Source organism: Meriones unguiculatus, chromosome 2 (genome assembly GCF_030254825.1).
Source record: "Meriones unguiculatus strain TT.TT164.6M chromosome 2, Bangor_MerUng_6.1, whole genome shotgun sequence".
NCBI lineage: Eukaryota > Metazoa > Chordata > Mammalia > Rodentia > Muridae > Meriones > Meriones unguiculatus.
Genome location: NC_083350.1, coordinates 186,261,417 through 186,333,505, shown reverse-complemented (window position 1 = coordinate 186,333,505; position 72,089 = coordinate 186,261,417). Strand labels below are relative to the sequence as shown.

The 72,089-nt window shown below is 42.0% G+C and overlaps 1 protein-coding gene across 2 annotated transcripts; it reads left to right on the top strand.

Annotated features, from left to right (window-relative positions):
• The first annotated feature begins 29,787 nt into the window (after nt 1-29,787).
• On the top strand, nt 29,788-39,038 carry Npy2r (neuropeptide Y receptor Y2). Of its 2 annotated transcripts, none has more exons than XM_021655683.2 (3): nt 29,788-30,742; nt 31,110-31,244; nt 35,970-39,038. In XM_021655683.2, exon 3 carries the CDS (start codon nt 36,017-36,019, stop codon nt 37,160-37,162), a length of 1,146 nt encoding a protein of 381 aa, XP_021511358.1. In that variant the 5' UTR covers nt 29,788-30,742; nt 31,110-31,244; nt 35,970-36,016; the 3' UTR covers nt 37,163-39,038. The 2 variants fall into 2 exon arrangements, with proteins under 2 accessions (XP_021511358.1, XP_060234473.1); XM_060378490.1 differs by lacking the exon at nt 29,788-30,742 and adding an exon at nt 30,771-30,917.
• The last annotated feature ends 33,051 nt before the right edge of the window (nt 39,039-72,089 follow it).

Genomic DNA, 72,089 nt, shown 5'->3' with positions numbered 1-72,089 from the left:
TGAGTACATTTTTTTTCTAACTCCACGAGAATGAAACTTCATAAGTCTTTCTCTTTATCGTGTATGTTTGATTTTTTCATAAGCCTCTTTTATTTGAAAAAGTCTTGTTTTATAATTCTACCCTTCCTATATTAAAATGGATCTGTTGCTAGCAGTCAGTTTTATGCAAAAATACAAAACCCAACTATAGATATTCACTTAATTATTGATATTTTTTATGTTTTTTTAAAATTTTTTATTAATTACACTTTATTCATTTTGTCTGCCCCCATATGCCCCTCCCTCCTCCCCTCCCGACCCCACCTACCCTCCTCTTTCTGCATGCATGCCCCTTCCCAAGTCCACTGATAGGGCAGGTTCTCCTCTCCTTCTTTCTGATCTTAGTCTATCAGTTCTCATCAAAAATGGCTGCATTGTCCTCTTCTGTGGCCTGGTAAGGCTGCTCCCCCCTCAGGGAGAGGTGATCAAAGAGCAGGCCAATCAGATTATGTCAGAGGCAGTCCCTCTTCCCATTACTATGTAACCCACTTGGACACTGAACTGCCATGGGCTACATCTGTGCAGGGGTTCTAGGTTATCTCCATGAATAGTCCTTGGTTGGAGTATGAGTCTCTGGGAAGTTCCCTGTGTTCAAATTTTCTTGTTCTGTTGCTCTCCTTGTGGAGTTCCTGTCCTCTCCAGCTCTTACTATTTCCCACTTCTTACATAAAATTCCATTCACTCTGCCCAATAGTTGGCCATCAGGCTCAGCATCTGCTTTGATAGTCTGCAGGGCAGAGGCTTTCAGAGGCCCTCTGTGGCAGGTTCCTAGTTTGTTTCCTGTTTTCTTCTTCTGGCTTTCAGAGGCTCTCTGCGGCAGGTTCCTAGTTTGTTTCCTGTTTTCTTCTTCTGGCTTTCAGAGGCTCTCTGTAGCAGGTTCCTAGGTTGTTTCCTGTTTTCTTCTTCTTCTGATGTCCATCCTCTTTGCCTTTCAGAATGGAGATTGAGCGTTTTAGTTAGGGTCCTCTCTCTTGCTTAGTTTCTTTTTTTTTTCTTTTTTTTTTTTTCAATGCAGTTTATTCAGGAACATTGAACAATCCTTGGACCCCGGGGAAAGCCAGACCACAGCTTAAATAGCCTTAGTTTCTTAAGATGAACAGATTTTAGTGAGTTTGTCCTATGTTGTATGTCTATATGAGTGAGTATATACCGTGTGTGTCTTTTTGCTTCTGGGACAACTCACTCAGGATGATCCTTTCCAGGTCCCACCATTTACCTGCAAATTTCATGATTTCCTTATTTTTCATTGCTAAGTAATACTCCATTGTATAGATGTACCACAATTTCTGCATCCATTCTTCAGTTGAGGGGCATCTGGGTTGTTTCTAGCTTCCGGCTATTACAAATAAAGCTGCTACAAACATGGTTGAGCAAATGTTCTTTTTGTGTACTTGAGCCTCTTTTGGATATATGCCTAGGAGTGGTATGGCTGGATCTTGAGGAAGCACTATTCCTAGTTCTCTGAGAAAGCGCCAGATTGATTTCCAGAGTGGTTGTACAAGTTTACATTCCCACCAGCAGTGGAGGAGGGTTCCCCTTTTTCCACAACCTCATCAGCATGTGTTGTCACTTGAGTTTTTGATCTTGGCCATTCTGATGGGTGTAAGGTGAAATCTCAGGGTTGTTTTGATTTGCATTTCCCTAATGGCTAGTGAGGTTTAGCATTTCTTTAAGTGCTTCTCTGCCATTCGATATTCCTCTATTGAGAATTCTCTGTTTAGCTCTGTTCCCCATTTTTTAATTGGATTACTTGGTTTGCTGCTTTTCAGCTTCTTTAGTTCTTTATATATACTGGATATGAGTCCTCTGTCAGAAAAAGGGTTGGTGAAGATTCTTTCCCAATCTGTAGGCAGTCGCTTTGTTTTGATGACGATTGTTGATATTTTTTATTCATATATAACCTCCTAGGGAGGATGTGTAATTCTCATTTAGAAGGGCAAATAGAATAGACACTGGAAGCAGTTGAAGAGAGGGAACAAGACTGGAGCCTACCGTACCTGTCCTCTGAAAGACCCACCAGGGGATCAAAGCAGATGCTGAGAACATGGTACAGGCATCAGTTTTTAACCAGGAAATGGGTGCTTACCAGACACAGATTGTGCCAGCAGCTTGACCTTATCTTTGCCAACCTGTAGAGGTTGAGAAAATAATACTTTTTGTTTGAAGCCTACTCATGCTAAGGGGTTTTCTTAAGAGCAGCCTTTGATGCCTAATACATCTCTCTCCTAGACAGTGAAAAGTGTACAAGTGAGAATAGCACACGTGTCTTTAAAACCTGAGGGGCTACCATTGAAGAACAGGGTTCTTGTCATGGGCTTCCGGGTTTCCTGGAGATGGTGTAGAAAGCCAACGGAAGCAGAAGAGATTTTTTTAAAGTCGACTTAATTGTCAGAGACAAGATGGCTGTCTATAATAAGGAGTAGAACTAGAGGCAGAAGAATCATCCTGCAAAGACAGTAGATAGACAGTTGCTGGTGGAAAAAGACTTAGCCCTGCAAGCTTCACCTAAAACACATTGCAGCTCCTAACCTCCAGTTTTATTTCTATCTCATTCTGAAGAATAAGCTCACTTCAGCCAGAAGTGAGACGATGCAGTTCTCATTATTAGGTAGGGCTTCGAGATAGAGCCTGCAGAAAGTACTCCAAGGTGGGCAGAACTGCCAATGGAGCTTTGGTTTCCACTGATATTTTGGAAGCAGAGATGGTCAGAGACATGGATCTACATACACTTGTGTATCATTTCTAACGGCTTTGTCAAGGGCTTACAGAAATGAGGCTGGCAGAAGCAGGGATGATGTCTCCAGAAGGATGGGACATGAGCCATAAGAATGCTTGTTTAAACATAGGAAACGTTTACTTTTCAGGGACACAAGAAGACCTGCTCTACAAACACTGGCTTACTGGGCCCATGAAGTACATGTCACTAGTGGGAAGTATTTTACACAGATTCAGAAACCTATAATACACTGTATTGAAAAAATGAATGGTGCTCCTTACTTAATGCAGGGGGTGCTCTTTACTTCATGCAGAGGACCTTCCATGATTGCCAGTAGATGATAGTAACTGCAGAGACTTTCAAACCCCAATACCAAAACTGGTATCCCAGCAGTAAATCTAGTAAAGGAGACAGTTACTATGAGGTTAATGGGCCAATAGCTGATACAGCCTGTGGCTACTCCAGACAAAGGGTGGCTCATGAAGAAAAATATGAGGTTAAATAATGCTGCTCAGGATTGTGTGCAATTTGAATCTGATTGTTTATTTCAGAAAATTTCTCTCTTTGAACTGTCACTAACACAAGTAACTGAAAATGTGACAGAACTTTAGTCAGATCTTCAACCCCTGTTATAGAACACGTCAAAGCCCCTAAACTGGGCATGGTGGTTCAGCCCAGTAATTCCAGCATTTGGGAGGCGGGGTCAGGAAGACTGCTTTGATTCTCAAGAAATCTCAAAATCGAGAAATTTTTTTAACAAGGAAAAGAAATCAACATCCCTAAACAAATCTTAAAATTACACTCTCAAAAGCACAACAAGCCATATATTGCTAACAGCAACAATTTAAGCTAGACTCTTAGTTAACAATGTCTTCTCTGCTATTTTGAACCATGTCTATATCAATCTCCTTTCTCCTCACCTTCCCGTAGACTCAGGGTGAGAGCTGTCCATCCGCTTATTTGACTCTGTCTTACTCTCTGTATTCCAGGTTGAGGTCTCATATTCCTTTTAGCCTTTCTATAGATTCTTCCCTTGCACAAGTATGTTCCATCCATCTTTTAAAAGAATTTTCTTTTGACATCAAATCCCATCTCTGGCCAAAAATCAATATTTATCTTTTCAAATCAGAACCGATTCCTGACAGCCAGTCCCCAGTGACTGCCTCGTTTCCTCAGGTTTCCTTCACTCTGTACATCTGAAGGTCATGTCCAAGCTCGGTGCTTCCAGATGGCAGCCACACACTGCTGCACAGTTGCCGGGGCCCTGGATATAAGGTCTACTTGGAAACCCAGGACATGAATGGACCTGTAAACACCAATGGCTCTCCCATGCTAGCAATGTTTGTTTGCTTCATTCAGCCTTCGTTCATTAGGTGCACACATCAGGATAATCTTTTTTTTCTGTTTGGCTTATCATGCCAGCTTTATCAAGGAACCTTTTTACATATTGGGTTATATGATGGTTATATCATTGTATAACTTGACCAATTATACCCAGTAAAATTCCAAAACTGATTATTATTATTAAACTGATATGGAAAACTGCCACAGAATTTTCTTGTATATTCTGATAGGTTAGTGAAGATTAGAGAGTAACTGAAATGAAATTGAAAAAGGATGACACCAGGAACATGCCAAGCTGGATGAAGACGAAGGAAAAAAAGGCTCATGAGGCCTCAACTCTACCCAAAGAACTGAGGCAACTGAGGGAAGCTGGAGAAATTGGGGCGCTGCCTTTCCTCAGGCTGTCCAGTACTGATGGTTCAGACTTGCAAACATACATACACCCAGAACTATAAAGACTGGACAACTTATATTTAGCAATATATGTATATGCATATACGTACATGTATATAATAATAATTAATCAGATAAGGGCATGAATTTGAAGAAATACAACGGGGCCATGTGGGAGGGATGAGAAAGAGTAAGGGCTGGAAGAAGTGTTGTAATTAAATTATACTAAATAAAACCAGAGTCAAATTAAAAAAAAACTAACTAAAAAACATATTTTACTTAAGTTTTTAAATTCACAGTCTAAGAAACTGAAGACTAGACGTACTTTAAAACATGAAAGAACCAAGGACTCAACACCTGTTCCTTACAAGACACACACACACGCACACACTCACGTACACACACACTCATGCACACTCACGCATGCACATGCACGCGGGAAAACAAGGTCAACATCTCAAACAACCCGAAACAAACTTCTTTGTCAGCTTCTTCGTTTCCATGCGTTTCATTTTTGTCGCGCTGCGCCTTGATCCTTTGGTGAGTATTCTGCCTGTGTGCAGGCACCTGCCTTGAGCCCTGGATACCTCCTCTCAACCCCTGGAACAAACTCAAGGAAACGCAAGGCAAGGCGGCCCTGGAACCCCTGCAAACCTGTATTTGAAATACATCAGCCATTGGGTGTGTGTGTGTGTTGCCGTTCTCTCAGAAAGTGTTCTCACTATCGAAAAACTTTCGGTCTGAGCTTGTAGCAGGGTTAGAAGCTTTAACATAAGCTCATAGCAGATGAAAGAGCCTGGTGTGGTTAATTTATTGTTATAACCACAAATATTGAAGTGGGAGAGAGAGCACTGTTGGCCACAAGAAATAATGCCTTGTAAGATTTTTTTTTAATGTTTCTCCTGGACCTAAAAATATATAGTCGCTGAAGGTACTGAAGCCCTCCCACGTCTTCCAGTTAATTCTGGACTGAATATCTACAGTGGCAACATTTCACCTGCACAAAATTGAGTTTTGATTTAACAGCTCCTCAGACAAAGTGCTTTCATGGTGTTGAATGTAACAATAATGCAAAGCAAAGCAAAACAAAGCCTGTAAAATTCTTTCTAGATGCCTCTTTTCGCAATGTGAATGAATAAATGTTTTGACTTTATAGGCTTCTGTGGGAAATCATGAAGTTAGTTTTAAATGTTAAAGAAATACAATGTTTTCTAACATAAGGATTTAACCAGGAGAACCAACATTAAATAGTTTTCAGATTTTTTTATCACTTTGATTGGGAGAATACTATATACGTTTTATAAATAATAACCTGATATCTATTTGTTCAGTGTGAATTCTAGAATTATATTATTTTGACTATGCATAAACTACAGTAACAACATCTTTCATGAAGAACATGGGCTGTTACACACACACACACACACACACACACACACACACAAAGCAAGTGGAATATGCTTTGAACAATTGAGAACTCAGCACAGCCAGCATAGCACAGAGACCCAAGGAACAGCCAGCATTTAGAAAAGTTATAAAGAAGATGAAACAAACAACTTAGTGCACCTTGTTAAGGGAGGAAGGAATGCTATAAAACAACTATTTCTCCACAGATGAAATATGCCCTAGACACATTAATATAATATGTTGTAACAAACTATTTTAGAATCGTTAAAAAATGCCCAAGAGAGTTCATCAACCTGGTGAACATCAAGAAACATATAAACCCTCGGTAATATTTTTCATTTCAAATAACATAAATCATGGCAAAGGAATGTCACTCTTCTCAAATATTCAGCTGGCTGTGTAAAGTCAGGTTGGGAAAGCTAGGCCTGGTGATGCATGACTGTAATCCCATCTGCTAGGAGGATGGGGCAGGGGGAGGGCTGAAAATTCCTGGATAGTCTGGGTTATGTAGCAAATACTGGCCTTAAAACAAACAAACAAACAAACAAACAAACAAAAAACAATTACAAAAAACAAGTTTTCCCCTTATTTTCTTTTAAATCGTGTGATAATTTTATATTTTATTTAAAAATAAAACTCCCTTTCTCTTTGAAAGTGACAGACTATCCTATTAGTTTTCAGACATAATTACATTTCACACACATATATGTTCCTACCAGGTGCTCGGCCACTAATAATAACTGTAACATTGAACCAAGTCTAGTAGCTCATAGTAAACTGGAAATTATTGAAAATGTAATTGGTAATTTTTATCATAATTCATTTGGTAGAGAAGCAATGTTGCACTATGCATTCATTCACAAGACCCCCAGTCAGACCCACTAAACTAACGCTAGATTCTGTGGTTCGCACTTGCGGCTCCAGCCACTCAGGAGCTGAGGCCTGAGGAGTGGTTGCACTCGGAGCTTAAGGACAAGTTGAGCCACAGAGTGAGAGCCTGTCTCTTAACACAGCAAACAAATAAATATTTGAAAAGCAAAACTGGAGAAGCTTTCCTACCAAGGTAGCTATGTTCTTTCTTCAAAAAAGTTACTGAGGGATCCAGAGATTATTTGTTGACCAGATTTTGTGCTATTTCTAGTATAAAGCTAAGAGAGGACATTGGATATTAAGGTTGAAGCCAATAGAGTTACAAAAACATGACTTCTACTGCTGTAAAGCCGTTTATCAGAGTCTAAGTTTAATTCACATTAACACAACTTTACCTCATCCATAAGTAATTGTAGATGATTTAATCAGCAAGGCAATATAAAAAAATTTCAGAATTTCAGAGGAGCTAGTATCAACACAAATACAAACCTGATAGTCACATCAAGGAAGATCTATAGGCTGTGAATTGCTTGTTTTTCATTCACATTTTGAACAAAATTGAACCGTACATTTCATGGTGTTGAACATTATGTTGTGATCTATACACATACCACAAAATGGCACACCAATCCTTTCAACTCATTATGAGATCACACACACACACACACACACACACACACACACACACACACACATGAGATTATTATAAGGAGAATACCTAACTTTATGACCCTAATAATTTTCAGTTATAAAGCTCGTTGCTATTGATTGCAGCCTCTGCAATGTACAATTGATTTCTTGAGCTGAAATGTCATGCTCTGAGTGCCATCTCCCCATCCCTTCATTTTTGCTATAAGTACTTTCACCCAGTTTCTATGGGCTCAGATAGAACTCAGCTTTGCTTGGGTTTTGTTCTTTCTCTGTTTTGGATTCAAATCTGGCTTATATAAGGAGTTCTGTTGGTTGTTATATCTTGTGTTCATATATAAAAGTATTTCTTAGCTCTGAGTTAGTAGGAAATTCTTTCAAAAGTAACACATGTAGGTATGAGAAACTTAGCCTCTTTATTTTCTACAAATGTAGGGAGATGAGATTTGTATTAGTCTTCTTATTCTCTATAAACCAATTACAAGGGAGCTGCTTTAATTAGTGAGACTTTAAAATCTAATTAGTACTAATGGATGTAGGAAATATTTCCTATTGATACAGTAGCTGAAGGGTTTTCTTAATTATAGATGTACAGGCAGATAATATGAAGCCTCAACTACAGAAAAGTCACGTCAGAAGTGTGCTGCCCTGGATCTCAAAGAGATGTGCTCCTTTTCAGAGGGCTTGGTAGGTGCTTCCTTTACCTGATATGTGTGAACAAGAAGACAGACAGGGACAAAACAAGGAGAAGTTCATTTATCATCACATATTGGGTAGGAGAGTCTTCACCGACTATTTGTTGTTAGGGAGCAGCAAAGGTTCATGCTGCAAACTGCCTTTCCAGTCATTGTCACCATTATTGAAGTTTGTGTTAATTCATGTATTTGTGTTAATTCATATGCAGACAGGAACCATATCCCGAGAAAGGCAATGACCAGAAACAAACAACAAAGGAGAAATCACGCTTTAAAACTCAGAAAGTCGGCAGAGCTGGAAGTTAATTGCCTGTTAAAATAACTTAGGAGCAAAAGGAAGAGAGAATAAAAGAAGGAGGAGAGTAAGAGAGAAAATTCTTGGGCAAGTGAGGGGAGGAGAGAAGGAAGAAAGAGTAAGAGAGGGAGAGATAAAAGAGCTTGAACATTTGACTTGGGTATCTTGACCATACCACCAAAACATCTAACGAATAATTTTCAAAACTCAAAATGAATTTACAAGACAAAAACTCATATAAATCCACATGGCCTGTGTCAGATGTATTCCTGCCAGACACTAAAACAGTAAGACAGCAAGGGCAAGGTAAGTTCAGAAGTTCAGGGAAAGTGTGTCTGAGGGCATGGGCATTTGTAGTTGACAAGGCAGAGATTGCTCATTTACCTATCTGTGCGTTTTACTCTGCAGGTCCACTGCCAGATTCCTGCCCTGCCACCATGTGAAGAATCAGCAGCCACAACTTATCTTGCCCACTATTTTTTTTCTTGCTCTATAGCTTCAATTTACAATATTTATTGATTTGTTTATTTATTTATTGAGTGAGGCAGGTTTTCTCTGAATAGCATTGGCTGCCCTAGAACTCTCTCTATAGACCAGGCTGGCCTCGAACTCATGGAGATCTGCCTGCTTTTGAGTCCTGGGATTAAAGGCATGAGGCACCACCACCTCATGCCTTAAAATGGTCCAATTTACCATTTTAACTGAACTTTTAAAGAATTTAAATTGTATGTGTTAAAGAGAAACGATTGTCTTTTAATTACCACAAAAATGGATTGCTTTAATGGAATTTTAAAGCTATCTGTTTTGCAATTTCTCAATAGATAGTTACATTCTGTGGTTTGGATTAGCATCTCCCAGAAGCCGGTGAGTGAAAAGTTTAGCCATTGGCCATATCTTTTTTTTGTGAGATGCATCCCTCAGAGGTGAGAACAAATGGGAGGTTGGATCTTTAGAGGTGTGCCCTTGAAGGGGGATTTGCCATGTTGCAAGTCTTTGCTTTCCTGTGTCAGCCACCCTGATTTTTCCTTTTCTATGAAGTGCTGCCTCATCACAGGCCTGAAGAAATCAGGCCCAATGGACATGGACTGGAACCTCCAGAACTGTGGGGCAAAGGGAACTTTCCTCCTTTCACCCATTTCAGACAGCACTTAATTGCTACAGAAGGGAAAAGCCCGTGAGTATTTGACTGGGAAGGATGGAGGAGCTCTGTGTTCATGGAAGCTTCCAGAACAGGACAGCACAGACGTGGAAGGAGAAGAATGAATCGGAACCCATCACCAGTGTTATACGCTTCTATGCCTTGGTGAGATATCACCGATATTGCTGACCCGACACCCATCTCATCTTCACATGAAGTGGTGCCCTAGGATGACTACCCGCTCAACAGCATGCGAGAGTTTCCTGCTCAGCAAGCAACCGTCCCAGATTGTCACTTTAACCCCAGTCTGTCATCCTGGAAATGTGTATAATTGGAAGAGTTTTATTTCTATTTTACTTCTTCAAATTTATGTACAAACTCTTCCATTGTCAGACTTCTGGTGTTCACTGTGGCACAAATCAAAACAACACAAATGTGAGTGTCCAGTGATTTCAATGAGAAAAGAAAATTCATCAGAGTGAGGTAATATGTTCTTCTGCAATTACCTACTTGGCCAACTTTTCTACCTTCCATACCCTTTGCTTGGAGATCATCTCTGTTCCCCTTTTCTGTGGGACCTTGACACACACTTCACTACCCTGGACTAAAGTTATGGTTTAGACATCCATATTGAAGTATATTTATAACAGTGCAGCTAAATTATTTTTCACATTTGTTCATAATCAGGTTTGAAGCCTTTGAAGTAAGGTCCATCAATCTTGTAATTTCTTGTAATTGGAAAAATATCTGGTTCTGGTTAGAGTACCCGCTTACAATCCAAGCACTTGGGAAAGAGAGACAGAGGATTGCCACAGCTTTGAAGTCGGTCTGGTCTACACAGCAGGCCCTTAGACCAGCCTGAGCTATGTGGTAAAACTGTATCTTAAGTCAACAACAAAAATGCCTGGTGCTTTTAAATACGAGGAAATTTGTTATTTGTTATTAAATACGAGGAAAAAAGTTATTTGGTTATTTTTGAAGTAATATCATCTCCAAGAATCATTTGTATCTGATAAATTTTGGAGTCACAGCTGTGTGAATAGTGGTTTGTAAAGCACTCTATGAGTGAAAGTTGTATGAAATTTGTTGAATTTCTGTGAGTCGGGATGCAATTATTCTCAGTTCTATTTCTGGATATTTGTAATTTTGGCTCAGAACCTGTGTTTTTCACATCAAGGTTATTAGACTAGTAAAGATAGTTGCTGGAAGGTGATGTGAAATCTTTTCTTGGCAGTCCAACCTGTTGACAGAAAACTCAGAGTGTTTAAGAGTTTGGGTCTTTTTGAATTTTCCAGGAGTCTCACAGGCTGGCAGTTTTATTTGAAAGTTTATAAGTAAAGCAGGAGACTAATATATGTGTGACATAGGTTGGGTATAAAGAAGACATTTATAAACATTTCTAATAACCTACTTGTGACATTTCCAATCTTCAGCGAATTTTATTCATGGGAAGTGAGTATATTAAAAAGTAAAATATGTATGAGTTATTGGAAGAACTTCCTAGTCACTTGCAAAGAACAAAAGTTAATCTCTCTTTCCCACTCTTCTCATTTCTTTCCCTCCCTCTAATTTTTTCATCACTTAATTCATTGACATATTAGCTGAATATTCATCTCTGTAGGTGTCTATCAGATGTGGGTACATATACAACTGCCAGAAATGTAAGTACTACAAGTTGGATCAATCATCCCAAAGAGGGTCTTTGCTCTTGGTATCCAAGGTAAATCTTAGAATCTGAGTTGTAACTAAAGGCCTGAAGTGATTTTAGTGGGGGAATCCTGGCACTATAATTTGCAAACATAGCCAGATTTATATAATTGCATTCACATTTGTGTTTTCTTCACTGCCCATTTAGCTAAATGCTTAATGCTATAAAATGTTACAGTAAAGCATTATTATTGTTATATTTGTTAATATTAATATGCTGTCAAGGCAGGCAAGCATAGGAGACAGTTTAGTACTCCAGAACTCCTATTTGGTTTTGGATTATGTACACCTTCCTCTTGTGATAACACTTTGGGTAGCCTTGTTCCTTCTCCTGCATGTTTTCTGCACACACACCCTTCTCCAAACAATGTATCTAGCAACTTTGGAACCTTGTATCGGACTACACATGCTGCAGTCTCTGAACAATCATATAGGTTGCCTGGTCCTTGGTAGCAATACAATTTAGACAGGTTTTTTTTCAAGTATATTCCCAGTGTATCTGGGTGTGAGGAATAGAAGGACAGATCTTGCTTGAATTGGTTTTGGGTGCATGTGGAGTAAGGTAAAAAGGTGTACTTCAGCAAACATGTAAAGAGAATCCCTGAGTTACTGTCTTAGGCCCATATGTAAATGGGCTGCATAAATGGCTAAAATAAGATGCATTAGAGAAAGGAATGTGTGTAATCTGAAAAATGAATGTATGACCTAAACTACCAATTGAAACAAACAAAAAAAATTCAAAAGTTAAACTCCTCATGAATCCCATTAAAAAATAAAAACCCACAACCTCTCCAGGTACAGCCCCCTTGAGGAACCTGCTGATTCCCTAGCTGTAGGGTTTTCTCCCAACAGGGAAACTCAGTCTGGTACCCTGGGGCATAGGATGCTGGTCTAACTGGATACCTACATGTAGAAAAATGCAAATAGATCCATACTTATCACCCTGCACAAAACTAAAGTCCAAGTGGATCAAAGACCTCAGCATAAAACCAGACACATTAAATCAGTTAGAAGAAAAAGTGGGGAAAACCCTAGAACTACAGGAGACAACTTCCTCAACAGAACACCAACAGCACAGGCTCTAAGAGCAACAATCAATAAATGGGAACTCATGAAACTGAAAAGCTTCTGTAAAGCAAAGGACACTGTCATCAAAACAAAACGACTGCCTACAGAATCTTCACCAACCCTTTATCTGACAGAGGGCTAATATCTAGTATATATAAAGAACTAAAGAAACTGAAAAGCAGCAAACCAAGTAATCCAATTAAAAAATGGGGAACAGAGCTAAACAGAGAATTCTCTGTAGAGGAATATCAAATGGCAGAGCAATACTTAAAGAAATGCTCAACTTCATTAGCCATTAGGGAAATGCAAATCAAAACGACCCTGAGATTTCACCTTACACCCATCAGAATGGCCAAGATCAAAAACTCAAGTGACAACACATGCTAGAGAGGTTGTGGAGAAAGGGGAACCCTCCTCTACTGCTGGTGGGAATGTAAACTGGTACAACCACTCTGGAAATCAATCTGGCGCTTTCTCAAACAACAGGGATGATGCTTCCTCAAGATCCAGCTATACCACTCCTAGGCATATATCCAAAAGAGCCTCAAGTACACAATAAGGACATTTGCTCAACCATGTTTGTAGCAGCTTTATTTGTAATAGCCAGAAGCTGGAAACAACCCAGATGCCCCTCAACTGAAGAATGGATGCAGAAATTGTGGTACATCTACACAATGGAATATTACTCAACAATGAAAAACAAGGAAATCATGAAATTTGCAGGCAAATGTTGGGACCTGGAAAGGATCATCCTGAGTGAGCTCTCCCAGAAGCAGAAAGACACACACGGTATATACTCACTCATATAGACATATATGTTTATAATATAAGATAAACCTACTAAAATCTGTACACCTAAAGAAACTAATCAAGAGGGAGGACTCTGGCTAAAATGCTCAGTCCCCATCCCAAAAGGCAAAGAGGATAGACACCAGAAGAAAACAGGAAACAAGCTAGAAACCTGCCGCAGAGGACCTCTGAAAGGCTCTGCCCTGCAGAGTATCAAAACAGATGTTGAGACTTATGGCCAAACTTTGGGCAGAATGCAGTGAATCTTATGAAAGACGTGGGAAATAATAGTTAGATCTGGAGAGGACAGGAGGTCCACAAGGAGAACAAAAGAACCAAAAAATCTGAGCACAGGGGTCTTTCCTGAGACTCATACTCCAACCAAGTACCAGGCATGGAGATAACTTAGAACCCCTGCACAGATGTAGCCCATGGCAGTTCAGTGTCCAAGTGGGTTCCATAATAATGGGAAGAGGGACTGCTTCTGACATGAACTGATTGGCCTGCTCTTTGATCACCTCCTCCTGAGGGGGGAGCAGCCTTACCAGGCCACAGAGGAAAACAATGCAGCCACTCCTGATGAGACCTAATAGACTAGGATCAGAAGGAAGAAAAAGACCCTCACCTACCAGTGGACTTGGGGAGGGGAGTGTGTGGAGAAGTGGGAGGAAGAGAGGGATTGGGAGGGGAGGAGGGAGGGAACTAGAGGGGGGATACAAAGTAAATAAAGTATAATTTAAAAAAATGAAAGAGAGGTAGATGGGGAGGAGGGAGGGGTTGTGGAGATATAAAGTGAATAAAGTGTAATTAATAAAAGCTAAAAAAATAAGAAATGAAAAAAGATAAAGAAAAATAAATGAAATATAATAATAATAATAAAGAAAGAGGTAAATAAAATAAAATTAAAACCCCACGCATAATTGGGTCATTGAATATTATTAGTATGTGTCCCGATGTCACTCCTCATAGTGTGGCCCTCTGTAATTTGCACTATTGATCACCGAATAAAGTCGCCTTTCTTCTTTTGCAGATGTTTGCAAGCCCTCATGTTCAGTTCTTTGGTCAAAAGGCCAAGAGTCTGGAAGCACCTGGCTCGGGCACCCATCACTGGCAACCACTATGATGCCTGTGATACTATATAATGCAACTTAACAGAAGGCGATGTTACATCTTCTGTATCCTTTTTCTCTCTCAGCCTAACTTAATTAAGGAAGTGGCATCTGCAAACTGTGATTTCTCTATCGGATTTGGATGTACTCACAGACCAGGAGCAAGATGAACGAGCCAGTCAAAAGCCTTATAATGCCAATTTTTTATGCTGCCACAAAAAAAAAAAATTGAAAGAAATAACAACAACAAAAGATTCCAGATGACGGAATTGCCAGAAGATTGGGAGAGTCTGTGCTTCTTGCTTTTGGTTATCAGCAATGGGAAATAACTGGATAACAATAAGTACTGTGTGCAATGAATTAGTAAAGGAGGATTTTTTTTGTTTATTTATGTCTGATCTAAATAATATGAGTAAATTGAAATGAGTAAATTGAAAGACTTGGTAACTGTATTTTAAGACTTCAAAAAAAAATGTAAGTATTTCTCATGCACCATGATAGAGGTTTCAAACATAGGAATTCTGTCAGCAAAGATCAGTGTAGACCTAACAGTATAGCTTGACTCTGAAATGTCTCTGCCGGGGATAGTGCTTAGATAGAATGTTCCAGGCTTTGGAATTGTTGAGGTTGTAGATTCCTTTGGAGATGTTACTTGGCTGGCAAAACGAGATCACGCAGAGAGAGCTTTTAAGGGTTAACAGCTCTGCCCCCGATCTCATCTATCTCTTCTTGCTGGTCCCCGTTGTGAGGGGTCTCCCTGTGAGTGTTGCTGGTCCCCGTTGTGAGGGGTCTTCCTGTGAGTGTTGCTGGTCCCCGTTGTGAGGGGTCTCCCTGTGAGTGTTGCTGGTCCCCGTTGTGAGGGGTCTCCCTGTGAGTGTTGTGAGGTCCCCGTTGTGAGGGGTCTCCCTGTGAGTGTTGTGAGGTCCCCGTTGTGAGGGGTCTTCCTGTGAGTGTTGTGAGGTCCCCGTTGTGAGGGGTCTTCCTGTGAGTGTTGTGAGGTCCCCGTTGTGAGGGTCTCCCTGTGAGTGTTGTGAGGTCCCCGTTGTGAGGGTCTCCCTGTGAGTGTTGTGAGGTCCCCGTTGTGAGGGGTCTCCCTGTGAGTGTTGTGAGGTCCCCGTTGTGAGGAGTCTCCTGTGAGTGTTGTGAGGTCCCCGTTGTGAGGGGTCTCCCTGTGAGTGTTGTGAGGTCCCCGTTGTGAGGGGTCTTCCTGTGAGTGTTGTGAGGTCCCCGTTGTGAGGGGTCTTCCTGTGAGTGTTGTGAGGTCCCCGTTGTGAGGGTCTCCCTGTGAGTGTTGTGAGGTCCCCGTTGTGAGGGGTCTCCCTGTGAGTGTTGTGAGGTCCCCGTTGTGAGGAGTCTCCCTGTGAGTGTTGTGAGGTCCCCGTTGTGAGGGGTCTCCCTGTGAGTGTTGTGAGGTCCCCGTTGTGAGGGTCTCCCTGTGAGTGTTGTGAGGTCCCCGTTGTGAGGAGTCTTCCTGTGGGTGTTGCTGGTCCCCGTTGTGAGGGGTCTCCCTGTGAGTGTTGTGAGGTCCCCGTTGTGAGGGGTCTCCCTGTGAGTGTTGTGAGGTCCCCGTTGTGAGGGTCTCCTGTGAGTGTTGTGAGGTCCCCGTTGTGAGGGGTCTCCCTGTGAGTGTTGTGAGGTCCCCGTTGTGAGGGTCTCCTGTGAGTGTTGTGAGGTCCCCGTTGTGAGGGGTCTCCCTGTGAGTGTTGTGAGGTCCCCGTTGTGAGGGGTCTCCCTGTGAGTGTTGCTGGTCCCCGTTGTGAGGGGTCTTCCTGTGAGTGTTGTGAGGTCCCCGTTGTGAGGGGTCTTCCTGTGAGTGTTGTGAGGTCCCCGTTGTGAGGGGTCTCCCTGTGAGTGTTGTGAGGTCCCCGTTGTGAGGGGTCTCCCTGTGAGTGTTGTGAGGTCCCCGTTGTGAGGGGTCTCCCTGTGAGTGTTGTGAGGTCCCCGTTGTGAGGGGTCTCCTGTGAGTGTTGCTGGTCCCCGTTGTGAGGGGTCTTCCTGTGAGTGTTGTGAGGTCCCCGTTGTGAGGGGTCTCCTGTGAGTGTTGTGAGGTCCCCGTTGTGAGGGGTCTCCCTGTGAGTGTTGTGAGGTCCCCGTTGTGAGGGGTCTTCCTGTGAGTGTTGTGAGGTCCCCGTTGTGAGGGGTCTTCCTGTGAGTGTTGTGAGGTCCCCGTTGTGAGGAGTCTTCCTGTGAGTGTTGTGAGGTCCCCGTTGTGAGGGGTCTTCCTGTGAGTGTTGTGAGGTCCCCGTTGTGAGGGGTCTCCCTGTGAGTGTTGTGAGGTCCCCGTTGTGAGGGGTCTCCCTGTGAGTGTTGTGAGGTCCCCGTTGTGAGGAGTCTTCCTGTGAGTGTTGTGAGGTCCCCGTTGTGAGGAGTCTTCCTGTGAGTGTTGTGAGGTCCCCGTTGTGAGGGTCTCCTGTGAGTGTTGTGAGGTCCCCGTTGTGAGGGGTCTCCCTGTGAGTGTTGCTGGTCCCCGTTGTGAGGGTCTCCCTGTGAGTGTTGTGAGGTCCCCGTTGTGAGGGTCTCCCTGTGAGTGTTGTGAGGTCCCCGTTGTGAGGGGTCTCCCTGTGAGTGTTGCTGGTCCCCGTTGTGAGGGGTCTTCCTGTGAGTGTTGTGAGGTCCCCGTTGTGAGGGGTCTCCCTGTGAGTGTTGTGAGGTCCCCGTTGTGAGGGGTCTCCCTGTGAGTGTTGCTGGTCCCCGTTGTGAGGGGTCTTCCTGTGAGTGTTGTGAGGTCCCCGTTGTGAGGGTCTCCCTGTGAGTGTTGTGAGGTCCCCGTTGTGAGGGGTCTCCCTGTGAGTGTTGTGAGGTCCCCGTTGTGAGGGGTCTCCCTGTGAGTGTTGCTGGTCCCCGTTGTGAGGGGTCTCCCTGTGAGTGTTGTGAGGTCCCCGTTGTGAGGGGTCTTCCTGTGAGTGTTGTGAGGTCCCCGTTGTGAGGGTCTTCCTGTGAGTGTTGTGAGGTCCCCGTTGTGAGGGGTCTCCCTGTGAGTGTTGTGAGGTCCCCGTTGTGAGGGGTCTCCCTGTGAGTGTTGTGAGGTCCCCGTTGTGAGGGGTCTCCCTGTGAGTGTTGTGAGGTCCCCGTTGTGAGGGGTCTCCCTGTGAGTGTTGTGAGGTCCCCGTTGTGAGGGGTCTCCTGTGAGTGTTGTGAGGTCCCCGTTGTGAGGGGTCTCCCTGTGAGTGTTGTGAGGTCCCCGTTGTGAGGGGTCTCCCTGTGAGTGTTGTGAGGTCCCCGTTGTGAGGGGTCTCCTGTGAGTGTTGTGAGGTCCCCGTTGTGAGGGGTCTCCTGTGAGTGTTGTGAGGTCCCCGTTGTGAGGGGTCTCCTGTGAGTGTTGTGAGGTCCCCGTTGTGAGGGGTCTCCCTGTGAGTGTTGTGAGGTCCCCGTTGTGAGGGGTCTCCCTGTGAGTGTTGTGAGGTCCCCGTTGTGAGGGGTCTCCTGTGAGTGTTGTGAGGTCCCCGTTGTGAGGGTCTCCTGTGAGTGTTGTGAGGTCCCCGTTGTGAGGGTCTCCCTGTGAGTGTTGTGAGGTCCCCGTTGTGAGGGGTCTCCTGTGAGTGTTGTGAGGTCCCCGTTGTGAGGAGTCTTCCTGTGAGTGTTGTGAGGTCCCCGTTGTGAGGGGTCTCCTGTGAGTGTTGTGAGGTCCCCGTTGTGAGGGGTCTCCCTGTGAGTGTTGTGAGGTCCCCGTTGTGAGGGGTCTCCTGTGAGTGTTGTGAGGTCCCCGTTGTGAGGGGTCTCCCTGTGAGTGTTGTGAGGTCCCCGTTGTGAGGGGTCTCCTGTGAGTGTTGCTGGTCCCCGTTGTGAGGGGTCTCCCTGTGAGTGTTGCTGGTCCCCGTTGTGAGGGGTCTCCCTGTGAGTGTTGCTGGTCCCCGTTGTGAGGGGTCTCCCTGTGAGTGTTGTGAGGTCCCCGTTGTGAGGGTCTCCCTGTGAGTGTTGTGAGGTCCCCGTTGTGAGGGGTCTCCCTGTGAGTGTTGTGAGGTCCCCGTTGTGAGGGGTCTTCCTGTGAGTGTTGTGAGGTCCCCGTTGTGAGGGTCTCCCTGTGAGTGTTGCTGGTCCCCGTTGTGAGGGTCTCCCTGTGAGTGTTGTGAGGTCCCCGTTGTGAGGGGTCTCCTGTGAGTGTTGCTGGTCCCCGTTGTGAGGGTCTCCTGTGAGTGTTGTGAGGTCCCCGTTGGGAGGGTCTCCTGTGAGTGTTGCTGGTCCCCGTTGTGAGGGTCTCCTGTGAGTGTTGTGAGGTCCCCGTTGTGAGGGTCTCCTGTGAGTGTTGTGAGGTCCCCGTTGTGAGGGGTCTTCCTGTGAGTGTTGTGAGGTCCCCGTTGTGAGGGGTCTCCCTGTGAGTGTTGTGAGGTCCCCGTTGTGAGGGGTCTCCTGTGAGTGTTGTGAGGTCCCCGTTGTGAGGGTCTCCCTGTGGGTGTTGCCACAGGTTGGGCCATTGCACCATGCCTTTCTCACAGTCAGAAGAACAATGTGTGGGTGTGTTTGAGAGCAACAAAGTTGTCTGTCCTTGCGCTGTGTTTAGTCTGAGTGGCTAGGGTCACAGAAACTCAATGGCTGCCAAAGCTGCCCTATGCCACTGACCTTCAGGTTTTGTCTTGTGAATGAGAAGACTGAAATCCATGGATCGTAGAGGAGAAGTTTTAGAAAGAGGTATTTTACTATAGGGACACATGTGGGAGGGAGCTCCCATGCAGCAGCAGAACTCACTTGAAAAGGATGTCAACGGGCTTCCATGACTTGGAGTGGATATGAGGGATCAGGAGGTCAATCCAGTCCCACCTCAGGTGTTAAGGTGTCTTCTCGTTCCAGTCACAGCATTAACATGGTTTTCAGGACTGGGATATCCCTTCAGGGAAAAAAAGGTAAGGAGAAATCAAACCTCCCTTTTCTGCCTCCCTAGCTGGTCCCTGGCCGTGGCAGAACCAGAAATGTTTTCACTCAAACTCTTCTGGCAACCCTGGCCTTGGGGCAATGACTAGGCTTCACTTTCAGGTTTTAGCCAAGAAAAGAAGCTATTCAGTTTAGGTGTCGTTTACCTCAGAACTTTTACTCTAGACTGTCCAGACAATGTCTATCTCCTGTTCTCATGACTACGGTGGGCTGAAATCCCTTTGAAACCATGAGCAGAATAAGCTTTCCTTCCTCTAAGTTGTTTCTGACAGATGTTTGGTCACAGTGAAACAAAAGTAGGCAATATACCCAAAGGTACAACCGCTGCAAACTCCTGTCCAGCCCAACGGCTTGGCCATCCTCTCCACTTTACCCTTCTGGTTGAACCATTTTCCTCCCTGACAGCAGTCATGATAAAGGATTAGACAGGACCAAGAAAACTCACATAACTTTTTAAAAAAATCTTGGACAGGGTTTCTCTGTGTAGCCTTGTCTGTCCTGGACTCACTTTGTAGACCAGGCTGGCCTCAAACTCAAAGAGATCCACTTGATTCTTCTTCCTGAGTGCTGGGTTTAGAGGTGTATGCCACTACACCTGGCTCATATAACTCCTAAACATATAGAGTGCCAGAAATGGTAGAAAGGAGGAAAAGAGTGAATATAGATGTGTGTGTGTGTGTGCTTTTATGGTTTTTGTTTTTGGGGTTTTTTTTTTTGCCTTTGAATGGCCTAAAGCTTGGAGTTCAAGGGGGCCGCTGAAGCAGATTGTCTTGTTGGTGATAGAGTTATACAAAGAGACATTTATTCCATGGAAAGAGAGCATGATGGAAATACTGAGGAGATCAGGCCCTAACACAACTTGACAGGGCTCTGAGGAGATCAGGCATGTGTGGTAGAGTGGTGGTCACTTCCTGTAGGTTTCAGAGGAAGGAAGCATGTCTATGAGTCATGAATGAGGGATAGTTCACATGATGAGCTGTGGTTTCCTCTGCCTGGTTCCCTTCTCTTTCTCTGCTCTTATCGTCACCATTTACTTCCTTGCTTAGAGTCGTTCTGACCGGGGTACGATGGAATCTCAAAGAAATTTTAATTTGTACTTCCATGATGGCTAAGAATGCTGAGCACTTTTAAAAGAAAATTTTAAGAGATGTATTTTATTTGTTTGTACACACGTATGTGCGTCCATGTGTGTCTCTCTTTCTCTCCTCTGTGTGTGTGTGAGTGTATGAGTGTGTGTGAGAGTGTGTGGTGTGTGTGTGTGTGTGTGTGTGTGTTTGTATTCACATGCCTGTGGGGGCCAGCGGTATAGGAGCCCTTGGAGTTGTAGTTCCAGGCAGTTGTGAGTCACCTGACATGGGCATTGAGAACCAAACTCAAGCCCTCTACAGGCACTCTTAACTGCTGAGCCATCTCACCTGAACCTGTTGTGCACTTATTTTTGAGAGAGGGTTTCTCTGTGTAGCCCTGGATGTCCTGGAACTCACTCTGTAGATCAAGCTGACCTCACACTCACAGAGATCCGTCTGCCTCTGCCTCCAGAGTGCTGGGATTAAAGGCGTGTGCCACCACTGCCTGGTTTCTGTTGAGCACTTTATAAAACAATACGTAATGGTAGTTTGTATTTCTTCCTTTGAGAATTGTCTATTTGATTCATCAGATAATTTATGCATTGGGTGATTTGCCTTCTTAATGCTCAGTTCTTTATTAATCCTGGCCATTAATATGTCTGCTCTGTAGCTGGTGAAAGTACTTTCCCTACCTGGTGATGCTGTCTTCCACTCTTCTGATTATTTCCCTTTTGTTTACATTTATGTAATATCATTTGTTCATTCCTGGGATTATTTCCTATGCTACTGGAGTCCTTTGGAGAGAATTCTTACCTGTGCTTGCATCTTGACATGTTCTGTTTTTCTTGTAGAAGTTTCAAACTTTCTGGCCTGACATTTAACTGTGACCACTTTGAACTGATTTTGTGTGTTTATTCAGAATGGGAGACATAAATCTAACTCAGTTCTTCCTAAGTGGAACTCTCCTTCTGGCCTCACCCTTTGTAGAGAGCTTGTCTTTTCTTCAATGTATGTTTATGATCCTTTATCAAAAAGTATGTGCTGCTGCTGCTGTGAGTTATTGTGTGCCTGTCCTTGTCTTTTTGCTATTACCATGCTGTTTATGTTACTATGGCCTGTAGTATAATTTCAGAGGAGGTATTGTACCTTCAGCATTGTTCTTTCTGTATAAGGCTGCTTTGGCTCTTTGGTGTCTTTTGTGATTTCAGACGAATTTTGGGATGGTTTTCTAGCTCTGTGAGGGACATCTTTGAGAGTTTTTGGGGGAAATTACGTTGAGCCTATAGACTGCTTTGTTAATGTCATCATTTTCACCACACTAATTATGCCAACACAGCGTGAGAAGGCCTTGCATCTTACAGCGTCGTCTTCGGCTTCTTTCTTTAGTGTCACAGTAGAAGCCTTTTGTTTCCTTGGCTAGGTTTATTCCAAGGTCATCGTCTTCCTCCTCCTTATCTTCTTCGTCTTTTTCTTACTCTCCCTCTCCTCCTCCTCCTCTTCTTCTTCCTCTTCCTCTTCAGTTGGAAGCCTTGAATGAATGGGAATTCTTTCCTATGCAATTTTGTTATTGATGTTACAAGGAATCTCCACTGATTTCTGTTATATCTTTATTCAAAAGTCTGGCAGTACACTTTGGATTTTTAAATGTCTCCCAGCGTCAATTGCTGAGGACTCATTTGCCCCCATGGTACTAGTGGGAGGCAGTGGGGTCTCTGGGGGCCTGGTGGAAAGCCAGGGCTTGGAGGGCACATTGGACCATGGCCTCCTCTTCTCTCCTGTATTATTTAGTCCCTAGCCCTTGAGATGGGGCATCTCTGCTTCACCTGTGAGGGACTTTTTTTATTATTAATTAAATCATTTGAAATGAGAAGATTCACTTTTTATCTGGATCTTTTGATGTGGGAAGATAATCCTTTAATGCAGAGCTTTTGGGGTGGGAAGAGCCACCTTTTATCTGGGCACACCATGTACTGGCAGCTCATATAGAGGACAGAAAAGCTTGTCCCTTTGCCTGCTTACTATCACTCTCACTGGCAAGCTGCTTACTATCACTCTCACTGGCAAGCTGCTTACTATCACTCTCACTGGCAAGCTGCTTACTATCACTCTCACTGGCAAGCTGCTTACTATCACTCTCACTGGCAAGCTGCTTACTATCACTCTCACTGGCAAGCTGCTTACTATCACTCTCACTGGCAAGCTGCTTACTATCACTCTCACTGACAAGGCCACTTCCCTCACTGGCACTAGAGCCTGCTTATTTGGAATTCTTGAATATACTGAAGACCAGCTGAGATCCAGCCCTGTGGACTAAACAGCTACTGGATTCGTGGACTTTTGGTTGTTAAGCAGCTTATTGGACTCGTTTGGGCTAGCTGGACCATGGGCTGTAAACCACTCTCACACATCCCCTTTATATACATAAGGAGATTCGTTTTATGAATTCTGTTCCTCTAGGGAACACTGACTAATACACATCCATATCCAGTGTGATTCGGCTTTCTGGGGACCTCGTCTAACACAGTGCCCGCAGTGAGCCCTGAACAAAGGTTTGTTCACAGGGGCTGTGGTCAGTGAAATGCTTGTGTGGCTTTTATATGATTGTTTTCCATAAAAATGTAGTGGGTCATGAAATGTATCGTAATGTATGCGTTAGTCAGGCTTGGCTAGCTTTACCTTGAGAAAACCATTTCTCCATTTCACTGTGAAAGGTGAAAATTATATTCATACCCGCCTCTTCTCATCCATCAGGGGTAAGCTTGCATGAGAGTGTGTTGAATTCACCCTCTCAAAAAGTTAAAATTTAAATGTTTTACTGTGTGAAATTATATTTTGAAATTATATATTGAAAATATGTCAGATTTTGTCTCCATATGCTTTACGATGATAAACACTTATTACGAAGAACTGAAGTTTCTTTATCATTCACTGGTTTTCTCTGCCTCAGATAATCAGATGAAAATTTGCATTGATTAAACTTTGAATCCTATGCAAAAAGTGTCCCTTCATTTAAATTTGAACCACAGATCATTTACATTTAAATACTTTTAGATTTAGCCTTTCACTATTCCAGAATCATTTAGATGATCAGTGAGAGATAAAAATTTCAGCAAAATGTGCGTATGTCTCTCACAATCCTGCTTAATTACTTTGAATCTGCAATTAAAAATTCAAAACAGAAGTAAAAACTCCAAATCGGCAGAAACAAAAAAACACAGCAAACGATACTTAATGCTGAATTTAAGATTTATCATTTTACTTTGAGTGACTACTTATTTTCTTTTTTCTTGAATTTTTTTCTTGAATGAGACACCTGTCTTCATAACCTACATTCATGCAAAACAAAAAGTAAATAGGTAAAAATAATTTAGAAAATGTCTATGGAATTTGTGAGATTCATCATTTAGTGACCATCTCAGGTCCCTTCATCTTTAGTCATCTGCTCACTACAAAATGAGCCAGCTTCACGTTAGAAAAGGAAATAAACCTGTTGACTTTTCATCAGAACCAATGGTTAAATCGGCTATTTGTAATGGCCTTGAAAAATATTTTCTTTATTTAAAAAATATACCATACACGTATACACCCATACCACCACCCCTTCCACACACACATGTATGCACGCACACATAAGAGAGCACAGGTACCTTAGCATATGTGTAATGTCAGACCACAGCCTTGAGGGTTAGGCTATGCCTTGTCCCTTGTCTGGAACAGTCGTTCATTGTTGTGGCTGTGTATACATGGCTAAGTGGTGCATGAACTTCCAGGCATTCTTCTACCTCTCTGTTGACGTGCTGGGTATACAAATGCCTGTGACTGTGTCTAGCTTTATGGGTTCTAGGTTTATGAAACCCAGGTCCGTCTGCTTGAACAGCAAGGGCTTTGCCCACAAACCATTTCTCAGCCTGTCAATGAGTTTTTAAAATGAAAGATTACTTATAAATAATACACTCACATACACTGATTATTATTAATGTCTCTCTGATGCAACCCAGTCGAGTCTGTCCAGGTATTTCCTGCAAGCTGTTGGCCTCCTCGTGTCTACAACATACCCAGTTCCAGTTGGAAATATGTGTCTGACCTACTGAAGATCTGTATTTTAATCAGTGGGCATCAGGATGTAGAGGTGCTGTAGTTTTTGTTTTGAAACTTCAAGCAGGTTTTCCCTTGAGAAGCACTTTTATGGATAATCACTACATCCTTAAAAATTCTGATTAGGTAAAGCAGAGTCAATGTCATCTGTATTATGCATCATTACTAAATGTTGTTTCCATGTAGGGACTTGGGTGTTTTTCCCCAAGAGTAAATGCTGTGCACTCTCAGGAGCTTCTTTGGCTGCCTGGCTGGAGTTCCTGAGCTGGGTCACAGGAGCTCCTTGGTGTCATGCCCCTCTACTCTTGCCCTTCCTATCCAGGTTGCACTGAATTATGTGGTTTACTTCTCTCTTATTTCTGGAAGCTGCTCCCTCATTCCATTTCCACTTTGTTCTGCCTGTGATTTAAGTCAGCCTGGCTTGGCTTGGAGGTTATTTAATGATCTCTCAGGAAACCTTGACATTAAAGGGAGAAGAAAACTACTTTTCTGGCAGCTAAGCCAAAAGGCATTTCTCTGAGGAATCCAAACAAACTCATTCTCTTGTGCCTTTTATCATCTATTACTTTCCCTTCAGCTAAAACTTACCACTCAACCATGCTCATCTGTGGGCACTGAAGTTTTAATCTGAACATGACGTGCGGCATGCTGACTCTGTGATAGTCCCAGATCCACCAAACTAAAGAAGTTACCTTATCATATAGGAAGCTGCTTGGCTTCCTTTCCACTCATGTAAACTTCTTTGGGTCCAGCCTGAACTTGGCTTGACAGAAAATTTAAAGTGTCTTTCTCACCACCTGTTCAAACTTATGCTAAAGAGATATTAAAAGATATTAAAGAGATGGGTGAGATCGGGAAGTAGAAACTGGCACAGTAGGAAAGGGTCCTAAAGCAGGACTTCCCAGAGTCTCCTTACTAAAGCCCAGAAATTCCAGGGGGCGGTTTCCTGGTCCTAGTTATCTCCTTCACTTTCCTGGAAGCTCTTGTAACCCTGTAGCTGAAATGGAAAAGAGGACCTGGACACTTGATGGCTGCGCCAACCGGATGGACCAACTCTCCCTCGGACCTGACCCCAGTTTCTGACATAAAGTCTTTAAGGAATTCCAGTCAACTGCCTACCAGAAGCTTGATGATTCTGTTTGCTGAGATCTCTTGCTGTATTGTAGCCCTTCTCTCTCTTTCTCTCGTTCACTCTTTCTCTCTCTCACACACAAACACACACATTTATTTATTACTATCATCTATCTGATCTATCATCTATCATTTATATATCTACCATCTATCTGTCATCTCTCTATTATCTATTTTTCTACCTCTTATTACCACCTATAATCTATAATCAATTCTCTAAAGTGCACCCTCTGTAGCACATGAATTTCATTCTTTGAATTTGTGAGATGATTCCCTGAAAATCACTGGCTTAGGGAAACTTTGTGGCTGTCAATTTTTCTGGGACTGTAGCATCTCAAGCCTATGCAGAAGAAAAAAAAATATCTATTGAACTCAAAAGCACCCTGATATTTCCTGCCTCCGAAGAACTTGACCAGTGTACTATAAACATACATAAGATAACTGAAGGGTTCCTCTGTAACAGAGATTAAAAAAAAATCAGAATGTATCCATTCAGTTTAGGCCCAGGCAACCATTAAAGGAATATATATTTGCATGTAAGGAAATGAAAAAAAAATCTGTGACATATTATTAGGGTCGTGATGTTTACATATAATCAGAGCTCAAGCCAGGCCCAGGCCTTTAATCTCAGCACTAGTTAGGCAGAGGCAGGTGGATCTCTGAGAGTTCAAGGCCAGCCTGCTCTACAGAGAAAGTTCCAGCACAGCCACAGCTACACAGTAAAACCCTGTCTTAAAAAACCAAACTAAACTACATAAAAAATAGTCATGAGAATTTATACCCATATTCCAAAAATGAAGATCCTGATTTGCAAACTTTTAGACATATATTGTCCACAGCTTACATTGCCCCTACATAGCTATTTAGTTTAGTGAACAAATTAAGATTAAATTAAAAATCAGTTTCACACTTGCCCATTTCAGGTGCTCAGTAGCCATGTGTGTCTAGCTGCTGTATTGGAGAACACAGATAAACAACACTATTATTGCAAAACTATCTACTGAACAGAGGATGTTTTTCTTTCTGTCTTTGTCATTGCTGACTTTTTATTATGGTTATAAATTACTTTCTTAACCAAAATAAAAATGAAATTATTTCTGTGTGGGAGAGGCCTTTGCTCTCAGTATGAATTTTAGACTGGAGCAAATCACACCATGATTTACTTTGTACAATAAACTGTACAATAAACTGAGTCTCTATAATGAAGCCACTGAACTTTTTTATTTTTAAACGACAAACTGTTCTCAAATTTGTTCACCCAGCTACCTAAAACACCATAATTATTCCATTAGCAGTTTGACTGTGAACACTAGTTCAACAGAAATATGAAGAAAATGACGTATTTGGTGTTAGGTTGGGGATCTATAATGTCCTCTTCATGGACCATGTGTTGAAGGCATGACCTGTAGCTTCGACTATTTGGAAGGGAAAGAAACTGATCCAGGCAAGTCTGCTGGTCTCCTCATGGGACCATACCTCTGAAGGGACCATGAGGGCCCAGCTACTGCTGCTGTCCATTCTTTTCTTCTTTGCCCCCTCCCTCTGCCTCTCTCTATCCCGTCTCCCTTCTGCTCTCTCTCTCCTGCTGTAAGGAGGTCAGATATCTCTATAGCCTCCTTGCTGACTTGCTGCCCCACCTGGGGCAACATTGCAGAAGTGGGAGCCTCCACACACCCGCCCACTTTGCGGCTGGTTTCCTCCTGAATACCCTGTAGCAGTGGAAAGCATATTTGGCAGCCAGTTTGCGGCTCTCCGCCCTTTAGATTTGCATGTGCTGAGGGATAGGCAGTGGGATGGAGGAAATTGGTGGAGCCATTTTTTAAAGCGTATTTGAGGAGAATTATCAGATATCAAATAACACCAGAGGGTATAATGTAGAGAAACATAGAGGTCTATACTGCAAATATCTCTTTAGTCTCCTCTTCACTGAAGGTTTTACTTTCCAGTATTTCAATTTTCTACTCACTAAATGGAACATTCCAACAATAAACAGCTCATAATTTGAAACTGCAAGCTGTTTGGAGCAATATGATGATGAAATTTTGTGCTGTCATATTCTATGTATCCTGCCCAGGGTATGAGTCATGTTAACGTCTAGTGTATCTATAACACACATGCTACCAGTGTCTGTGTCACTTGGTGGCCACCTCCGCTGGTTCTGAGAATGACTGTGGAAGTGTTGACCGTCCGTGGAGAAGCAATCCTTGTTTTACAGCAATGGCCCCACAGTGCGATAGCAGGGTGATTCATATATGCCAAAGAGAGGAGTCACCTCTCCTCATCGCAAGACAAAGTTACCTACAGGACGATGCGCAAAATAGACGTGCTTATAAAGAGTTTACTACATTCTGTTACTATAATTGTTCTACTTCATTGCTGCTTGCTTCTGTTAGTCTTTCGGGGTCAGACTTTACAGACACGTTTGTTATGGTTTCAGACATCTCCTGGAGGTCTCTGAGCAGATCCTCCATGGTCCAGAGGACTGCTCGCTCCTTCTTGCCCTTTTTTCTTTCTTCTACCTTTCTGTCTACTTGTATTTATTTTGATATGCTCACTTGGAACCTTGACTTTTAAGAAATCACTTTGCACCATTTTATTTCAAAAGATGCTTCATTACATTTACACATGTGTGTAGGGTGTGTGTGTGTGTGTGTGTAGGTGTGTGTGTGTGTGTAGGTGTGTCTGCCTGTGCGGTATATGCAGGTATGTGTGTGCTTGTGTGTGTGTGTGTGTGTAGGTGTTTGTGTGTAGGGTGTGTTGTGTAGGTGTGTGTCTGCCTGTATGGTATATGCAGGTATGTGTGTGCATGTGTGTTTAAGTGTGTGTATGTGTGTTTAAGTATGTCTCTGTGTGTGTTTGTCTGTGTGTGTGTGTGTGAGTGTGTGTACTTCAGGTGACAATGTGTAGGAAAAGATTCTCTCTTTCAACTCTGAGGGGCCCCTGATCTCACTCAGGTTGTCAGGCTTGGTGACATTGCAGGCCCTGGAGCCATCTCACTGGTCTAAGTTTTTAAGAATATAAACTTTGCTTCTTGTAAAAGAGAGAGAGAGAGAGAGAGAGAGAGAGATCTTTTTTAAACAATGAGATTTTGCAGGGCAGTTGTTGGAGCCTGAGAACAGGCCTCTGCTTTCCGCTCCTGTGTGTGCCGTGCATTCCTTGGTCTGTGTGAGTGCTTACCATTTTCTGCTTTCTCCCACTGTCTATCCTGTGAGTGCACAAATACTGTTCACCCTAGCTATGTAGGCATTTTGGGGCTTCTACCTTCTCCCCGTCTGAAGAATGATTAGCACCTTTTCTGGAAAGGTATGAAATGGCCCAAAGAACTGAAGTACTCAACAAAGAGAAATCAGGCTTGATGAGCCTGTCCTGTTTCCATTTGGAGTAATCACTAGTAGGCCACTCGACAGGCTTACGGCCCTTCCTCGGAGGGTTCACTTTCCCTGTGGTTTCTCACACATACGCCTTAGCAGACTTTACTTAGGACCGGATGTGCGGTGTCTCCAGCTGGCAAAAACACGTTGACAATACGTCGCACTGTGAAGTACTTTCACCTCATGGATCAGATTCTCAGCAAATTCTGTACTTTACTGAAAGACATGAGTCGTGGAAGCCCTTTGTGATTGCTAGAGTTGTTGATCAGAGTGTGCCGAAGGGAGCGAGCTCAATGCTTATATATGGCTGCTTAGAAGCCTTCGAAAGCCAGTGCTATGAGAGGAGTGTTTAGTGCAAGCACTGCTGGAGAAATGGGTTCAAATCCTCCAAAACAATTACTCTCAGCAACACTGCTCACCAGCTTTCTTCAGTATTTGCTTCTGTGTTTCGAAGAGGACTAGTGCTAAGCATCTGTAGTTCATCTTCATCTTCCCGACGTTAAGAATCATGGAAAGCTGGACTTGATGGTGCAGACTGCCAGGCCAACTCCTTAGGAAGCCAAGCAGGGTCAAGGCCTGCTTGGGCTACTGGGACAGCCTGGGAAACTTAATAAGACACAGTCCTCAAACAAAACAAACAACGAAACAGGAAAAAGGGTGAAGCTGCAGCTCAGAGGCAGCCACTCCAGCATGTATGATGACTTAGGAGCCCTCATTCCACAGTGTCTCTTAAAAAAAATAAAAATAAAAAAGCAAACACGGATTCTGTTCAACTACAGCATGTGTGAGCAAGAGCCTTTTCCCGAAACCAGAAACACGGACAGAAGGACTTCAAGCAGTTCTACCGGCAGGCCTGTTTACTTCCGGTACTCTGTTTTGTAGACAGTTTCTCTAGCATGACATCACATGAACTGAAGATTGATTTTAGATTTCATAATTTCATATGCCCTGTGAAATAAGATTAGGGCATGTGACATGCTGGGTCACGGGAGTAACTAATACTATGATGTGGGGGAGGATTTATTATCTTTTAAAAATAGCTAAGTGCAACTTTGATTTTTTTTTTTTAGACAGAGAAAGTTAATCTAAACCGAAAATTAATCTAAACCGACTTCTTTTTGCGTGTTTCAGAGAAATTCTGAGAACCAGTGTGACCGTTCTCATTTCAGAAATTAAAAACGGAACAAAACACAGCAAAGCAACAGCAAATCAAGGCAGTGAGGTGACAGTGTGTTTAAGGGAGCCAAGCGTCCAGCGCGTGCTTCCTCCGGGCAAGGCTCTACTGCCCCCTTTGAAACTGAGGAGGGAAAAGCGACCTGCCTCACACCTCCGGAAGGACTGCCTTTGAACGAAGAGTTTGGGGGAGTAAAGTTGAAGCAGCTCCCCTCGCCCTCCCAGCGCTGGTGGCTAGAAGTCCTGCCTGTCCTGTTTCACTCCTACAAGGGAATTCAGCCTGCAGGCTCCAAACTAGAACATTTCCCGAGGCGCGCTCTCCAGATTCCTCCGAAATCTCGGATGCTCTAAGATCCAAGGGGGAAGAATTTTGAAGTCAAGTAACTGGACAAAGAAAGACTGGTTTGAGACTCCCCGCTGTACTCGTCATTCTTTCTGAGTGACAGCTTTGGCCAGCCGACCGCGGGACACCTCCGGTTTGTGCTCCGAAGGCGCAAGGTTCCATGGACACCTGTTAAGGGCACTGCTGCCGCTGGACCACCGGGCTCTGGACTGGGCACCGCCGCTGCGCGCCCTCGCTGTGGCGCGGCGAGCTGCCTGCCTGTCCTTGGGATCCAGCTGCTCCGAGGGGCCGCTCTTCGCTCCTACACCAGGAAACTCGCAGAGCGGAGTGGGATTCCCGGGGCGTTGAGGTGCAGAGCCCCTTCCAGGCGGACTCCGGCAAGCCCGAGGTGTCTGCACCTCGTTCGTGTAGCTGGGGACCGACCGCGACTTCCTCCCCGCAGCAGGGGCTCGCCCCGACCCTGGCTTTCCTCCGCAGAGTAGGTGAACTCAGAAGGGCAGAGTCGAGCTGCTGGGAGCGGTGGCTGGGGCGCTGCGCTGCTAGGGCGCAGTTGCGCGCGGGCAACCGAGGCTGGCAGACGTTGTCCCTGCGTCCCTGACCACCGGGAACTTACAGGGCTCAATCCCCCGAGAGGCCTGAGCTCCGCTGCCCTGGTACCTACGTTCTTTCCTTCCAGGGCGGGGTTCGCCTCCACCTCCATCTCCGACCCTCCTCCCTCTTCGCACACCCTCCCACTGGGCTCTGCGCGATGCAGTGCAGGGTCCCCGATCAAGCGCCTTTAGAGGTCCAGGGAGAAGCCAGGCTGTGACAGCATCGCAGTGTCTCTCTCTCTCTCCTGCTCGCAGGCTCACGCTGTCCCACTCAGAATCGGACCTGCTTTGGAAGCCTCCCAGGGCCGCCTCGGAACGGGCTGTCTAGATAATCTGTTGGCTGCACATTCCCGGCTTCCTCTTCTGAACAGAAACACAAGGGCCGACGCAGTAAGTTCAAACGCCAGCTTTCCTTCTGAGGTGAACAGCCCTAAAGAAGCCTGGGGTCCTGTCCAGGGAACAGGGGTGGGGAGGTGTTTCTAGGGGGAGCCTCTCTCCCCGCATTTAGCTGGAACACGGGAAATGGGCAGGTTAGTTCTTCTTTTGATAGACTTTTTTTTTTCTCTACTGAAGATTATTGACTGTTCCTTGGTAGAGCACTCAGTTTGAGACAGTAAGAAATGATTCTGTTGCCTTTTTAAAAACCAAGCGCTTTCTTAGATACAAGATCATGTTGGCTTTTCCAAAGCTATTTAAAAAAATAGACATTTATTTAGAGTTCCTTTCATTTCCCCCGGAAGGGATCACCTGCTAGAAGAAATCTATGGTTGGGGTGCAGGAGGTGACACTAATGTTTAAATGCCTTTCTTAGGAGGAGCCAGTCATTAAAATCCCAGTGGCCTGAGGGAGACAACACTATGTGTCAGAGACAGGGACAGCAGATGCAGGGAAGAGAAATAGTCACAGACGCTTTAACGACCCACCCATCGCTCTACGTGGGCAAACCATCATATGTGGCAGTGTTAAAGTCCCATCTCCCCTCACAGAAGGACCAACAGGTGTAGGCAGTTGTAGTTTGTAGCCTAGCGCCTGGGGGTTTTCTCTGGGAAAGCATTGCCGGCAGATATACTTGATAGTGTCCATCTTTGGCTTTTCCCACCTGGAGTGATTCTGTTTCAGAAATCTGTGTTTGCACAGATTTCATCAAGCAGTCAAAGCTTGAGGAGTTCCTCCACACCATTGAAGCACTTCCAGCCTCAGAAAAAAAAAATCATTTCCTTTTCTACACCCAAGTGCTTCTGTAACAAATTCACTGAGGGTGCACCTGTTCATATGTTTAAATTTCTTGAATATCTTGAATGTCTCATTTTGCCTTGTTTCAAGGAAAAGCTCTCCCCTGCCAGCTTCTGGCTTGATTAGGGGCCTCTGGAGGGTCACAGGTGTGTGCTCTTTTTCTCTTTTACTTTCCCAGGGGCTCTGTTGTGAATGATGGACTCTGTGTTCTGGGTGTTGCTTTGCCCTAGCCCACGGCTAGTACTGTGCCTACGTGCAGCTCCTAGTGTCCACATGCTAATAGCTTGTAGATCAATAACCATTCCTGCAGAGAAGCTGTAAGTAAAAGGTCTTCAGAGCTGAGAACACAGGTTTGGAAAGAAAGAAGGAGAGTGTCTGTAAATCAAATGCCCTTCTCTTCCTGGTGCCTTGCAGGCTGGTGCTGACACTCAGTTCCATCTGTGCAACCTTCAAACTCCAACTTTTGGAGTCTTCTCAACTCTGGCTGACAAGTATGGTCTGAGTAACTGTACTCTACAAAGTCAGTGTCTTAGCCTGTGGGAAGTGAGACTGGATGTCAAACAGGCCACGGTTCAAATGTCATGTTACCATAATGGGTGATGGCCTGGAATCCCTGGAGCATTTCCGTTTGAAATCCATGTGGACCTATGTAGAATGAGCCAGTAAAACAGACACAGAAAATGCAGAAGAAGCTCCCAGGCCGCTAGGAGATGATGTGTGTGTTGGGGGTGGTGTGTGTGTGAGGGGGTGTCTATTTGAGGCGTATACTGATAGGCAGTTTAAAAGGTTATAATCAAGAACAGAATTAAGAGGGTCTTAGGCCAAACTTTTTGTAGAAGCAAGTACCTGATTAAGAACCAGAAAACAGACATGAGGCTGCTATGGCACAGCAAGGAAGCCCGAGTGTTGTTATACTCAGTAAAGAACGGGATAGAAATTTGACTTTCTATTAAACAGATGGTACTAGTATTAGTAAAATTGTGTTCTGGTTTAGCTTTATTTTGGTTTTGTCCAATTATTGAGTGGCTTTAATGTACTAGATGGTACACTAAGTGATTAAGCAATGAATCAAGAAGTTCCAGTTTTTGTCTCCAAAGAGATTGCTGTCCTAGGTTGGACAACTAGAACAGTCACAGTGTGGCCTGAGTTGTGGGCAGTGGAGCATGAGCCTTTTGGATGCCCAGGACAATGACAGAGTCCTCAGTTCACCACAGAGAGGGAAGAGAGGCACAGGGAAACCTGAGGTGGACTTGACTTGGTAGCCATTCAACATGACAGAGTAGCAAGTATATATATATCAGGATATCAAGAGGGCATCAGGACAGAGCTTCTGCCGAGATGGCATTGAGCCTTGAATACCACACTAAGGAGCTGAGATTTATTTTTATGGGAGAACAAATTAAAATGTGCTTTGAGAAGATCACAAAACAAAATTATGTTGAGGGATGTAGAAGAGAAGGAATCCATGCAAAGAAGTGGTTATATAATTAGTTTTGGAGATGAAGACTTAAAGTTAGGCCAACTTGGGATTGCAAGAACAGTATTTCATTGTTGCCTTTAACTCAGGGGAAGAGGCAGTGTGACGTAGGCCCAAGAAACAGGCCCTTCCACAGGAAACTATCATGGTAGGTCTACACTGTGGAAACCAGGATCATAGACTACTTCCCAGAGCACGGAGAGAGGGAGGAGCAAGCCTTGGCTTCTTCCTTCCTCTTGCCATATAATCATGTGGTTTTCTTTTAAAAAATTATTTATGTGTGTGTTGAGGTTCATGTGTATATGACATTTGTGCATGCACATTCGCATGTGTAAGTGTGTATGAGTACAGGTATGGTGTGTGAGGTATGTATGCTTGTGGGGGGGGTCTGTATGTGTGTAGAGCATTTATGCTGTGTGTGCTTAGGTAATATGTATGTATGCATGTGTGTGAATGCAGGTGTGACATTGTACACATACCAGGGTCAGAGCACAACTTCAGGCGTAGGTCCTTCCTTTCCACTCTTTTGTTTTGTTTTTTAGACAGGGCCTCTTGTTCACAACTGTATCCACCTGGATACCTGACCCACAATCTCCGGAGAGTTCTGTCTCCATCTCCCATCTTGAGAAGGGCTAGGATTCTAGATGTGCACTCGGCATCCGGCTCTCTTCACACCTCCACACTTGCACGGCCAGCACTTCATTCCCTAACCCAGCTCCCCTCGTGCCTTCTGCTCTTTAATTACCTCCATGTGCTCAACTAACCAGGATCCTGATGACCTGGGAGGCTTGGGGTGAGGGAAGGTTCGGTGCAGCTCCGTGCTACAGAGCAGGACTGAGGCAGGAAAGATGTGAAGTGAGTAGGGGAGGTTGGATGGAGAGGAAAGGGGACCCATGAGGCTAGCCAGCATTGTCTGTGAGCTCAGTAAACATGATTCGCCAGCCAATGGTAGTAGATGCAACTGTGATTGATAAAAAAACAAATCCATTAAAAGATTTTCTGGATAAGGCAGGAACCTCTGTGAACATACGCACAATCACAAGGCCTTACCGCCACGGTACTGGACCTGCGTGTTCTTATACACTTAGCAGTGAATTTAGAGTAAAAAAATGTGTTGCTTTAAACAATCTAGTAGAGGCATTGCCTGCTGCCTTAACACCCAGCGGGCTCTCCTTAGGATACAGGTTTGCAGAGGCTTGTAGAATGCATGTTTCAGTAAATGTTACAGTGCCACCATGATGAATTGTGCATGCTCTCACCTACTAAGCCAACGAATTAATGAAGGAAAGCAATAGGAAAGAAAGAAAGGAAGAAAGAAAGAAAGAAAGAAAGAAAGAAAGAAAGAAAGAAAGCAAAAAAGAAAGAAAGAAAGGAAGGAAGAAAGAAAGAAAGAAAAACTCAGAAATAAGATTCATGGCTATAAGAACAATAATGTGGTTAGAGATTGAGCCAAGCAAAATTCATGTAGTAGAAATGATGCCATGAGATGTGGCTGGTAGAGATAAGACAGTAGTTGCCGAGAGGTCTCAAGGAAACCAGAAAACCTAGACTGCCCATCTCGTTCTTAAACTTGAAGGGCTTTGATTGTAGATCGAGTGCAGCAGATTGTACACGAGGGAGAACTCTGGGGTGCAGGGCACCAACTCTATTTAGAAGTAGGGAGAAACTTCAAAATTGGGCATATTTTGAATGCTGTGACTTTGGAGAATTCTGCTGTATGTTATGTGGGCAGGTGGTGACCTCCAGGCCGGTGAGAAGCCCTGTGTCAAGAACAACATGAATGGTACCGGAGGAAGGACATCCGAGATTTGTTTTTGTCTATAGACACATGTGTGCACCTAAGTACATATACACATGCACACACGAGAGACTAAGAGGGAGGTGGTTATGTGCACAAGTGGAAGAAGAGTGTGTATGTGAGAGTCCACTCATCTTGCTTTATTTTATTCTCCCAAAGATCAGGGACTTAGCACAGGGCTTATCTGCCCCTTTTCTATACTGTGTGCTGGTGTATACTTCTAAGTTTCGAGCAATTAAGAGGGTGACACTTTCCTTTAAGTTAATTTGTTGACATTGATGTCATAGCAACCATAAAATTGGTAAATTTTACTGCATTCATTGTGCATTAAAGTGGAATCTATTTGACCTCATTCATTGCGGAACTGGTTCTCTCCAATAGAAAAATGTATTCTTATCACGATCATTGATATTTCAAATACCTGGCTTCATCCATGCTTAGTTGTGAATAAACTTGTTTAGAGCATTCTCTCTATTGAGCTGTTATGTGATCTGCAGTGTCAGGAGTCAGAGCCCTGCTATCCAGCGGAGCTCAGCCTAAGCTAAACCAATTCCTTTAGGATGGTTATCTGTTTCACTAGCGGTTTCCTGTGTCATTTTTATTATAGATTCCTGTGCTGCCCGCAGGCAGAGGGAACCCGAAGTGGTGCTGAAGATGGGCCCAGTAGGTACAGAGGCAGACGAGAATCAAACTGCAGAAGCGAAGGTGGAGTCCTACGGGCCAGGGCACACCACTCCTGGAGGAGAGCAGCCCCCTGATCCGGAGCCGGAGCTCATAGACAGCACCAAGCTGATTGAGGTGCAGGTGGTCCTCATAGTGGCCTATTGCTCCATCATCTTGCTGGGGGTAGTTGGCAACTCCCTGGTAATCCACGTGGTAATCAAATTCAAGAGCATGCGCACAGTAACCAACTTTTTTATTGCCAACCTGGCTGTGGCGGATCTTCTGGTGAACACCCTGTGCCTGCCGTTCACCCTTACCTATACTTTAATGGGGGAGTGGAAAATGGGTCCAGTCCTGTGCCATCTGGTGCCCTATGCCCAGGGCCTAGCAGTTCAAGTGTCCACAATAACGCTGACAGTCATTGCTCTGGACCGCCATCGCTGTATTGTCTACCACCTGGAGAGTAAGATCTCCAAGCGAATCAGCTTCCTAATTATTGGCCTGGCCTGGGGCATCAGTGCCCTGCTGGCAAGTCCCCTGGCCATCTTCCGGGAGTACTCACTGATTGAGATCATTCCTGACTTTGAGATTGTGGCCTGCACTGAGAAGTGGCCCGGGGAGGAGAAGAGTATGTATGGCACAGTCTACAGCCTTTCCACCTTGCTAATCCTCTACGTTTTGCCTCTGTGCATCATAACTTTCTCCTACATCCGTATATGGAGTAAGCTGAAGAACCATGTCAGTCCTGGAGCTGCCGGTGACCATTACCATCAGCGAAGGCACAAAACCACGAAGATGCTGGTGTGCGTAGTAGTGGTGTTTGCGGTCAGCTGGCTGCCCCTCCATGCCTTCCAGCTCGCTGTGGACATTGACAGCCATGTCCTGGACCTGAAGGAGTACAAGCTCATCTTCACAGTGCTCCACATTATTGCCATGTGCTCCACTTTCGCCAACCCCCTTCTCTACGGCTGGATGAACAGCAACTACAGAAAAGCTTTCCTCTCTGCCTTCCGCTGTGAGCAGAGGCTGGACGCCATTCACTCAGAGGTGTCCATGACCTTCAAGGCCAAAAAGAACCTGGAAGTCAAAAAGAACAATGGTCCCACTGACTCTTTCTCAGAGGCTACTAACGTCTAAGGGAGCAGGCGTGAAAGCACGTGGATGAATTGTGGCCGGAGCTGCTGATCTGGCTGGTTTTCTGGTCGGTGCATGCAGACCCACCCGTTGTACTGACTGAAAAGCATCAGCATGGAAGCTCTGGCAGCATTATTCCTGGAGAACGGCTGGCAGAGCTGACTTGAGAATACTGACATTGGTTTGATTACTGACATTCGCATGGTAGGTTGAATTATGAGTAAAGGAGGGAAGGAAAGCTGTACAGGGAGTCAGCATCAGCCTGGCTGAAAGGGAGAAGTCAGAGTTAACTCTGAAGGCACAGTAGGATCTGAACCAGAGGTGGTGTGGACACCAATGCTCCCTCATCACTGGGTGAAAAGCTGCTAAACCACTCAGATATCCCTGTGGAGCCAGAGGCTCTCTGTGACGGTATTTTGGTTTTATTGTCCTTCCTGAGAGGAAACCCAAATGAGACTGTTTCGGGAAAAACATTGCTTGCTAGCTAATGGGATGACTGCAAGAGAACCTCAAGAGAAGAAACACATTTGCTATTCGACTAATATTTTGGTAATGATGAGGGAAATCTTTATATACTCAGTGAACAATTAATTGTTCTGAAATCAAATTGTTTAATTTTTTTTCATTCTGAAGTTATCAAACTAAAAAAAACAATGCAGACCATTGCTTTGTTTCTTGTTTTGAGGCATTCCTGCTTTGTCTAGATACTGTTTAGATAAGAAGTAAGCAACTCAGCCCTATTGCTTATTGCTAATTGTCAAAGTCTTCTGGACCTATACAATGTCTATGACCATTCCTGCATGGGAGCAAAGTTCTCATTAAAAATTAAATCACACTAGAAAATAATGTTGTAACAACTTGAGTCTAGCTGCAAGCAATTCCTCTCCCCCCATAGCTCTAATGTTTACAGACAGGCAGAATTATTTTCCTTGAAGTTCATCTTCAATATATCAATTTATGTTAAGTAAAAATATAATTTCATTAAAGTGGACCCATTTGGTAAAAAAAAAAAAAAAAAGCTCAAAAACTGCATTCATTTCACTTGGCAAATGTTTGGTTTTCAACAAATTTCATAAAAAGCTTTCTCTTTTCAAAACGATTATATTTTTGGGTAACAAAATATATATATATATACAAAAAAGCAAATCTATAAAATTGCATTAGCAATTTTCATTTAATGATTTTATGAATTTAGCTCTTATTTCAAAACTACCCAACCAAAGATAATTAAAACTCTATTTTGTTTGCACAGAAATATAAGAAAATGAGATGTTACATAGTTGCACTCCTCTGGATGCTGTAGTTTCAGTGTAGGCATATTTTCTGTAAATACGGCAGATTTTATGAGTATATTCCTTATATTTTAGAAATAGTCAATGCAGTCTTATGCTTGGTTATGATATTAATTTTGTGTCTGTATTTAAAATTCAGAATACTGTTATTAAATTCCTTTCAGTGTGGAGATAGAAGACTGGTCTCAAAGTGAACTTTTCTTCTGGAATACCAGAAAGGAGCAAAAAACAACAAAAGTACAAATAAGTATAAGGTGGTCTAGGAAGTGTCTGAAGTGTATCATAGAATTGTAACACATATTTTCTGTTGGACTCTGCACAGCCATCTGAAGATAAGCTTTTTTATGTTTGACACAGACATTACTTTGCTTACGGTATTTGTAGAAGGCTGCTGTGAAGTTTTTATGCCCCTTGCAGAATACCTATCCTGTACAAAGTCTGTGTGTTAATGTTCCTCCTGCTATGATGCTAAATTATTGGAATCCACTTAATAATTCAATTAACATATGTATGATTCAGTTCATATGTGAGTTCAGTAATAAAGTGTCTTTTATGTAGTGGTTTTGATGTTAAAATAAAAGGAATTTGAGGAATCCTGTAGTTTCCATGTAGCTCTTGCTCTGCTCCCTGGCTGACACTGAGTCCCCGGCTTCCCTGCGAACAAGCGCTCTGTGACAATGCTTCACTTTCAGCTTCTGGCCAGATCTTTCTCTTGAACTTCAAGCCTGCAATTCCATCAGCTGATGAAATGTGTCTGCACTGGTCCCACCAACACACAACCAGTGTGTCCCAAGCAGAACCTGACAAATTCCAATGTCCCAACCCCACTTGTAGCTTGTCACCGCTCTACTGTGCACCGTTCCCCAGGGCTTTACTCTCTGGAGCCAGCTCCGATATTTCTCTTGTCTTTACCCATATCCAGTCAATTCCTGCATTCTCATAGGACACCTAGCTGTTTCTTGAATCAATTTGCTTTCTCATTCCCATTGTACATGCTATGGTTGTTTCCCAGAGCTGTATTATCTCTTCTTTAGGTTAATATAGGACATTCCTATTTGTTCTCTCTCTATCTTGTCATTTTCACACACAATCCAATATATATATCTACTAGCCAAAGTCGCTTCTTTTAGACTCAAATTTTATTAAATCATTCTTAATGACTTAATCAAAACTCTTCAGCTGTATCATCATAAATCTTATTTCTTTCATTTATTTAGGTATTTAATCACTTTATAGGCTGATCCCAGCCCCCTCCTTGCTCTCATCAGGTCCCACTCTTACACCCCCTTTCCCATTCCTTCCTCTCCTTTTTCTCAGAGAAGGAGAGTTCCCCAAGAAGTACCAACCCACCCTGGCACCCCAAGTCACAGCAGGACTAAGTGCATCCTCTTCCACTGTGGCCAGACAAGGCAGCCCAGCTAGGGGAAAGGGGTCCAAAGGCAGGCAACAGAGCCGGAGACATCCCCTACTCCTGTTGTTAGGGGAACCACATGCTGACCAAGCTGTACATCTTATTTTAAGGGTTTTACATCTTATTGAAGATAATCTTAATGACCTGAAAGACTGTTTAACATCTGTATTGAGATTCTCAATACAGAGAACAGAAGCAGTAGAATCTACATATAATTGTGGTAGGGGATTTCTTAGAGTGCTTCACATGATCTGAGAGTAGACAGTCTGGTGATGGGATCTGCATAGTGGAGATCAAGTCAGTAGCGGCTCCGCTCAAGAGGCCAAAACCTCTGTGACAGGGACACTAATGACAGAGCCCCAGGGCGAAGTTCCCGGAGAGTGTCTGATCTGAGGAAACCCTGAGTGGCTGTTGAAGCTGGTGCCTGAAGTCTCTGGGTAACAGCTGTAGATGGGCTCACTGGGGAAGAATGGGTCTTTCCAAGCTGGCTGGCTTGGTTTTCCATTTTTATTCAACTGAGCCTCTTGGATGCTGCAGCTCATATTCAGGACAAGTCTCCCCCTGGTTAATCCTCTCTGAAAAGGCCCCACAGACACACCTCACAGGCAGCAGTGAAGAAGCATGCTTGCCTGATCTCCCAGCCATCTCTCAGTCTCATCAAGCAGCCAGTCAAGATGAACTTCTATAGCCCCCGCTTGCATCTGTTTATTTTACCGCATATTTTTCCATCCAGCTGATAGATTTTAAGGACCCTGAATACAGAACAGGTATCGTCTTAATCATGCAGAATTGCAGTACTTGTAGTTCATCAAATTGATATTCAATAAATATTAATCAGATTCATCAAGGAAGCTGGCGTGCTTTGTTATTTGTTTGTTTGAGACAAGATCTCTCTCCTGTAGTCAGGCCGGCTTTTAATTTAATAAGGAGTTGAAAATTACCTTGAACTCCTGACCTTTGTGAACTCCTTTACTTCCTAAGTGCTCAGTTACACATGCTTTCCACTGAGTTCTGCTTGAAACTCAATTTTTGGAGTAAATACAAAGCCAATGTTTAAAACTAGATCCATGAAGTGATAAGCCACACTTTGCCTGTTTGGTCTTGCTCTGTCTCAGAAATCAGGGTTTACTGTTCAGGACTCTAAGAATGCTGTTTCCTTGTACAGAAGAATATCAGGGTTTGTTGTTTGCTTGTTTCATCTTATTTAATTGATAAATTAATATTTTAACTGTGTCTTAAGCCTAGTGCATTTCACATGATAGGCAAGTGCTATCTTCTTTCAAAGCCACTATAGGCCACCATTGACATATTTAGATACCTGTTTAAAACCTCATCACCAAGGAAAATGGGACAATTCAATGAAATATGGCAGTCATGATTCAGTAATCTACAGAAAATAAAGGCTAGTAGAAGCACTGGAAATGCTGGAGAGGTGGAGCTCGGAGAGTCTCTGCTAGAATTAAGAATTGTAATAAAAACATGCTGGGGCAGCTACTGTGTGACTGTTTATCACATGCATGCCTTGTGCCCATGAAGGACAAAAGAAGGTGTGGGGCCCCTTGAAACTGGAGTTACAGAAGGGTTGCCGATAATTACGTGGATGCTAAGAGTCCTCCACAGGACCAGCAAGGGTTCTTAACCAGCAGGCCATCTCTCTAGCCCCACAATATTGCCTTTCCACTGAAATGATTCATAAGAGATCTTTTCATATAATGTCACACCTTGCAAACATTTCATTGTTTACAAGAAAACAATGGTTGCTTTGTTTGAATCTCCTTAGCCACTCATGTCCAACTGACAATTGGGATGGATGACGGATGCCATCAGAGATCCTGCTCCCTGTGTTAAAATGCTTCTTTGCGTAATCCTAGCCTTAACTCTAAGGTTTTTTAAAAGATTTAATAAAGTGTCTAGAAGAACACTACACAGCACAGTTTGGAGTTTGAATGAAAAAAAGAAAAAAAAAACACCCTAAAGAAAAATAAATAAAAGGGTTTGAGTGAAAGTTTCTCTGCGTGGGAACAGGCACTCCTAGAGGCTGTAAGGCTGCTGGATGAAAACCTTAGGGACAAAGGTGGGAAACTTCCCCATGAGTTGAAAGCACAAGAGGCTCTTGAGGCTCCACAAACCATAAAGCCTATTGACACTGCTATGGGTTGCCTGCTAGAAACAAATGATGAATCACCTTTATTCCTAAAGGCACTGCAAACAGAAATTGAGCTAGGGATGGATTCTTGAGGCTTTCTCCCTGGTTGATGCTTTTCAAGATGCTAAAAAACGTTATTCTTGCTGATGTTGTTCTTAAGCATTCTGATAAGTTATGGATCCTGTGTAGCATAACCAGCACGCCAGGCAAGATATGTCTACGAATGAAATGATGACACAACTGACTAATTTCTGATTAGACTTAATGCTCACTCCGCAGTAGGGAACACATATCTGATTCTCCTATCCAAACGATAGCTGGTGACTCGGGGAGACCTAGTGGAGCCTAGTGGAAAATATATAAACACTGAAGGAAGGGCCAGAGTGCTGGGCACCTTTCCTATGCAACATCCCTTCCTGAGAGAGGCTTAGCGGGCTCAAGAAGTGAGGCCCAGAAAGTCATGTGCAAGGGACAGAAGGTGAGTAAAACTTATCGAACCCAGGAAGCTCCTGAAAGTTACAAGATTCCCAAGGCCCTTCTTTTTTTAATTTTTATTTTTGGAGGGGAACTGCGGCATACTTTTATTGACCAAGAGTTCTATATCAAATATAATATCAGATACCAGGTTATATTTCTGAAATACCTATTATACCTTACTATGGTATCTGTTCATTCTTTTTAAATTTTTTTTTTATTTATTACAGTTTATTCACTTTTTAACCCAGCTTGGAGTCCCCTCCCTCATCCACTCCCATTCTACCCTCTTCTTCTCCCATGCCTCTCCTCAAGTCCACTGATAGGGGAGGTCTTCCTCCCCTTCCATCTATCAGGTCTCATCGGGACTAGCTGCATTGTCTTCCTCTGTAGCCTGGCAAGGCTGCTCTCCCTCAGAGGGAGGTGATCAAAGAGCCAGCCACTGAGTTCATGTCAGAGAGAGTTCCTGTTCCCATTGCTAGGGAACCCACTTGGACACTGAGCTGCCATGGGCTACATCTGTGCAGGTGTTCTAGGTTATCTCTATGCACAGTCCTTGCTTGGAGCTCAGAAAAGACTCCTGTGCCCAGATTTTTTGGTTCTGTTGCTCTCCTTGTAGAGCTCCTGTCCCCTCCAGGTCTTACTATCTCCCCCTTCTTTCATAAGATTCCCTGCACTCTGCCCAAAGTTTGGCTATGAGTCTCAGCATCTGCTTTGATACCCTGCTGGATAGAGTCTTTCAGAGGCTCCTGTCCTGTTCCCTGTTTTCTCCCTTTTCTGATGTCCATCCTGTTTGCCTTTCTGAGGGAGGATTGAGCATCTTACCCAGGGTCCTCCTTGCTTAGCTTCTTTAGGTGTACAGATTTCAGTATTTTAGCCTATATTATATGTCTAATATCCACTTATAAGTGAGTATATACTATATGTGTCTTTCTCCTTTTGGGATTCCTCACTCGGGATGATCTTTTCTAGTTCCCACCATTTGCCTACAAATTTCATGATCTTCTTGTTTATAATTGCTGAGTAGTATTCCATTGTGTAAACGTTCTGCAATTTCTGTATCCATTCCTCAGTTGAGGGACATCTGGGTTGTTTCCAGTTCATAGCAGCCTTATTTGTAATACCCAAGGCCCCTCTTAATGGTATTTAAGTGTTTTAGTTTGGTTTATACTGTAGTGATAAAGATCATGACCAAAAGCAACTTGGGGAGGAAAGAATTTCTTCCATCTTATACCTCATAGTACATCACGAGGGAAGGCTGAGTAGGAGATAAAGGCAGGGACCTAGAGATAGGAACTAAAGTAGAAAGTGTAAAACAAGTCTGCTCACTGGCTTGTCCTCCATGGTTTTCTTAGCCTGCTTTCTTATATCCCTCAGGACTATTGTCCTCAGAGGGCTGGGTCCTCCCAACTAAATCATTCATCAAGAAAACACCTATAGACTTGCCTATAAGCAGTCTGATTATAGAGGCGTTTTCTCAGTTGAGATCCCTCTTTCCAGGTAACTCTAGCTTGAGTTAAAATAGTGAACAACCAGCCATGACAGTGAGCAACAACAGATGCTGAAGACAGAAGATGATTTCATTGGCTGAGCTGGTGCAGGGTTCTCAGAGACACTAGCGCCTTACGTCATCCATGCTCCTGTAAGTCCTTCCCTAGTTTGGGATGATTCAGTTGGTTTGTTGTCTGTGCTCTATCTGAGTTGTAAAGCTGCTTTTGTATGTGTGTCTCTTCAGGTATGGATTTTATTAAACGAAGGATGAGTAAAGATTGGCTTGGAGGAAGTGTAAGTGTAAATTGTTGGATTATCTAGACTCCATAAATCCTCAGGGAACCAAGAGTTCATTGCATTAGAAGTCAGAAGGTTAAGACAATTCACACTGTTACTTGTAATTCCAGTTCTTTCTAGCCAATATCAGAATATGCAACTGAGTAAATGTGAAAAAGACCTACTCCAGAATCTAGCCCTTTGCAGTTAAAGCATTAGTATATTTTAACACTTTATCAAGTCATTTGCAAAACAGCACGTAGCTTCGTAGCTTAATAACAGTGCAAGAGTGTACTATGTTATTAAAATTAAAAGCACTGCATTTCCACAAGACTAAATGAAAACAACCACTAAAAACAATTTTCTTTACTTTTTAACTTCTCATAGAAAGTAACATAAATGATCTAAAATAAGAAATGATATATGTACATCTGCAGATATATTTCATGGCATGGTCTGTCATGCAGTACCACAGAGTATCTGTGCATGGAGCATCCAGCATCCCAAGGACATCACCTCTCCATCATTGGATCTACAGAAGTACCTGTCCCTCGGCTGTGCTTGGGGTGGGATGTGGAGAGGAGAGACTGTACTTTGGAATATGAACAAAATAATTTGAATATGTAGAGTTTAAAAATGTTCCTTGTTGAGTGTTATCTATTTAATCCAGCCAGTTGGTAATTAAAGATGGCAGCCAGCTGTCAAGATGGTACTTTCAGATAGAAATAATTCATATTTATTAGGCTAGAATAAGCTGTGACTTCACTCTGATTGGGGGTGGGGGTGGGTGGAGAACTTACAACTCAGTCAATCATTTCTGTTCTTCAGTCTAATGAGGTCATTCTCTTGTTTCTAATGCAGTTGAGTAGAAACAAAAGACATACATAGGACATACTTAGAGTTGAGATTGCTAAATACATGGTATATATCAAAATGAAACAAGATGCCATTAGTCAAAACAATCTACAGTGGTGTTGGATACTAAGGGACCTGACCCTCTGCAGGGATGAACGGAGACATGTTATTTAAAGCTCATCAGAATAGAAAGAGAAGTTTGCTACTGAAGGGTTGTTTCTGCCATTTGTTCCAGAAAACAATTTTTTAGAAATAAGAAGTTCCTCCTTGCAAAGACAGTCCTGCGCAGACAATCAGCTCAAGCGTTTTTGTCCAGGGCACAGAAGGCTTCACACATGGGCAGGTGATGAGGGCCTTATTTGCTTCCAACTGGAGAAGGTACACAAGGCTGAAACAAATTTGGTTTGCCACTAAGGTGAAAATTTTGTACACTGTCCAGTGTTTTGTTTGCAGTCCAAAATTAGATGTAAGAATGCCTATCAGGACCCTCCTGAGGGTAAGTTATAATCGTTACTATGATGCAAGTGATGGTAAATACTTGTCACACATACTTGTCCTTTTCTTAAAGGACGTGTCTCTGTGACTCACTTTTCCAGTGGACATCTTTAGGAAATAAGAATAATGTCTTAGCTTTCTACTGAAACTAAAGGAAACTTCAGGAGGAAGCTTTGATTTTACTTTGTAGCCTGTAGTTCATCATCTAGGGAAGTCAGGGCAGGAACGTAGGCGGGGCCTGGAGGCAGGAACTGACGCAGAGGCCATGCAGAGTGCTGCTGCTTACATGACTGCTACTCATGGCTGGCCCGGCTGACCTTCCCATGCAACTGGGAACCACCTGCCCCGGTGTGGCATTGCCCTCTGTGGATGAAACCTCCCACATCAGCCATTCATCAAGACAATAACCCACAGACTGCTTACAATCTTAGGAGGCATTTTCTCGATTAAGAATTCCCTTTTCCTCAGCTGTGTCTAATGGACAAAAACCAACCCGCACAGTGAATGTGTGATGGTAACTATTTCTGCACAAAACTTAAGCCGATTCTTTAAGCAGTTTTAGCACTTGTAGTTAGTAATTGTTTATAGTCGTGGAGTTACCATTTGCTGTCACTTAAATTTTTTCCCACCAAGCTTCAGGTTGAAATTTAATGGACAGTGGGATAACATGAAAGGGTGGCTAGGCCAAGAGGGTGTCTGCTTATGAGGAAAAAGGTTTCATGCAGTAGTTAGCACTTGGCTCTACTGTCCTTCTCCTTCCAGCATGTGAGGACACAGTTTTCCTCCCCCTGTGAAAATAAAGCAGTAAGTTACCGTTTTGTATTCGCAGATCAGCCCTCGCTCGAATAAGGCACGTTGGTATTTTGACCTTGGCTGTTCCAATGTGCAGAATTGTGACAAACGCATTCTTTTTTCCTACACAAATACCACAGGCAAGCAGGTTGGTGGTGCACACCTGCAATTTCAGCATTCGGGGGGCAGAAACTGTTCAAGTTTGAGGTCAGCTTGTCCTATAAGGTAGGACTCTGTGTAAAAATCGAAACAACAGTAAAACCCAGCCTGCTATTTTGGGAGATCGGCACCAGCGAGTTAACATTCTCACTGAATATACTTTGTGTGCGGTTGGCATTGTGCAGACGGGGTCTCGTTCAGCCAGAGCCTACCTGGAATTTGCCCTGTAGTTAAGCATCCCCTTAAACTCCAGGCCCTTCGTCCTCCACCTCCCAAGTGCTATGGCATACAGCATAACCAGCTTTTCATCAGAGAATTCCCAAGGCTGGCTATGGGACTCTGAAACAAAACTGTGCTAGGCTTTAAACAAATAAACATTTCTACCTGCTGAAGCTTACACGTGAAATTGGGGAGCTCAGAGAGTCAAGCCCAAGGTAGCAGTCTCAAGAGGCATAGAAGATAAGTCAAAATCTGCATGTGAACTGGTTCATGACAGAAAGAGGCGAAGGGAAAGGGCAGTATTTGGGTACTGGCACTTGAGCAAAGGTATCTAACATCAGCACAGCTCTCTCTACTCAGGAGAAATCTTCCCATGTGGGTTCAGCATTCTTATGACAACAGTGCTCACAGTTCCTAGTTAACACCACCCCAAAAGTTCTCAAAACTCAGGAAGTTGTCTCCATAAGCTCGGAGTCCTGTGGAAGATGTGTGTGTGTGTGTGTGTGTGTGTGTGTGTGTGTGTGTGTGTGTGTGGTGGGATGGGAGGGGAGGGAACGATGGAAGGACCTGAGCGAACAAGGATGCTGCAAGAGGACCAACAAAGTTAACTATCCTAGACGCATTGGGGGAGGGGGGATTGTGGAGATGGAAGCAGCAACCAAGGAGCATGCATGGACTGGACCTGCGCCTCCTACACATGTGTAGCCGATGGGCAGTTTAGTCACCTACTGGGTCACCCAGTGAGTCGAGCAGGTGCTGTCTCTGTCGTGGACACTGTTGCCTGCTTTGAGCACTTCCCCCTGGCAGGGCTCTCTTGCCTGGCCACAGTGGATGAGGATGAGCTCAGTCCTGGTGAGACTTGATGTGCTGGAGTGGGTTAGTGGGGACCTCCCCTTTTCAGAAGAGAAGGGGATGCGGAAAGGGAGAAGTGAGTGAGGCTATGATCAGGATGTAAAGTGAAAATATAAAATAAAAATTGAAAAGTTCTCGAAACTGTCCACAGTGAAGAGTTTTAATGTTATTATTGATATTTATGACTAGAAAATCATTATTTAATAAATAATTATATTATGTATTTATTGCCATTATATAACTAATTTCTTTGACAATCATCCCTTGCTTTTCTTTCAAATGGAGAAGGATGTGTGTGAGAAAGGCTTTCTGAGTGAGTTCTTGTTTCCTGTGTGACTGAAGGCGTGGGAAAGAAAGAAATCACAAAAGACAAATGACAGGAGGAAATGAACAGAGCAGGCCCCATTCAGTGGAAATTTCCAGTTGAACAACTTTGGGTAGATCTGATGAGTGCACACTTCCTGGGAGATGCTCTCAGATTTTGCAGCATGACTGAAGCCGCAGTCACTATGGACTCAGAATCAAATCCCCACCCCTTATCTTTCAGTTACAATAAAATTTACAGAGATGCCGAGGTTCATAGGGAATAACAGAGCTGTTTTACTCTGGCATCCTTTGCATTTGGAGATTCATCAGTGTTTCTGAGTCTAGTATAAATGTTTCTTTAATAAGTTTTAATTGCTGGGTCATATTCAACTGGATGAGGCTACCATATTGACGACATTTTGCTCTTGGTAAGAACACCAAGTTTGGGTATATGGGTACTACAAGCTTGGGGTTACTCTTGTTACTGTCTAGGGTTCAGGTTAACTCTCTGCTTATGAAAAGAAATTAAGGTCAGAGTGTAATTCAGGCCAAAGCAAAAGTAATATTAGCAGCAAACAACTAGGAGGAGGAGGGACCCCAGATCATGGACCACACTGTCCTCCAGTCTACCAGTAGTCTTGATCTCTGGCAAGCCTCCTCCTTCTGCCTCCCAGTTCCCCTGAACTGCCGTCCCCTTCAGGACTGGTTCCTCTTCCTCCCTTCATGTGTAGAAGGCGGTCTGGCATTTGGATGCCTCATGCCTGTAGCTCTGCCTGGAGGTGTGTAAATGGAAGACCCTGGAAGACAGTGTTTCTCCTGCCCTCTATGCATGGGCAATCTTGAAGACAGCGATTTAAAGGTTTCAAGAAGATAGGAGAACAAAAGGTGTTAGACCATTTTCCTTCTGGTAGCACTAAGATTATAAACATTTGTTCAAGCCTTTTTTCGCCATGTATTTTCATGACTGTTAGGGAATACCTAGCAAGTACGTTACTAAGTTAGAGAATAAGCATGAGGCACATTTTGTAAGAAATGTATAATGTCCAAAACACTTCCCAAATGATTACTGTTCCACTTGACCTGTATGAGATTCAGCTACCTTCTGCCTTTGCACTTCAGATGTTGTCAGTGTTTTGGTTTTTAACATTATTGTGGAATTCTACTGTTGTTTCTGATTTGCATTTCCCCAGGGACAAACAAGTGTTTGTCCATAATTCATGTATTTCCCACAAATGGGTATTTGCTCACACTGCCTAGTTTTAAATTGGCTTTTTATTGTCTTTTATATTTTTTAAGAGTTGTGATATATCTTTTTTAAATCTGGATATATATGCTTGCTCATATGTGTGTGTGTGTGTGTGTACATGTGTGTAATGTATAACATAAAAGCATATTATGTTATTTAGGTGGTAATGAAGTTTTTTTTCCTAGTTTGTTCATGTCCACTTTATTGATTTTTATTTTAATATTACTTTAATGTTATGTTGTTTCTGAGAAATCTTTGTCTATTCTAAGACAGGAAACAGCTGCTTTTCTCAGAGGTTCATAGTTCAAGCCATTACATGTGTATTTCTGATTCATATCAATTAATGTCTGTATTATTTACTTTCCATATTTTAATGCAATTCTTCTGTCATCAATAATAGGCTTCCTGGCATCTTTGTAACAAAACAGCTGACTCTATTTACTGAGAAACTTTCTCAGCTATTTTGTTGATCTGCTATGGCAATTCCAACCTCTTCTGACTACTGTACATTTGATAATTTAGTAATTATCTCCCAAATTTGTTTTTTTCATGATAGCATGTTGAATATTCTTCGGTCTTTGTATTTTTACATAAATATTAGTACTGGCTTATTAGTTTTTATGGGAAAGCCCATTGGATGGCTGAGATTACATTTACCTAAAGTTTAATTTATGGATCATGAACACCCTAACAATACTGTTTTTTTCTTTGATATTTACCTTTTAAAAAAAAAGGATCATTACATATAAATTGTATGAAATGGTGGGTTTTATTATTACATTTTTATAAATGCATTTAATTTACTTTAATTATATTTATTCAATATTATTCTCCCTCGTCCCCTTTTCTATGAGTCTTTCAAACGTTCCTCTGTGCCTTAAAACCACCTCAATTCTTCAAGTGAGAAAGAACTTACGTTGCTTCTCCTTGTGAGTCTAGTTTATTGTGCGTCACACAGTTATCCCCAGATTCTCCTGGAAACAATGACATTTTGCTTCGTTACTGCCTGTATTAATCATTTACTAGAAATTAAACTACAAGAAATCTGGTGACATGCCCAAAGGTGCAAATAGGCAATGTTTGGAAAAGGTGATTAAGATCATGCCTTACATATATTTTAAGCCTCTTTTTCAAGCACTGTCTACTTGAGATTATTAGCGACTTTGCAGATGGACAAAAAAACATATTTATGTTCTGTACAACAGAAGGGCTAGACACCCATAAATCATACTGGCTCATTCATGGATGCGGTAATAAACCTAGAACTTCATTTTCTGTTTGGATTTCCATTGCTATGTTCTTTCTATCATTGCTACTGTTTTTTAAGCTAAATTTTTAAAAAAATAAAAGCTAAGATAAATACCAGTTGTTTTATTCAATTACTATGTTCTTTCTATCATTGTGACTGTTTTTAAACTAAAGAAAAGAAGCTAAGGTAAATACAGGTTCTTTTATTCAACTAAATCAGGGTAAATAAATCTCTCATTGGGATTTATGTGAACCATTTTGGCACACCAAGTTGTCTACTGATTTTTAAACTCAACTTTTAAATTAGATAGTTTAGTAGAGTATTACAGTACAGATATTTTTTCCTTAAGATGTTCTGTGGTTCTTAATATGAAGTAAAATATTTCAGTCTTTTCTTCCATTACAGGTTACTCCCCCAAAATTTGGTGAGTAAGTTTTCACAGTATCACAAAATAAATATAGATAAAGACTTGTTTTGTTTTGTTTTCATTTGTTTGTTTTTTTCAAGACAGGGTTTTCTCTGTGTATCCCTGGCTGCCATGACACTCACCTGAGTGCTGGATTTAAGGCTTGTGCTACCACTACCTAGTTTAGGGGACTTTTCTGATTAAAAAGCTGCCTGACAGTATCTACTATACTCAAGCCACCCTGCCTTTTACCAAGCAGTTTCATTTCTGGATACGTGACTAAGGAAATAAATGCTTGTACTTATATTTGGGGAACCACACGCAGGTGGCAATCACTGCCACACAGTTTATATCAGCTGAAAGTTGCAATCAAACTGTCATAGCCACTTGTGCTAGAAGACCTGCTATATATTTACAGATTTATTAATCCAAAGCCACTGGCAAGTATAAACTACTGCTTATATAAAAAAGTCAAAATGAACCTTACAAAGGTCTCATGAAGTGTAAGGAGCAGAGCAAAGATTTGCATTCTATGTAAGGACATTTGGTTCAGGAGCTTGTAGGTGCTCAAGCTGATCTCTGACTCCCGGCCACAGTGATAACCTACTTTCAGTTTCCTCATCATAAGGAGCTAGAAATACAGGTGCCCACCACTAAACTCAACTTATAAATAAAGTTAACAAATTGCCAAAATGAACCCAAGCTGTTGGAAGGCAGGATGTGGCACCCACCTTTGCCATAAGCAGGCTTCCAGAATGCTTTGAATGGCTTTTTTTCTGATTTGGGAGTATTCATATTGTTAATGTTGACTATGCATTTTTACCATTTGTATGTTTTCCTGGGTCTGTTTTCTGCAGTAAAACTGCCAGAAATTTAATAAGATTATGAAAGCAGCTGATAAAAATAGCTCTATAGTAATTTGGAAAAGCAAACCTGAATAGTAATAAATTTAACAAAAGTGTAAATTAGAACTATCAACTGACTTTTACATATATGTTGCATAAAAATATCTAACAGTATAAAAATACAAAGAAAGCAGAATGTTTGATGTAGTAAAAGACTGCAAATAACATTAATATCAACAACATTAAAACAACATTAATGTCATTATTAGAAAAATGACTACTGACAGTACAGTCAGACCGCAGTATATTATGTAACACATTTCTATGAACTATATTCATAGAAGGTTTTCTATTGCGCATCATACAAAAAAAAAAAAAAGGATGAACTTGTGTGACTATTCCTGAACACATACAATCAACTTTTGTTTCAACATGTAATAATTTGACCCTGAAGATTTTGTTTATAGTTTGTAAAGGCAAAATCATGAACACACATTTGTTTTTATATGACAAAAAATGGTAAGGGACTTAGAAATTCCAAGGCCGTCACCAGTGACACACCCCCTTCAACAAAGCTACGCCCCCCCAAGCCTTTGCAATGTTTGGGGAGCAAGTGTTTAAGCATGGGAGCCATTCTCTTTCAAACCACTGCAGAATGTATACATTAACTTGAAAGGATAATTAGATATCTATGTGTATAAAATAAAGACAAAACAGCATTTATAGTATCATCTCATTGTTTTACTGATACTTATGGGATATAGATGTAGCTATAAGGATGAGTGAAATGGTATTTAATGAAACCCTTCTGGCAAATCACTCTATTTTGGAGAGCAAATCTAAGATTAACTGCATATATTATACATCAGTTATCATACATTAAAAACATATTAACTGATGTATGACAAGAGCAGATGGAAGGTCACAGAAAAGAAGCTGCAAATGATAATGAAGGAGAATTACATGTTTTAAAAACAGAGGTAAAGATGGAGATGTGTAAGGATTCGTGTCGTTCTAGTTGCTAAAAAAATCTAGCTCTTCTTCAGTGGGCTCTTCCCAAACCTTCAGGAAAGCATGGGACAAGCAGAGGCATATTAGGTTATAGTGGCATCCAAGGAACTAAGCCAAACATGAAAGAAAGAAGGCTTACAGAAACTAGCAGGTGTTTATGCCCTGAATATTTGCAATTGTTTTATAAATCGCATTGCCAGTGTCCGGAAGGTGTGCAGTAGGACGTGAAAGCAATTCCAGTAGATCACAAGAAGCAAGACTCTCTGGTGTTCACTTATACCTGTTTTAAAAGCACTTCATTAATTTAATTGATATAGCTGCAATACAAGGAATTTAGAACAGAAATTAGATCCACTTAGAAGATAGCTATAAAAAAGGAGATTAAGCTTTTTAAAAGCACACACAGTATTTTGTAATTTATATATAGACTTCTGAGTGAACAAGTTGTTTTGTTGTTTATTATTATAGTTTTTTTCTTTTTATAAGTTTATTTATTTTTTTATTTACTTTACATTCCGGTGGTAGCCTCATTCCTCCTTTCCTCCCATTTTCACCTTTCCTTCCTTCCCCCTATATCCTCACCTATTTCTCAGAAAAGGGGGCTCTTTTTCCCACCTACTGTAACTCATGAAGTGGGTTAGAACTAAGCATGTCCTCTTCCCCTGTGGCCTGGCAAAGCAGTCTCCCCAGGAGGAAAGGATCAAAAAGCTGGCCAGTGAGTCCTTGTCCCATGGAGTCACCACTTTGCTTACTGGAGGTGTTGTGCCTGAATCATAATACCTCAAAAGAGCACCATGAGTCCATTGCAAGACACACGAGGATCTTTTTATTAGAAATCATGACAAGCCGCAGCTTAGGCTCACACACCCCCACCGCCGAAGTGGTGAGAGCCGAGAGCCCTGTGCTCAGGTTAGTTGGGTGATTTAAAGATTCCGGTCCCTCCCAGCATGCCCAAGGCAGGGGCGATTCCTGCCAGGCAAGCATCTATTGGTCGAAAGCTGCATTTTGAATTGATTGGCTATAGGAAGGTCCCCAAACCATTTATGATCTGGTATCCCTCCCTAGAGGGATGGGCCAGTTTCCTAGCAACTGAAAGAATGCAGTAAGGCAGATTCTTCCCCTCAGGGAAGAATTACTGGACCTCACCCAGCTAGTTCAAGCCTTAAACATTAAAATAATAGCCACCAATTTTTAATTTTTTGGTCTCTCAGAGGACCCATATGAGGCCTAAGCTGCCCATCTGTTACATCTTTGTAGAGGGGCCTAGGTCCAGTTCATGCATGGTCCTTGGTTGATGCTTCAGTCTCAGCAAGCCCCTCTGGCCCTGGTTAGTTGGCTCTGTTGGTCTTCTGGTGTAGCTTCTGTCACCTCCAGGTCCTTTTCTTTTCTTCTCCCTCTTTCCAGAAGACTCCCCAAGCATTGACCAATGTTTGGCTGAGAGTCTCGGCATCTGTTTTGAAGCATTGCTGGGTAGAGTCTCTCAGAGGACAACTCTGTCAGGCTCCTGTCTGCAAGCTGAGCAGAGCATCTTTCGTAGTGTCAGGGGTTGGCACTTTGCCATAGGGCAGGTCTTTGGTTGGGCACAGCTTTGGTTGGGCATTCCCTCAATCTCTGCTCTATATTTATTCCTGCATATCTTGTAGGCAGGGTAAATTTGGGGTTGAAGTTTTTGTGGGTGGGTTGGTGATTCCCTCCCTCCACTAGGAGGCTTTATTTATAATAACCAGAAACTGTCCCTCAACCAAAGAATGGATAAAGAAATTGTGGTACATTTACACAACAGACTACTACTCAGCCATTAAAAACAAGGAAATCGTGAAATTTGCAGGAAAATAGATGAAACTAGAGAAGATCATCCTGAGTGAGGTAACCCAGACCCAGAAAGAAACACATGGTATATACTCACTTATAAAGGGATTTTAGCCATATAATACAGATAAGCACACTATGACGCACAGACCCAAAGAAGATAAATAACAAAAGAGCATGCATACACCTCACTTGGAAGGGGAGATAGAATAGATAGAGGTAGTGGCTGAAGAGAGAGAACAAGGTAAGAGAGGAAGCAGAGTGTTAAGACAGTGGAGATCAGACCTAGAGAGAGCTAGGACAAGAGGACAGAAGAACTGTAGTGAAAAAGAGAAAGTGTGCGCAGGGGCATCTCTGTGGTAAGATGGAGACCAAAGTCAGGGTGTGCTCCTGGAAGGATATGAGAGGCATTCAAGTAGAGACCCCTAATAGCAGAGGCCATAGAAACTAAAAAGAACACCTTCTAGCTAGAACAAGTTGTCTTATGTCTTAGTTTTGTTGGGTATTTCTTCTTGTTGGGCTTGTGAGATACAAGGTCTCATGTAATCCAAGTAGGACTTCCAGTGAGTTTGAAGTGTCTTATCTCCTAAGTGCTGGGATTATAGGCATCACTATGCCTATTTTATGTGGTACCAGGTATTGAACCCAGGTCTTTCTGCATGCATTTTTATTTCTATCATCTGAGCTATAGCCCCAGCTGTGGATGGCTTATATATTCCCAAATGATTTTGTGTGTGTGCGTGTGTTTCTCTAGAAGAATAACAAAGTTCAGAGTTTATTCTTTCTTGGAACTCTGGTATCCACTCTGTGTCCTTGGTCAGACAGGAAGTTTCTCATTTTGAGGTTGTGCACTGTTGCAGGAGTATTCTGTGCTATGGGACCCAGTGCTCCCTACTGTGACCTCCTGGCCCTAGTGAAGAATGTAAAGGGCTGGCAGCAACCTCATGACACTCTTCTGAGTGTGGTTTCTTGAAAAAAAAAAAAATACAGCAAGTTCAATTAAGATGGAAGCTCTCCGGTGCTGGAAGTACTGATAGCAAAGGGAAAATAAAAATAGGAAACTTGAGTTTCTCTAGGTACATGCCATGCCATAAGATTTGTCACAGATATTTATTTGTAGGTACAATAGCAAAAGATGTCAAATAGATGCAAGTAGGTTTTAAATCGCCTCTTTAGTAATGTTAATGAAGACATTTGGAGAGTGTTGACAGCATACATTTTCACAGGCACAACAGGATTTCCTCATGTGGTACAGCAATGTTTGGGTGACATTTATTGAAAGCATTTGTTTTGTATAATGCCAGAGCCCGCAGGCAAAGTCGAACAATTCTTGAGTGGGGAGTGATGATTGAAAGAAAATAAGAAAACCCAACACACTACACATGGTACCAGCTTGAGAGGGCTGCCAGTAGAAATTGTCAGGCTGGTTTATTGCAATAATCCCTTTCCATAGTCAGAGCAAAGCACCTCAGTACAATGAAGGGGTCCATGGAGAAGTCAAACTTGTTTACCTGACCACCAGTCTGTGTGATCCTCACACACAAAACAAGAGTGAACTTTACAAAACATCCCACCTGCTGTCTCAAACTCAAGGAGGTAGACTCGGCAAACCATCCTGCTTACCATTGACTCCAGGTGAAGGCCAGGGTGAAAACAAGTTTTTCCTCTGAGAGCTCAGTAACAAAGCAGCCTGACAAAGCAGCAGCTCTCCACAGTACAATCTTTTGGTTTTGAATGAGTTGACTTTTTAAAGAATATAGCAAGCCAAAGTAAAATAGTAAATAGCAAGAGATAGATAGGTGACTGATGCGTGGATAGATAGCAAAACATCTGATGTATTTGGTGCTGAAAACGTATTGGGTGCTGAAAACATCTATGAGAAACTGAGTAGAGAAACTCAAACTGCAGCCCTCAGCTTGAGTTCCCAAATGTACTTTCTCCCCATGGAAGAGCGTCCATGGCTAAATTTCTGGCTTCTTGTTCCCGCCCTGGCCACCATAAGGCCATGGGTTGAGCATTAGGGGCCTCTGTGGGAAGGTCCACCTGCCACAGTCAAGGACATAGTGCTTTATTCTTGGGCTGTGCTGCAGCTCTTCTCTCTGTCACAGGGCAAGAGGCCTGGTTGCACTCCCTGAGGAGAGGCCTTGAAGGAGACTTCGAGCTGAAATTTGGGTAGGGAACCTCACTTTGAGAGCCAGTTTCTCAGTGAACTCAAGAGGCACATGACAATTACTAATGTAATTTAAATTAATATATTAATTAAATGTATATTTAATGTAAATTGAATTAATATATACATTAAATCTCAGAATACATCTTTCATTATTTATAAAATCAACAAACCTGTTGTAAGACACTGTGTACATAGTCTAGATTATATCACAAATATTAAGTTGCAGATTCTAAAATTTATTAGAGATTTTTTTGGCATAAATTGTTGTGTAATTTAGTGGTTTCTAAATGGCTCCTATGAGTATTGACTGTCAAAAGGACCTTTAATTTCTAAACTTCCTTGAGTCAATTAAAGTAAAGAATGACATTAAAGAAAGGTAGGAATTCTCAGAGCCAACAGTGGCACTGTTTGGTGTGCTAAATCTTTGCCTAGTTTCTGTCAAAATACTTGTTGTATTTAAGAAATTGGAGACCCTTTTACTACTTTAGATGTTTCCATTGTGTAACTTGTCCACATGCTACTTTAGAAATAGTTTTTGAAAAAGATTAAAATTGGTTTTATTACATCAATATTTGTTAGTCTTTAAGATTTTTAAGCTTTTCAAATACCACTTGGCAATTTCAAGATAAAAAAAGGTTTAATTTATTGGTCACCTTTTTCTTGCAGTAGCAAGAATCTTTGTACAGTGATTTGGCAATGAGTTTTTCTTGGTGTTAAAGCTTCATTTCCCTCTGGTGTGGTGTGATGGCCTGGTTGCTTTCCTGTCTCCTGATCTTCTTTCACAATGGCTGCTATTTACTTTCTCATTGTTATTTGGTGAATTGATCTGTCATCTTTTTTGTGTGAAAATTTTTTTCTGAAAACTAAGGAAGAGACTAACAAAGCAATTATAATGTTGCATATTGAAACCAAATGTTTTCAAGCATTTTTGTTTTCAAGGTGTTAAATTATTCTCATTTCTCAGATTTTATTAAAGTAGATAGCTTTATGTTTTTCCAAAATGTTTTTGAATGTAAAAGCTGGCAATATGAGGACTACTTTTTCTTGAAATTTTCATTAAATTCATATAAACCATCTCATATATTATTTGAGGATGTAAACAAAATAACGAACATAAGAAAACATGTGGTAACTTCATATTTTTTATTATAATGACTCAATATTTAAAAGTACAAAAGTAAAATATAGAAATAATAACTTAAAAGCAGACTGGTGGTGTGTACTAGGGTCTCAACACTTGGGAGGTGAAGACAGGAGAATTAAGAATTCAAAGCTGGCTGGAGCTGCATAGTGATAATGCCCTCTCTCAAACAAACAAGCAAGCAAGTACCAAAAAAAAAAAAAAATCTCAAAAACACTATACTACAACTTTAGTTGAAGCATAGCTTTGCTAGTATTATTTTAATGGGTCAAAACACCCACTAAGGAAGCTTCTTTAATTATGTTGTACTCCTTTGTCTCACCTGTGGAAAAGGTTTTGGTGTTCACAGCTAGAATTCATATTTCCAACAAGATAAATTCACTCGGGGAAGACAGATGAATGACTCTTGATAGTGAATGAGATTTCACTTTCTTAAAGACCACGTCAGCCAGAAGGTAATGTACTCCTTTGGGGCAGTGCCTCTTGGGACAGATAAGCTTGAGCTTTCAGCCGCTTAAAGATTCGTGTGCTAAAACTTCATATTCAACATGCCATGCAGTTTACACTGCTTTAAGTAAAAGGTAATGATGCCTTGAAATGTTTTTATTCTGGAGATAGTAGGAAACAGGGTCTGTGGCAAGTTGCTCACGTGTGTTGCAGAAAATACATGCTGGGATTAAAATTAATATTTATGGTTAAACATCGAATCCTGGAACTTTGAGAAGGATGAATAGGAGGTCTTTGTGGCTCTGTATGTGATAATCAAGCTAAATAGATAAGAAGAGGGATGGCCAACGGCAGCAAGCAGTCCAGCTGCCTCTCTAGACCTTTGCTCATGAAGCGCTTGAGGAATAGTTAGGCACTATTGCATGACTGCCTGTTTCTCGTCATGAACCCTGACTTCTGGTGAAAGACTAAGCGTTAAGTAAGTGTGGCTTCCGAAAAGACGCTTCCACTAGGACACCTCCTCCATCTTTTACATTTTTAAATCGCAACTACTATTTTAATTCTCCTACTTGTCAGGTAATAAAAATAACTTAGAGAAATTAGAACAAGAGGATTAAATGGGTGGAGGGCAAGGTAGATGAAAACTAACTCTAAAAGCCTTTTGAATAGCTATATGGAAACCTACTTCTACAGAAGCTGCTTGATATACGAACATATATGAAAGGAGTAAAAATGAAGTCATCATACTATCTGAAATGTTAGCCATCATATGCCAGGAAATAACCCCCCCAGGACCAGGAATAGCTAATATCATTTTGAGTTGTTAGCCAGTGTTGGTCCCACAGACTTCCCAAACCTGAAAAGTTAACGCCAATGCTATCAGTTACCTACCATAGCTTGCTTGGAGGGTACTTGTTTTTTGAAGAGACCATACTTACTGCACAGAACATGGAGAAATCTAGCTTGTACTCATTCCTAGTGTTCTTAGTACTAGGTGATAGACACACCACTGAGGAGAAAAGTGATCATCTGTCTCACCCAGCTGCAAACGCTGTGAGCTCCCGTAACAGCCTGCAGCAACTTGTGCAGTAGTGACATAATGTTAAGGGAGTAAACGACCACTCTTTTCTCTTTTCTTTTTTTTTTTTTTATGTTATACTTAAGGCCTTCTCCAGGTACCAGGGCTGATCCATCTGCTAGGTAGTTTTGGTTAATTTTTAGTTCCCCAAAATGTGCTTCTATCTCTATGTCTTTATATGTCTTTATGTATACACCAAATAATCTTACCTAATAGCATTCATGCAATAGTTCTAAAATGGGCCACCTTTTTGCATTAGCCTTTTGTGTTTCTTTGAGCTCTGTGTGCACCTTGAGTCGTTATTTGCAGGTGACTTTTGTTACTCATCCAGAAGAAGCTGCCTTTGTCCCCACCAGTAAGTTTGAACTATTTCACCGAGATCCATATTTTGAAGTCTACAGTTATTGCTCCGTGAGTTCTGGTTTCAAGTATCATTCTTGAAACCTTTTATTTTATTTTTTCTCATCACTGACCTTTTCCATCACAAATCTCCACACAGTTCGTTGGAGCTATGTGAGTTAGTTCTTTTCTTCTTTACAGGTGTGTAGCCTAGCTTAAAAGGTCATTGCTAGGCTAGGCTCATTCCCTTATCCCCTCATTTTGTGAGGCTTGAAACCAAAGTGCTGGTTTGCCATGTCAGGAAAGGGCTTTAGTGGGAAAGGTGTCAGGGTTGTGCCTCATGACTGTTATTGCCCAGGTATTTTATTTTTAATCCTCGGGCATTGAAGGCTGGGGAGATGGCTTAGTGAAGAAAGTTTCTGTGCAAGTAGGAACACCGGGCTTTAATGCCTAGCGTACATGTGTGAAGCCAAGCATAGCAGCATTGCTGGGGGCATAAGGAAGGGAGACTCCCAGGGGCATGCTAACTAGACAGTCTAGTCAAAACAGAAGTGCAATTCAGAGAGAGACTCTAGCAGAAGGTACCTAGAATCAACCTCTTACCTCCACGTATGGACATGTACATGTGGACTCACTCTTATGTCCACCCCACAGATGCACATACTTATATAAAACACACACACACACACACACACACACACACACACCTCAGAGGAGATGAAAGCTACTTCACTATTATAATTCTAACTCTAGCAGAGAAATGACTCAGGGATGACAATGCTTACGTCCATCAAGACAAACTCTCCAGTGATTGCTTCAGAGGAAAAGGTGAAGGCGGGGCAGGACTGATGGGTAACAAGTGTCTGCACACGGCACCCCTCCCCACTGAGGCCTTTCACTTTGGTGCAGAAAAGCATTACCCTGATGGATGGTATAGTTTTGGGTATCAATGATACTAGAGGAGTTTATAAATTTTTGTAATTGTCACTGGTCATCTTTTAGTCACTTGAAAATGACCAGGTATAGAGGTGCCCATTCACTCTGCACTGCAAGCTAAGAGGGTGAAATTCCTTCTTCCTTCGTTCCTATTTGACCAGAGAAAAAAGCAACCCTGTGTGGCCTGGAATCAGGCATCACGCTGTGGCTGTAGCATATGAGGCTTCTATTGGCTGTGACTGGAAGAAAGATTTACTCATTTTTGTTTTATATGCGTGGGTGTCTGTAGCCAAGCATGTTGTACCCATAATGGCTAGAACAGGGTGTCATCCCCGGAACTGGAGTTAATGGAAAGTGTTAGGTGCCATGTGGGTACTGCGAATAGGACTAGGGTCATCTGGAAAGTGCTTCTAATTGCTGAGCTGTCGCTGCAGCCCCAGGTTCATTTTTTCTTACCTTTGGAACCTGCCGCAGCTTCAGAAACCCAGGGGAAATTGAATCTGCAGACAAACAGTGTCTGAGTCTTTCTCCGAGTCTTTGTAGCATGACCTTGATAAGCAGGGTAAAACCCATAAGGATCATGGGTGGTTGTTTCAGCTCTCTTGGCTTAACTCCAGAGTCTCATAAGCACTGCTTATTTCCTTTTGTTAGGACATCACTAGTTTGATAGTTCTCTCACCCATGTGCCTCAATTTCTTGGAAAAAATATCAATGTATCATTTTATAAATGATTTTCATGCTCTATAAAGGCAAGTGATAGACTACGGTCTGTTTTCACAGAATGTTTTCTATATGAGGATTTGTGACAGATTTAATAGTATTATTTCCTAAATTATACTCATTGTACTCCGGTCAATAGGGAGCCTATGGATATTATTAAAAGCATAAATTAAAAGCAATTCATTCAGTTTAGGAAGTACATGGGACATTACAAATACAACTTTGGTGGAACTAATTCAATTGAGACTATTAGGAAAATATTGCCTTTAAAAACCCATAGGATTATAGTTTATCCAATATGTCTTACTTTCTTATGTTAAAAAGGGTGACTGAGGCATTTATTTCAAACAATGTAAGATTTTGAGAAGGATTTCATTGAGAATTTAATTACGAAGTAGTTAATTTCAATGTTGAAAGGATAAAGTGTATGAATAGAACAGTTAAAAACCATTGTTGTTCTTAGTTCTCTTGTATTAGAAGCCTTTATCTGTGTAACACATTGTAAAAATACGCTGTATGAAGCTTGCATTAGTTATTAAACTAGAGAATAAATAAATGTTTCATGTACTAAATAAATATCAGTGCCAAGTTGTAGAATTTGGTAAGCTTTGCTAATGAGAATGTGAGACTTCTTAAATTGCTCAATTATTTCTTTAATTTGACCACGTAGTTGACAAATTAAAGTCCTGTGGAAATGTGTAATTATGATGCTGGAGTCAGATAAGTTTTTGTATTATAAAGCATCAAAAATAGGATTATTAGTCCAATTGCCATAGCTGTAATAAAATAACTGTGGCTGGGTAATATAGAGAAACAAAAGGTTTATTTAGCTCATAATTTGACAGCCTGGAAGGAAGTTCTTATCAACTGGCCTGTAGAGGAATTTTAATTCAGATCATGGCTGTTACAGGAAGAGATCACATCCAAAGACTTTCTAGGTCTACATGATCCAGCTGGGATACAGACACACCTTTAATCCAGAAGACAGGGGCAAGCCTGTTCAAGTCCAGTCTGGTATAGAGCAAATTTTAGGTTAAAAACAAACAAAAGAAAACAAAACAAATCCCTTAGGTCCAGGCGTGATGGTACATGCCTTTAGTTCCAAACAATGAAAGTAAAGTTAGTTTGTAGAAGGAAGCACCCATGTTTGAAAGTGATGTCGAATTGAGTGGCAGAAAAAGTGACTAAACAGAGAAGATTTGACAGAACAGGATACACCCAACTCTCACGAGAAGATAAAGCAAAAGGAAGCTAGTGAATGGGCAATGCAGATAGAGAGGGAACAGTTTTATCAGGACAGTAATAGAGAGACAGGTTGTAGAGAGAGAACTCACGGTGAAGACCAAACGAGCCAGAGAATGAGAATGAGCCAGGAGACTAGAGCAGATTGCTGGAGTTAGTTTGAGGCCAAGCAGAGCAATTCAGAGCTGAGAGAGAAGCCCCACTGAATACATTACCTGGGAGGAGTTTGAGCCCAAACAGCTGAGTCGAACCAGCCAGCTCGGAGCTCAGTAAGAACAAGAAAGGGTGAGCTTATTCAGCAGTAAGACTCAGAGGTTGAAAACATTCTAGGCCTACGTTAGATTGTACGGAGGCAACAAGCTTCCAGGACTAGGCCGAGGTTAGCAGGCAGAGGCAGTAAGCCTCAGAGACAACAACTCAAACAGGAGAGTAAAAGTTACTTTTCCACTGGCCACACATTTCAGCGCAGGAACCTTTGGGTGTGAACTTCATCCACGCCACAGCAGCAATAAAACAAGGAATAGATAAATTCTAAAATACGGACAGCATTACTGTAACAGAGAGATGACCTTTAGCAGAAAAAGCTCCTAGGCTCCAGGAAGAGCTTTGATTATGGAGAGCCACATGATGGGCAGTCTTCTCAGCAGTGTGGAGGCATCACACCATTGGTTAGTTCTCAGAGAAATTCACATGTGGACAGAACCTTCTCCCACCATATGTGATAATACAATACAATCCATTAAACACCTTAACCCTGACATGATTTTGAAATTTACACACCTTGTCAGTCATTAGACAGGAGACAGTCCTGTGACTTCTTAAGATTTTTGTGCTCATGCTTTTCATTGAGTGATGTGATAGCTGGTCAATCAAATGGAGAAGTGTCACATGGTTGACTTTGGGACCTCTGTGTCCGTGGAATTCCCCAGGGGTTCTGCGGCTCCATAGGCTATCGGCTAAAGGATAAATTGGGTTCCCACACGCACATGGTTCTTTTTCAAATGAGTGTGTTTCTGATAGGATGCACATGGGTGCCAATTGTGTCATGAGGCATTTTATCAGTTATCATACCATCAGCATGATTTAAGCTCAATGAGATCCATAACTTTTCAGGACCACATAATGGATTAATCAATCCTGAATAGTGAGAAACCATGCCTTCAAAATTAAGTATTTTCTATCAGCCTATAATTAATGACAGTTCAGTTTCAAAAAAGCAGTGTGTCAGATGATATATTAGAGCCATCCATCAATACAGCTGTGTATAGTGATCTGTGATAGGCACCAATGACAAAATGGTAGGCTATCCAGACTTGGTCCCAAGAAATGTGCATCCCCCCACCTGTGCCTTTTCTTCATGCCTTCAACAAATCCCCAAACCCACCTTTCCCCACAAGCGACTCTGTCTCAGTTGTATTTCCTGCCATGGAGTATTGCTGTTCAGCCTACCACCTGAGTGAAGGAGTGATCATGAGTCCCCCGCCGTCTCTACCAAGATTCCTTTCTAAAGGCCACCTGCCTCAGCCCTGCCCCATGTTCCAGTTCCCACTGTGATCAGAAGCCAAGTAGCTCCTTCTGGGCTGCACCTGGGTTTCCAAACTTGCCCATTTCAGAGCACAAACCTCAGTGTATCATAATAGCCCCATAAGACTTAAATTCCATCACTCCATCTGCTGTTGAAATGCATCAGCTGCTATCTATTACCTCTGAAGATAAAATTGAAAGGGAGTACATGTCCTGGCTGCTGTCAAGATGTTAAATAGTATCTTCTATCAGTATCTTCTCTGCCCCACAGCAAGGATTCAACAAGGAGGTACTTCTTTCTTGGTTCACACTTCAAGTGACAATGGTGGGTCCACCTTTACTCCTTTAACCACCTCACATTTTAGCACAACTGTTTTTATTTTTTCTCCTTAATATTGATATTGAGGCACACATTTAGGCAAGGTAACTTGCATAAAGGAGTAAATAATGATCAACTTACTGGATACTAAATATCATGAATAGAGCAAAATAAAATGACAGAAGAACCTGTCTGGATCACAGCAGGGTTGAGCAGCTGGGTTAACTGACCCTAGTCATATCTTACTTCTCATTGCTGGGCATGTGAAAAAAAAATAAAAAATGCTTATTTTTAAGCTCCATCTAGTCATTTAATTACTCACAGCTCAAAGCTTTTTGAATGATCTAGCTCCTCCGTCCCTAGGATCTAAAATTATTTTCCCCTTGAAAATTTAATAACCTTAGTATCTTCCTTAACATCTCTGCTCATACAACTACATTGTACAGGTCCTTTTAAAGGTTTGGCTGATCCCTGCCACTCACTTCTCTAATCTTAGCCACAATGAGTCCACTGAATTATTGACATTCCATAGCACTTTGTACAGGATTAATTTTGCTCTCACATTTATAGATTTTTTTTTTCAATTCTGTGCATAGATCTCAACACCTCAATTCACCCAGAATGGAAGTATCTTCAGTCAAGGAACTACAGCTTGTGATTTCATTTTTCATTCCTATCATAGTATCCAGTGCATGTCATGCTTGAAAAATAAGTTCTAGAATAATAAAGAAATAATCATGCATGGTATTTACCCTCCAATAGAATGTCATATAGCAGGAAGATAGAGGGGCAATTCTGTATCAGTCCCATCTCACACTGGGAATGAAAAACGATGTTCCTTGTTCCTTAACCATGCTTGGAATGTTTGCAGTTATGAGACTAGATCTCCAGCTACTAACTATATTAGATTCATACCCTGTTCTCTTGATCTCTCGTTGATTATTAAAAAGTACTCTCTTTACCAAACACTTTCTCATCTGGAGAGGAGTCTGCTCTAACTTCCCCACTTTTGTTTCATAAAAATGATGATATGTAGAGATATAAGTCCGTATTACCATCCTTATTCAGTGCTTCTCGAGACAACTATCTGTCCATCATCACTTGAGACACATCTTTGTGTGATTCTTGTCTTAGATAACTATATCAAAACTTATTCTGACCCCTGGGCAAGGTGATTGTGTTTCATCTGATTACACATCGAGGACTAGTTGTACTTTCCATGAGTGTGAACCATGTCTTGAATGTCAGTAATGAGCCAAACTCTTCTCCCAAACTGGCCTCATGAAAGCTGGTGAGACGTGTGGTCTGCAGGGCTGGCAGGAAGACTTTCCTACTCCCTGCCATGACTTGCTAAACTCTAGTGCCAAATTTCCCACGAGATCCATGTCCACACATTCCCAAATAATACTCATAAAGAAGCTGTGACACTTCTCTCTCGCTCAAAGCCCTTCATTTACTAAGTGACATTTATCCTGACACACCACTTTCCATTGCTTAGTGACTGGAAAGCATGAAGCCTTTAGAACAAAGTAAAATTTTAGAATGTGATTTTCTTAAAAATATGTCTTAATATTCCACCCTTGAGTAGTGTGTGACTAGAAAATTCTACAAGGACAAATGATTTTTATACAGAGCACGTATTTCTGAGCAGCAGAATTCATTTTCTTGATTTTTTCAGTGTCTTTTGACTACCTCAAACATTTTAGTTTGAGATATAAGTAGTTTAAAGTATAATTGTTGTCAGAAACTGGCTATAATCTCATTTAAACCTTGCCAAAGGCAAATATGGCTATCTCTGCCTGAAAAACAAAAACAAAAACAAAACAAAAACAAAAACAAACAAAAAAACAAAACAAAACAAAAAAAAAACAGATGCTGGTTTGGTCCATGGTGTGACTGTATTGGGAGGCTATCAACCCTTTCAGAGGTAGCCGTGCCATTAAGGATTCCTGTCTTTTCCTATGAGGCTCCTACTATGTGGGGACTGTGCTGGCTATTGGAAAAGCCAAAACAACCTGGCATCATTTATTAATTACCCAGTCACATATATCTTTTTCTTTCAGACCACCACATCTATTAGCACTAAGAGAAAAAAAACTGACAAAAACAAGATTTTTCCATTGTTCCCTTCATCCTCCTGGGCTGGACTACCTACTGTCTGTCTTCAACGAAATGTCTCTCAAGCCTTTCATACCTCACAGGTTTTATATTACCTCTCATTTGCCTCAAACATGGTTCATCTTATTGTTGAGTCTTGCTAGATAACTAACCCAAGTGGTCCTATGAATGCCCTAAAATGACAGCTTCTTTGAGAAGCAGGGTAGCCCTAACTTCATTTCCTGGGATTCTTTAAGCCAAATCTTTTTTAAAAAAATTCTGTGAAATTGTATTGTCCCAAATGCACATATGGAGACATCATCTTTGCAAGGGAAAGAAACATGTCTAGCAGCGAGAAAATAGAGTAACTGGGAAGCTAGTCAGTTTCTCTGACCCTGAAGCCTTTCTTCATAATGGCCTTTCTGAGATAGAATCCCTAAATCACCCCTTCTCTATCCTCACATAAATCAAGCCTGTCTCATTATCTTTTCACACTTACTCTTCACCAAGGCAGCCAGCGACAAAGTCAACGTGGTTCGCATTCCATCTGCTTACAATGCCAGAGTCTGGGCAGCAGATGATAAGGCTGCAAGAAGAGTTACAGTCAGACCGTTCCTGTGACCTCTAAAGTGTGGTGAAGGTAGCCCAGGTGTTCCTATGGGCTTATCTGAAATAGATTTTTTAATTACTTTAAATTTTGATGGCTTTTCTTCTTGTTTTTTACAACTTAGTAAAAACCAAAACTTTGACAATATGTGTTACTATGTAAGAGATTACTTTCAAACAATGGATTTACTCATTTGTTTGTTTGCTTGCTTATTAAGGTTGTGGGGACCCAAACCGTGGGTCTTACATGTGCCCAACCCTGGAGCTATATACACTCCTCTGATTCCTAACCAACCATTTTAAACAATATATTTTTTCTTTTTGTTTGTTTTGTTTTGAGATGGAGTTTCTCTGTTTTAGTTCTGACCATCCTGGAACTCAGTCTGTAGACCAGTCTGCAGCTTGAGTTAAGACCTCAAGCTCTTAACATTCTCTCTCTCTCGTATGTGTGTGTGAGTATGTGTGTGTGTGTTGGGGGGCAAAGAAAAGCATGTTGGATAGATCCCTTAAAGCTGAGTTCCAGGCTGGTTCCAGCTGCTTGACCTCTGAGCCACCTTCCCAGTTCCCGATTTGTTCTCATTGTACCTTGTTACAAAGTTCTTGGTCTTATTTTGGATTAAGAATTGTTTATGATTCCATTTTTTTTTCCTTTACTGCTCTAAAATTCACAACAGACTTCCCAATCAACCAGGATCAGTTAACTGCCCCACAGCAGAGGCCTCGGAAAGCAAGTCTTGCCTTCTATGCATGTGTGGCTGTTGCTCACCTAAGATGTTTGCGAAAACCGCTGCTTCATTCTGACTCTTTCCATACACCGCCTGCTCTGTCAGGCTTGTTTAACCAAAGGTTCAACTTTCATTCTACAATATTACTGTATATTTCTTTGTGTCTGTTCACATTTCTGTGTCAGAATTATGGTCAGAGAATTATGCTAAAAGTGTCTTGTATGCCTGAGAATTTAGGTTTCTGATGGAGTTCATGTTTAGGTTTCTGATGGAATTCATGGGGTGAATCTCCAGCATGGCAGAAATGCATGTATATAAAGGTTGACAGACAGACAGAAAGACAGCAAGTTAATGTCTTGCATGCTTGCTGGTGATGAATTCTTTTCACATCTGTTTTGTTTTTGAGAATGTCTTTATGGAAGCTGTATTTCCTATGATATCTTTGCTTTGTTCTTCAGAACACTGAATACTTTTTTGTCATAAATTCTTTTTCTACTTCTCCTTTAAAAGTATTTGTAGAATATATAACATATTACAAACTGCAGAAATTTAATTGTTCCTTATTCTTTTTGTTGTTTGATTTTTTAAATTTTAATTTTGATATATTTTAATTGATTTTTTAAAGATAGTGTGGGTTCATGATGACATTTTCTTTTTTAAAAGATTATTATGCTTTGTAACAGATAAGTTGAACTGGCCCTAAATGCACTTGAAGCATGACCTTGAAACTCTGATCTTGATCCCACCGCTCCAGTTCAAATATGAGGTGCATGTGACTTTCTAATGGGTTTGTACAGTGCTGGAGTGCAGACCTGTGGGTTCATTGGTTATAGTCAGGCCCACTACCAACTGAGCTACACCTTAGCAGTCTCACTATGGCGTTTCAGTGCATATGTGTCAATACACCTCGCTCTCATTTGTCCCCCTACCCACTGCCCTGAGACATACCCCCAACTTCTCTCTGTTTGGTTCCCCCATGTCATTTCCCTCATCTGCCTTTGCGTCCTGTGTGTCCAGTCAGTGCTTCTTCCTTACCCCTGTGAGTACTTTCTCTGCTTTCTCATGATCGTCTGGTTCCTGACCAACAAACATACACATATAAATGTACACAGATGATTTTTGTCTTTTATAATTTTCTGCTTGGTGTTTTTGGGAGTTTGGAGACCCGTTCTATAATATAGATCTTTAATCTAAAAAAATAAAATAAAATAAAACAAAGAAAGAAAGAGATGTCAGCTATTACTTTTACCGTATTTAAAATGACTTTTTCTGCTAAGAGCTCTCTTTTCCTTTCTAATCTAGTTATGTGGGTGTGCTACTTGACTGAGCCCCAGCGCATATGGGTTAATTTCAGGTTAGATTAATTTCTTCCAGGTAGGCGAATGTACCCTGGCCTGTCTTCAACTTCATCAATTTCTTCTTTGCATGTGTTGAATTTCCTCATGGGTATGAGTATTCATTAGTTGTTTTTCTTAATTTTGTTGTTGTTTTTTAATTTTCTAGAGAGATTTGTTTTATGTGTGTGTGTTGCTGTGTGCATATATGTGTACTGCGTGTGTGCAGTGCCTGTAGAGAACACTGAATCCCATCAGTAGGAGCTGAAATCATGGATGGTTATATGAACGCTCCTGTGGGTGCGGTGCACTGAGCCTGTGTCCAAGATCAACAAGCACTCTTACCCACTGAGCTAAGTGTTTCTCAAACCCATGTCCCTCCTCTCCTTTTATATTTTTTTTTCTACAGTTTTCACTTGGTTACATCTTATTGTTGTTGTTTTTCATTTCTAGTGAAATTACCTAATCAGTCTTGCATGTCAATCACTGTGTCCACCAGAATTTGAACAACATGAATAATGGTCATTTGTAAATCCAGCAAGTGTGCCGTATCTGATTGATTGATTTTGGTAGTTGTTTTGTTTCTTGGGTGATATATACAATTTTTTTCTGGAAATGGTACACCTTCCTGGCTATAAGGCTTTTACCTATGGGTGGAATTTGAAGAAAATTTGAAGCCTGCCTTTATGATTAAGCTCAACAACCCCTTTAAATTCTTATATTTATATTAACATCTTGTGTTCAGAAAAAAGATTGACTTGCCTACCACACCCATGTTTTTGTGCCCTCAGCCTTGAGTGTTTCTTCTAAATTAACCTGCAGAGAATATCCCTGTGATACTTATCATTACCTAACTAGTTTGTTTATTTGTTGTCTTATTTTTTCCTGGGAATATGTGAACAAATGTGTGTTTATATTAGATAGGTCATTGAGATTAGACTAAAGTAATGATTCCACTGGGCTTATATTGATGATCTAGTGAGTTTATTGGGCATACCAGAGCAAAAGGAAGGGTAATTTACAGGTGCCTGAATCACTGAGAGCGATGACATCATAAAAGCAGTATCTCAGAATCCTGCCTCAGTTAACACTCTACCTTCTAAATACTCCCAAACCTCCAATGTGCAGCTCAGGTGCTGGAGGGAGCAATGGCTACAATCCCAGGAGACAGTCCTGTAATGACCCTTTTTCTTCAACTAGAGAAGATTAACAGCCTCACTACAGCACACTTCTCACTGACTTGTTCTGCTTACTTCATTGCTGTGAACAAGGGACAAAGATTCCTTAGATCATCATAGCAACCTGTACTCCATAAAGGCGACAGCCATGTCAAGCCCAGAGGAAATCCTGTTTTCCCAGCATCATAGTGGTTGCAAAATGTGACGGTGTGCTTTAGCCTAGGCAGGTACCATCTCTCGAGCTGTGAGGTCAGGTCCTCCCAGTTCTTCTGCCCCTTTCCTGGCACTGTGGTCCAGCCACATACTGCTGCTCCTTCTTCAGGCGTCAGTTCTCTTCCCTCACCAGCCTTTCTAAGGATGGAAATATTGATGTCCCTCCCTGCCACAAGTTACTTTTCTTACTGACACCTAGAAGAAAGAGGGTTCAAGAGGCACTGCCTCCTTGGTGTCCCTGCAGGGGGAGGTTCTCTGATTCCTAGGTTTCTACTTAAATTAGCATGTCCTTCTGGTTCTGTGGTCCTTTCCTTGAGAACCTGGGTACTGTAAGATTTCTGAAGCCCTCATGAATTTCTCACTGTTCTGCCAGTCAACCCAGAACCTTCACCCTATTCTCAAATAATTCAGCTGGCTGCTGCTGCTTGGAGCATCTCCTGAGGAAGAGCTCAGTCCTTTCTCTCTGTGCAGGCTCTTCCTTCTCATTAGTTTGGCTCTGCAACCTCAGTTCTCTCATTGCAAGACGACAACTCATTAGTTTGAACTCACTCCAACACCTTTTTTGTTCCAGTCGTGGGAGGGATGTTCTTGCCTATTCTCAACAGTCCGGCTAGGACTCCAGAAATCTTCAGAGAGATTCGGCATTCTTCTTATGGCAGGGTCTTCAAAATCGGAGGTGACTGTTTTTGCTCGCAGCATATCACAGCTTGGATTAACTGTGTTTCAAGTGCTTGACAGCCCCAGGGTGTTAATTTCTTCCACATGGAGTGATGCGGAGTTAAAGAGACCATTGCGCAGCACTGTGCACATGATGATCAGGGTATGCACACTGTCTTAGATTTGATGGGCTGCTCTCACAAAACGACACGGTCTGGTGGCCTTTGTGAATATTGGTACAGTTCTATAGGCTGGAAGTCCATGATAAAGGCCTCACAGCTTTGGTGTCTGATGGTCAGGGTTGCTTTGCACAGACAGTATCTTTTCACTGCATCCTCAAAGGGCCATACAAGCTTCCTCAAGCCCCCTCATGAAACTGTTACTATCATAAGGGCTTGAGGCCTTTACTCTCAAGACCTAGTCATATTTCAGAGGGCCCCGCTTCCTAAAACCATCACGTTGGGCATTAGAATATTAATATTTAAATAATGTGCTTAGAGAGAGCACAACTTTCAGATGTCAGCATACAAATATTATTGGGCTGTTTCATGAGGAATGAAACAATTTAAATTTGCTATTTCAAGTGACTTTCATTATTGTTCTTATTATGTCCTATGTGCCCATTTGATCTGACCACAGAAGAAGAGAACTAATGTTGTGTCAACCAACATGAATACGTTAATTAATTGTTTGGAAGCCAAAAAATATCTGTAGGGTCAGTGTAGCGAGTTCAGAGGAAAAATTGTTATTGTTTTAATAGAACATTTTCTAGAACATATTTTTTGTTTCTTCCAAAACTTGGATCACTGTATTAAATGCTATTTTTAATTATATGTAAGTATTTCAATTTTTCACAGTAAGGTCCTT

Coding starts and splice junctions, on each gene's coding strand:
- Npy2r (XM_021655683.2), top strand. CDS start 36,017: ATGGGCCCAGTAGGTACAGAGGCAGACGAGAATCAAACTGCAGAAGCG.